Source organism: Lactuca serriola, chromosome 8 (genome assembly GCF_051521515.1).
Source record: "Lactuca serriola cultivar US96UC23 chromosome 8, Lser_US96UC23_V15, whole genome shotgun sequence".
Classification (NCBI taxonomy): domain Eukaryota; kingdom Viridiplantae; phylum Streptophyta; class Magnoliopsida; order Asterales; family Asteraceae; genus Lactuca; species Lactuca serriola.
Window position 1 is genome coordinate 198,204,202 of NC_136415.1, and position 72,089 is coordinate 198,276,290.

Sequence of the window (72,089 nt, forward strand, 5' to 3'; positions counted from 1 at the left end):
AAAGTCCTAAGGAATCTCATATCCTCACTATAAAAGGATTTTTCGTTACTTACAACATACACCCAATCTTGGGTTATGATATCCTCGTAATTCTGAGTTCAAGCTGGTGGGATACATTGACTCCGATCATTGTAGATGTGGAATTGATCGTAAAATTACTTTAGGAGGGGCTCAAATGCTTTAAGATAGATTGGTGACTTGGTCCATCAAGAAGCAGGAATCAGTGGCTTGCTCTACCGCTGAAGCTGAATATGTTGTCGCTAGAAGTTGTTGTGCTCAAATTCTATGAATTCAAAATCAACTCTTAGATTATGGTCTTAAGTTTTGAAGACTCATATCTGCTGTGACAACACCAAAGCCATTTAGATGATATAGAATCCAGTGCAACATTCCAAAACTAAGCACATCAACATCCGTGATTAGTTCATCAGGGACATTGTTCAATAAGGAAAAATGGAGTTGTTCTACATCCCATCCACTGATCAACTGGCTGACATTTTCACTAAGGCATTGGACGAGCAGACTCTAAAAAAAATTGATTGCAAATCTTGGCATGCTTTTAATGACGTAATCGTTTTCTAACACGTTTGAAATAACTTTTCTTCTACTTGCTTTCTCAAAACTCAAAAACACAAAAATAAGTGTTGTTTTTGTTATGTTTTTTAAATAACTTTACATAGTTTGATTAAGATTTGATTCTAATGTGTACAAGTATTCTCTTTTCTCTCTATTATCTATCTTTCAATCATATCTACGATTTATGTGCACCTTTTCCTTCCAGAGTTAGAAAGAGTTGGATTCATCCCAAATGTTTTGAATGCTCTAGTTTTTGAGAAGAATATTGGCATAAAGTCTTCCTCATGTTGAAAATACTATTTCTGTCCTCAACTCATTGTTGTGGATGCAAGAAGCAACCATTAATACAATAAGTCTTACTTTCATCTACTGACTCATAATCCGATAAAACCTCGAATGCTCTTGTGTTAATCTTTTCAACATGATGGTTACACGGATTTGAGCCAGTTAAGTCGTAAGTAACAAAACTAGTTTTTGATCATCTCTTGCTCTTGATGAACATGCATCTTGGAATTCATTTGTAACATCTCAACAATAAATGGCTTCATCATTCTCGGTTTGTATTGAGTTGTATTGTATATTAATGTGTTTATTCTTGCTTGATTTTTCTTTAATATCCAGAATTGAAGGATATATATCTTGAAGAAAGGCAATTGATTAATGAGTCTTTATTTTAAAAGATATCTTTTAGGTGATTCTACTCAAAAGATATTTTGCTTTTATGATTCTTCTGAAAAGGCTACATAAAGTGACTCTAACAAAGTTGTATATTCCTTTTTAACTATTTTTCTATTGACTATCTCTTATGATTTTATCTCCTTGCCTATTTTGTCTTATAAAACATTAAGTGAATTGACGATGAACTTCAAAGTTATAGACTATAACTCAAATCTATGATATGGAAGTTGAACCACTTTTTGTTGATGAGCTGACAGCATTTATGATTCACGCTGATTCTACCTCAGCATGACAGAAACACTCCATTCTCTCCTTAATTTCTTCTCAATAAAACTTACTGATTCACTGTGATATACCACACAATGATAAAAGTTTGATACACTGTGCTGATGGTTAAGCTAAAACAACAAAACTTATCACACACATCAATCCATTCTCTCTGTATATTCTTCTTTAGAATTTTATGATTCAATATATGAAGCTAGACGCTGATGAGAATTCGAAAAATCTATGCCGATGAATATATCATTGTCCATGATGTATTACAAGCACCTACCCATTTTTTTACCAACAATTCTTCTATTTAAGAAGTTAATGATTCAGTGTATTAATCATACCCTGATAAAACTTCAACACTCTTTGAAGATGGGTACATTTCATATCAAAGTCTATTACATGCATCATTCCACTCTTGCCCTCTTCTTCTAATAGAAGTGGTTAATGAGTTAGTGTATGAAACCAAATGATATTAAAACCTCGGAACACTATGTCCGTGAATGGTAGTTTTAACCCATACTATCAGGAGACATCACTAACTCACTGGATTACTAGTTGCAACTCTAATATGTTGATCTCCTAATCTAGTATCATATGTTGCTGGTGTCAAAAAGGGAGAGAGACCAAGGAGGTGTTATACATGATCTGAAGAGGAGCTAAATCTAACGGGGAGCATATATCCATATCCGGTGAGCCTCATGATACACCGACACACTGATTGTATTCATGCGATGGTGAAAATACTAAACGACAACGCCAAATGCTAGGTGATTGGAAAAGTATTGAATATAAAGGGGTAATTGTATTGTATATGCTTCAAGGAGAGTTATACATTATGTCAGGAGGAGTATTCGATAAAACTGAGAAATTTTCAAATGATGACCTTGATGATTTTCATGACTTCATTAAATATTAGTTTTGACATCAACCGATAGGAGAAGATTGTAAGGTCAAACCTTATGATCTGATGAGTCAAACACTTTATACGATGATTGTTAGCACCATCACCAACATCAACACTAGTGCCAGCGCCACAAGACCTTATCAATGTCAATGTGTAGATAGTGATCTAATGTAATCTTTGTATATTAGCTAATTATACGGATATGTACATAATAGATAGTAGATCTGATATCATTGTGATAAGGATCAGTTCTTATTATAGATTAGATACAATCCCTTGATTGAAGGGATTTACTAAGATAGTTTATTATATATTCAACATTAAGGTGAAACCCTAATGCATGTCTTTGTGACCTTCATTCTCTTGGTGAGAACAATCACTTTCTTGGTGAAAGACATCTTTATGATTAACTCATATTCTTTACTTTTAAAATTCTTTATCATTTGTTAATTATACTTTAAGTGTATCTGATCAATACAAACCTTAAAAGAAAGCGTTGATGATGAAGAAGATGTTGATGACGAAGACGATGAATTTGTCGTTGATAAAGGAGAAGCCTCTGTTCAAGGAATGAATAATCCTCCTTCAAGACTAAACCCTCATATTCAATTCTCCTCATACTTAACTTTATCCACAACTCCTTCTGTAGAAGATTTTGTAGAGTGAATACCAGCCCCACCTCAAATGGAAACTACTAATCCACTAATTCAAGATATGAGTTCTCCAAGATTAGTGTCTCCATCTCCTCAAGTTGTAACAGTTCCTCCAATGGCAACACCTCTTTAGACCGCTTTTACTTATCAGGGGAAGTATAGTTCCAACTTTCAAACTACTGTGCTCTGTCGGCTCTCAATATTGGTGCAGATGACTCAATATTTGGGAGAAAGACTGTCCAAAGTAGAGAAAGATGTGGCTAACATAAAATGTTCAATGACTTTGGGTGATGATGATGATGATATGATGATTGAAGACACTCCTCCTAGATGTCCAAGGAGTAATCCTCCACCTCCACCTCCCTCATGAAATCCACCTCCATCATCAAGTCCACCTCTACCTCCTCATCTACCATCAAATCCCCTTCCTCGTACTCCCTCTCTACGTAATGATTCCCCTCCCCAAACTGATGATGCCAAAAGGAGGAGAATAATCAAGAACCAATGAGGAATGCAACAACTCTATCTCAGCCTAAAATTTCTGAATCAGGAAGGGATGAAAATCCAAAAGCAATTATTGTAGCTGAACAAGAGAGAAATGATCAACCCATCCTAGAAGCTGATGCAACAAATGATGAACATCCTATTCCAGACATTGGTGATGAGTCTGAGACAGATAAGTATGAAGTGTTTCAACTTATTCTCCCAAATATTCAGTCTATGGTATTATCGTTGAAATTATTTATACAATGTTTCCTGATATGGTTTGAACTTATTTAAACAAAAAATGTATTTTATGTTTTCTATTTAATAACATGCCATGAAATCTATGAAACTGGTATAACGAAAATAGTTCAACATTATTCGAATATATCCAAAAGTTTGGGTGAAACGTATTTATGGAATCATCTGCTTAGACATATGAATAACGCATTAACAAATATCAAGTTGATGGATTTTTGGAAATCATTTAACCATAGGTCTTATGATAAATTCATATCTTGTTTATCAACATAGATAATGAATGTATCACTTGGTGGTGAAAATATCTGTTAGATTTAGTTCACACTAATGGACTGTACATATTAACCATAATACATTGTAATACCAAATTTGTTACGTTCAAAGATATGAACATGTTTATATGAATAAACATAAGCCTGGAACCTCTGAGGTGTTCAAAGTTCCCATAAAATGAAGTAAAGAATTAACTAGGCAAAAAGATGAGATACTCATATCCAATAGGGATAGCACAATATCAGTCAAAAGTTTAACAATCATCTAAGGAAATGTGAAACAGTTTCACGAACTATCTCTACCCAGAACACTACTATAAACAATCTAGTTGGAAAGAGAAACCAATCATTGTTTGGTACGATAAATGATGAGTCGTACTATGCTTACAAACAGGTTATAAATTGTACGATGAAGAGTGTTACAAGATTCCTTGGTCTATCACAAACCAAGAAGGTTTATAAGATAATTTATGAGATGTGGAGTGGGGTCCATTCCTCATTAGCACATATGTAAGTCTAGCATTGTGAATTTTATACTCTTATGAAGCGCTCGGCAAACTAAGAAGATTTATGAGATACCAATTGAGATGTGAGAATTTATTTTACAAACACTATGACAATAAAATGTTTATTGCTTGAAGGGTAGTCCTCTGTGAGAGGTACCTGATATCTAGAAGATCTATTAGGAGCCACATTGATCTTGATGAGGTTCAAGAGTCAACCAATGAAAAATCTAAAGTTGGCACTAGCACTTAACTAGATATTGAAAGATTTATTGAGGAATATGACATACATCTACCTCATCCTCATAGATCTGACAGAGGACGTCATGCACCTAGTAATATATATTTTATTACTAAGGAAAATGAGTCACTAGTATTTGGTGATCTGAGTCTACCAGCTATTGGAAGCTATGACAGATCGTAAAGGCTACAAACTGGAAGGAGGGTATGAAGAGCAAGATTCAATTGATGAATGTTTGGTACTTAGCCTTAAATTCGTTAGGTGTAAGTAGATCATCAATTAAAAGACAAACATAGATATAAAGACCCATATTCTCTGACCAAGATAGGTTATGGAAGGCGTGTACGCCTAAGAAGTTCGTTTATGAGCTAAAACAAGCATCTCAAATTTGAAATCTTTGTTTTAATGAGGAAAATCAAAGAGTTTGAATTCCAAGAAATGAATATGAGCCATATGTATATGTTTGAGATACTAGGAACACTGTTGTCACCCTCGTACTGTATATGTATAATGTACAATCATAGGAAATGACGTCCTAACTTTGCAAAGTGTAAATTCTTGAAAATTGTTTTGCTATGTAACACATGGGAGAAGTAGCATACATATTAAATATAAGAATCTATGGAGATAGATCTAATCAACTTATTAGATTAAGCTAAAGTACATAAAACCTTGAGGAAACTCAATATGTAGAACTCCAAATTAGTTCACACTTAGAAAACAATGTCATGATATTGAACAATGCTAATATCTTAGCTCTACTGATGAGTTAGACGAAATAAGTCTAATACCACATGCTTTTACTATGGTATTGATCATGTATGCCATCACATGTACTATATATGATGACTTGTATGCCTTACGCATGACAAGTCGTTATCAGATCATCATGTATGACATAACATGTACTGTATATGATGACTCATATGCCTTACACATGACAAGTCGTAATCAGATCTTTTTATCAAGAATTGATAAATCGAAATCATGAACATTCCTAATTGTCATCAAAGGACAAAGGATATGTTATTGTTAGTAAATAGATCAATGTAAAAGTTACATTAATTCTAGGTTCCATGCTAGTAAAGACAATTTTGTTCATAATTGGAGTATGTGATCTTATTGATTGGGAAATCTATAACTTGGATTGTAATAGGCAATACACCATATAGTACTAAACAACAAAATTTGAGTATATTGCAGCTAGTAAAACTGCAAAGAACGTCTATGTGACTAAAAGAGATTAATTTGTTTCCTCAATGTTTTATTCAATTATTGATGGTCCTTTTGAAGTCTTTTATAAATATAAGAGTGCAGTCATCTTGATTAATAATCCCCAATCGTACAAGTTCACATGATATATATTCCGTAAGTACCATCACATTTGATAGTTTTTCATATGCAAAGACAACACAGTTAGTATAGACATATTGGAAGATAGCCTTGCCATTTCCATTCCCTAAGCCACTGTCACAGACAAAGTATGATAGCCATACCAGGCTATAATGCCTTAGATTATCAAGTGAATTAGCTTGATTAAATCTAATTTAGTTTGTTTTAGTTAGGAACTTAAGTAGTATAAATATTTATCTGATTTGGAGATTATTAAGTGGAGTTATTAATATATGACAGAGATCAGTCATTTCATTAGTTTATCATTGTGTTCATTTTTACATTTTGAACCCACTTCCATAATATTAATTTATTTAAACCTCCATAGTCGGTCCTACTTTTGTAAGTAACTAGTTATTTAAGACTTTCATGGAGATAAACATAGCATACAGATTACGACAAATACTCATGACTAATTAAATGGAGATTTTAAAGTTTTGTTGTAACCTGCACTTAGAGATTACTTCATGCATTCCCTCACAAGTAATTATAACATGAAAATATCATATATTCTTCAAGCATATATGCATGAGCTTTTTGTCCTACAATATGTTGTGTCTTGGTTTCTCTGCAATGTTATTCAGAACTGGAAATCATACATGGATTGACAAAATGTGGCATGATGAATAGGCGAAATATATGTAGTGATAGTTTATTTGGTTCTTCTACCTTAACTAGAGAAGTTGATATCTCTGGGACCCTCAATAATTTGGTTTTGACATCAAAATTCATGGTTGAGCTCATACTAAATTAATACTTTAGTAGTCTTTAATGGTCGACACAAGTCTCTATCGGAAAACATAATGTTTAACGTTCAAGAATGACATATTTCCATGTCTCACGTTCATACAGATATCTTGAATATAAAAGGGATATTTGATCACTTATCTAAGGGTTTATCACAACTTGGAGTTTTGAGTATGGTAGGTGGATTGGATGGCACACTCTCTACTTATTACTAATGAATATTAGACCTTACATTTGTTGGTAACTTGTTTAATTGGGAGCTATTAGAAGATAGTTGTCTTTGTGATACTTGCATGGAAGACTAGGATCTGGCCCTTGACATATGTATGAAAAACTAGCATTTGGCCCCTGACATTTGTATGAAAGACCAAGATCTTACCCCTGGCACTTGTATGTAAGACTAGGATTTGGCCTTCGATATTCCAATGAAAGACCATGATTTGGCCCATGAAAAGAAGTGATTGTCAGACTATGATTAGGCCATAACATTCATTCAGGGTAGAAATATACCCGTTATGTGTATGATATGTTGTATTTTGGGGAACTCACTGAGCTTTGTGCTTACGGTTTTATGTTTAAATGTTTTAGACACTTCTGGATCGAAAGGGAAGGGCTTAGCTTGATCACATTGCATTCCCTAGAGTTTTATTCCGAGGCATCTTTATGATTTACTTTGATGTATTCTCATATGTTACACTATAGTTATCTTTTAAATTGTTGGATGAATGTTTTGAGTTGTTTAAAAATGAAATTTTTACTTGGTATTTTTGGGAAGTTACAAATTAAGTACTAATCCTAATTAATTTTTTTTTGGAAATTTAACTAGGCTTAAAAACAATGTTATGTTCTCTAATGGACAAAAAAAAGTAACCAAACTAAGTCAATCCAAAAACAAAGCATTAAACCTATACTATTACTAAGTCAATTGTGTTGAATAGAAAACTAGATCAACTAACTTTTTAAACATACATGGTTTACTCACTGCTTCTATCAATTTTGTTCCTAAAAACCCATCATCAAAAATTACATGCAAAGGCTGCTTTTTATATAATAATACAACCACAATAATGGTTTTGATGGGATCTTTTTAGAGTCACTAAGACTCATAAATATATCATTTATTATGATCTGATCATAAATATACAATGGATCATTATCTTTTTTGGAATGAAAAATCTAATAAAATCCTAAAGTACTCATAAATCCACCTATGTCTCAGACAAGACTTAAACCTTTAACCTCAATGAGAAAAGACAACACCTGATACCACTAGGCTAGAAGCCATTTGGTAGACTATGATCTTATTGAACCATTGATTACAACTACAATTCGATCCAACAATATAAATACACTAGGTGCGGGGATTTATTTGAAGTCATGACACTTAAGGCAAACCCTTTTTTTGTTGGTCAATTTCTCATTATTTATCTCTCCTCATTGACAGTGTTTATGATTATATGGGATAAGAAACCCAGATATTCATTAAATATTAACTTATTATGCTTTTATAGTTACCAACAAGTAATAAAAATAAATAACATTAGATAACTAAAATTATATAAGTATTTAAATTCTTCAAATTTACCTTGAATTTTAATTCAATCATTCTAGTTACACTAACCCTTGTTTCACCCATTATCCACTTAATAAATATTTACACATATAATTTATAATATTCTCGAAAGGTACTTCGGTTTAAATAAATGATTTCCTTGAAAATAAATCATTATCTAAGTTTCCTACCTAAAATAGAACATAATATGAGAGTTTAAAATGAAGTAGGCTTTAGAACATAGTAATATGTAAGACATGAGAGGAATTCCCCTCAAACAACATAATGCTCAGTCCTCATATGTGATGGCTCAACCTAGGAGATTGAGTACTCTACTAATAGCATATGAAGGCTACATGGAATCTCTTGATCACTACGATGTGCCAGTATTTCATTATGATCGTTATAGGTTCAAGGCTCTTGGATCTTTAGATGAAGATCTTCTAAACCATTCTAAAATCCTTCTTAAGCTTCCTTATATCCCCATCATATACAAACATCACGAAAAATAGTAATTTTTCCTTCCAAACCGATTAAGACAACATACTTGTGTTTTCACCCTTTCATTCTAAACACACCTCCATAATCACAAATATACGATTTATAAGTTTAACAAAAGTACACAAACTCCTTTGCCACACATACTATAATTAAAATTTGACAAATCATAATTTATATATACCTTTCACATCAATAATACATATACTTCTCTTCACATTTAAACTTTGCACTTATTACAACGGATAGTTTTACCAAGTGTTCAATATGCTTCATACTTGTTGTAACACTCATCATATGAGCTATTTGAAATAATAATTTTAATACAATTTTTAGAACATCATGACATGGAATTCACAAACAAAAACATTTAAGTAAACAATTTGTAGAAGATGTCACAAACGGTCAAGTCTTTAACATTTAAAAGATTTAAATTGTCAATGCATACAATGGTATAACATAATAGATAAATGTAAAGTAAACATCTTACATACATCTTAATCGACATTAAGATTTATTATAAAAAGCTAAAAATCTAATTCCATCTTCGATCTTCAACTGAGTTTCATAATTTGAACACATGTCAAATAAGTATATTAGCCTTGAGAAGTCTAGTAATAATTATTGGGGTTGGGTGTTTCTGGATGTATGAAACTTACTGTTAACAAATTCTTCTACTTGCAAATATACAAGGTCCGTAAGTAATAATGTAATGTAGTTCATGGAGAACCTGATATCGATCCCATAGAAAAAAGTTAATTCATGCAAAACCATTTCGTGACATTGCATTATGAAAATATGTTTGGTGTTTTGTTTTCTATTAAACCTAAATTCAACTTTATGCAAATTCAAAATAAGTCTTAAAACTAAAGTTACTTGAAAATAAGAAGCATAATGTAAACTACAAAATATTTTAATTCAAATGTGACTGAATGGCTAACACTATTTAAATAGTTCATCTTCTGGTGCAACAACTCATTTTAAAAAAACAAATCCCACATTTATGTGGTGTTCATTTGAACCAAAAGCATTAGTTCTAGAAGTTAAGTAAAAAAGTGATCAAAATATCCCTATAATAATCGAGAATTAAATTCACACATAACAATTATATGAAATCTCTTAATGTTGTTTCTGCATATAAATGAAAATGAATCCAATTTTGATCACCATAATTAAATGATTTCTAAGCCTGTGGTTGTCGATCATAAGGAATAATAGATCATTTAACCTAATGATGTATTATAAAAACAAATGTAACAATAAAAATCATATTTTATGGTAAAAGTGCAATCTTCTAATGATATTTATATATAAAATAACCTTCCCATTAGTGTATAAATAGTTAATGTTGGTAACAAGAGTTGTTTCGGACGTCCCTCCTAACAAATCATTCCCAAAAAATAATCACTAGCATCATTTTATTGTTACACTTGCATTTTATACAAAAAAAAAACAACAATCCTATATTTTTTTTATTCTAATAAAACAGTGGCTCTAATGACACATGTCAACTCTTCAGCCCCTTTATAGTTTATTTTCCCGCCTATATTATCAAAACTGAATTTCTGATTATACCCTTGTGTTCCTATTAAAGCCATGCCCCCATTAAATCTAACTGGAAGAATGAGGAAGGATATGATGTATTTGAATTTGAATTCAATTTGATCAATTTCGGTTCTCATTGTCAATAAATCGTTAAAAACAGCTATCAAATCACAAGAAATCAGGAAGCAAAATCAATTTTCAATTTTGAATTGTATTTACTAAGCTTCGGTAGACTCCATATATTACCTCAATCGATTTTATTCCTGGGTCTCTCTTTGCAGCACACATATTTCTCATGCTTCCAACCACCTTAACCATCGATTATGCTCAATCATGATTTTGAAGATTCTATGGTGAATGTTGGAAACCTTTACCGACTTGATAAGTTTTGGTAAGTTTGTATTTAAGATTGTTCTTTAATCGTTTTTTTGTTTGATTTTAGGGCTTCGATTGCCACTTTATCAAAATTAACAAACTTGAAGTAAGTATTATATGCAGAACTGAAATTTCTTATCGATCGAGTCTTTGATTATCATTTTATCAAGGTTAACAAACTTGAAGTTTCTTAGTTTGGTTTCGTTAGGAATCCAGGCCCACTTCCTTACAATATAAGAATGAACACATTTGAGTACATTGATTTGAATGCTACCAAATAGGGTTAACTTAATTCCACCAACTTTTTTCAAGAACGTTGAGTTTTCAAAGTGTTAATCTTGGTGGTAGTTTCTTGATCGCTACCAAACAAGGTTGACTTATTATCAAATTTGATCAATTTAAGCTTTAGTGAAAATGGTTTTTTTGGTCAATTACCAGATCTATTTAATTTGGTAAACACATTTTTTATCTCAAAAACAATTTCTTTTTCTAGTCAAATCCTGTTCAAATATGGTCAGCTCAATCATCTTTAACTGTTCAATCTTTCATTCAATTCACTCTTTGGTGTCTCACTATTTTCTTTATTCTCAAAATCATCCATTACTTACTTGAATCTAACATCAAAAAAGTTGTTTGGATGGGAATTGCCTCATGATTGATGTGACAGGTCAGCCTCTAACTACTTATTATGTAGAAGAAGCTTGAGGGGTAGAAATTGAGAGCTAAAGGTTTCAAAGATTCTTAACATATAAGGAATCCAATTATATTTATATCACTGATTAGGTGCTTTTGTTATTTAGGTTTGTGGTTCATTTTAAAAAGCTTTGTGCTCGAGGTGTATCAGAACTGAAATTGTTGCATAAATCGGTCCAGGATTACTCTTTTACGGGCTACTCATCCAAACTTTTAACCAGTTCCAGTAAGTATGGTATGCGAGTTTCCTTTTTACTTAATGTGCTGAATGGGTACAGATGAATGTATATAATTTTTTTACTTGATATATAAAGAAACTTTCGTTAATAGTTACTGCATTGCGAATGTCTTAATGAGTATTAAGTGAGGGAGGGGTTCCTTAAACATCTCAACAAAACTAAATTTCTGATTATACCCTTGTGCTCCTATATTTGACTTGTCTTTTTTGATGACAAGCCACCACCAAGTTACAAAAAGGTACTATTTCTCACCATATTTGTGTCTTTTTTGCTTGATACTTTTATTGGGTTCTTTTCTCTGTTTCAAATATTGACTAAGAGAAATTGTTTATATCTAAAGACAGTTATTTTGGCCTACCCGGACTCTTTAGTGACATTTACTTTTTGATGGCTAATATTTTAGGAGCTTTTATCTTATGTCGTTGTGATTATTTCCTAAAGCAATTAAAATTTAAAATGAACTCATTGTAGACATGGGATCTGGTAAGAGCTGCCAAAGTATGAAGAAAAATTGGTGAATTATGAAGAACATAGGTTGAAGTTGTGATGACAATAGAATTTCCTTCATCATTTTGAAGATGCATATCCACAATTTTTCTTGAAAGTTTAGGTATTGAGTTTATTATTTGGGAATAAGACCATTATGTAGATTCCATATTGATCAGAATTGTATGAAAAATTGATTTGCTTATGTTAAATATAATGTAATATAAAATCACATAAACATTATGATGGAAGGAATTGTAAAGCTCTTAAGTGGCTATTGTAATCATGGAACAAACATTGAGTTACTTATCAAACAATAGATTAGTAGAATATGCCTCGCTCAAAGAATTTGGTTAATTTGTTCTTATTTTCTTAGTTATTTGATGATAGTTATCCAAAAAAAGTCATATATTCAAATTGAAAATGCATATGGATTATTTTGGATTTTGATGCTACCAGTTTTGAAAGATAAGATTTTAAATCATAAACTTTGATATCTTTTTTTATTAGACAATCAAAATTATAATTTTATTTCAAATTATCAACCGTTGATTTCTACGGGTTTAAACCTAGTAACATAAGAAAAACATAGTTTATATTTAACTAATCAAATTACCAAATCAACCAGAATCCGATAAAAGTTTACCTTGTAAAAATTAAAATAGAATTCATAACAATGATGGGAAGAGACTTCAACATCGTCTTAGAATTAAATTCTAGATAGCAATACACTTCACCAAAAACAAAAGAAAGCATAAAAATGAAACTCCCATGCTTTAGTGTCATTCGATAGTTTTTTGATATCCACAGCCTGGTCCAATTTAGTGTTGGCCATCTACAAACAAGAGCCCATTCATTTTGAAGTCCACAAAACTCTTTAATATTTTAGTCCACAAAGTGCACCATTCGAGTTAAAAAATACTAAGAATTAAAAACAATTGACTCACACAATCGTCTTATAATATTTAACCATTTTCTCCTCAAAATTCTATAAAATTTTAAAATGATGGTAAAATAAGCATTTAAAAGTCATTTACTGATCGTAAAAATAAGCACTAGGCACTCGCTTATTCCACACACAATGCAAAACAAAGGATTACCAACATTTCAATAATTATGGAAAAATCTCAAAATATTTTACATTGCTACAAAATCATCAAATTCGATAAAGTTTGTTCCCATATTAACCAAAAACGCTTTACAAAACTCATGTTGTGACTTGTGAATGCACACGATATTATATATAGTATTTCACATATATATAGAAAGGGACATGTGTTCTTTGGTCGCTGTAACAGCATTAGTTCCTCTATTCCATTTCTATTGATAAGTAGAAGCTTACTTATCACAAAAAAAAAAAACAAAGTTTATTAAGTAACTAATCATTAATTAACATCATAATGATCTAAATTTAGGGTACTAAAATCATACATGAATCCTAACACGTTTCTTTATATCTTTTAGCAAGTCTTTAGTTTTGCTAGCACAACTTATTTTGATGTTTCAGAATTCAGATGCATTGTTTATTACCATCTCTACGCAAATAAAATTGTCACTAACATTAAAAGTTGTACGCAAGTAACAAAAGTAGTAACTTTGTAAAATGATCTGTATATCATGTAATAATAAGTTCATACATTTGTTAACTCCAACTCGATCGGACCTAATATATCATCTACTCCACAAGATTTACTTACTCCATCTACAATATAATTTTATTTTACTGTGAATTCTATATCATTAACTTATAACCCAATTTAACATTTTGTGTAAAAAAAAAGTTAATTCCATATTTGTTCATCACATTCACCACATCCTTCTTGAGCTACATCATCGATCTGTACGCCGGAGTCATAAACACCTCCGATCTTCCAGTCAGCCGGCAACACACTCTGGGCCCAAATCCACTTTCCGTCATAGCCGGAGGTCACCACCAGCCGGAGTTGCAGGGCACCCGCCGGAGCTCTACTGGTGTCCCAAACAGCCCCATGACTTCTGGTCAAATAAGTCCAGCTTGACGAACCAACCTAAAGAAAGTCAAACCATGAATTAGAGGAAAGTACAAGTGTATTGCATGATTGTACAACTTGTGATACATGGCTTGTGACTAACCTGCGCAATGTCAGCGGCAACGATTTCAGTTTGACCACCTTGGTATAGGAATTTGAGTGCAAGATAATTAGGCTTTTGAGTCGATTCTTCAACTCTTACAGTGAAGTTCTTGCCTTTGAAATCACATGGTACTCTGTTTTAAGGGAGACGAAATCAGGTCAAAAAAACTTGAAGTAAAACAATTATGAACGTATTATTATGGAATAGAAATTGTTTTTTTTTAAATACAATTTGAAAAGGTTACATTTAAGCAAGAGTGAACTTTAAATGGGATAATCAATGATAACTAAAATTAAAAGAAGTCACAATTTATACATGTTGTACCAATGTCAACTAAAACTAAAGGGGTGTTTGCTTTATGCATATAGGTATGATTGTCCAAATAGAACTAAAACTCAAAAGAGTTGTACTTTTATGGCAACTAAAACTAGAAAACGTTGTACTTTATAGTTATGCATCGTTAAAAGGGTTGTACTTTATGCAAGTATGATTATACCATGAGCCATATAGACTAAAAAGAGATGTGCATTGTGCATGTATTATTATACCGAGGACAACCAAGACTCAAAGTATTTTAACTATGCATGATTCTACCAAACTATCAATGGCAACTAAACCTTAAAAAGGGTTGTACTTTATGTATTTATGATTGTACAAAGTGCAACCAAGACTCAAAAAGACTTGTACATTTTGCATATATTATTGTACCAATTGCTTCAAACTCACCTTCTATACTCCACGTTTGCAACGGCAAGTTTCAACAAGTTTTTGCCCATGTTCTTATTAGCCATGGCCATGAAAGCTCTACCACTCAACACAAAATCTGTCTCATTGTTTTTATTCTCATCAGTTACTATCACTTGAGTTCCGGTTTTGCTACACAGCTTAGAATCCAGACATCTCACCTGCAAAATTACATCCATACCCCCAATTCAACATACAAATTCACACAAACAATATGCTAAACACCGAGGCCAAGAATGTAAATATAAGAATTCCGAACCTGGAAACAAGCACCACAACCCGACCCGGATTTGTAAAGGCTGGGAACAGCAGCAGCAAGGTGGCTACCATAGAAGCTAGCAGCAGAGGAACCATACCCACATGCTCCAGCTGCATTAATATCAGAAATTAATTAATACCCATTAAATTATGTCAAGAAATATTATCTGGGTCGATCTCCAAATTAATTTTTGCAATTAAAAAAGCAGTTGGGTCATAATCGATGATCATCAAGAAAGTGATTCACTCATTAATTAGAAAGAAAGAAAGAAAAAAGACTAATTTTTACAGCAAAATTTACATATAAAACATCGGTTCTTGAACACCCACAAGTTTATTTCAAGAAATCTTTTCTTGGTCAATCTAATAATCGATTATATCAATTCAAAATCCATATGGGTCGTGATCAAATTGATCATCCATTACAAAGTAAAGAAGATGGTAATTAAAAGTTTCTTACAAGAAAGGGAAGAAGCTTTGGAGAAGAAGGCAGCTTTGCTTTGATGAAGGCATCGATCACAAGCATTTGTGGTGGAGGAAATGGAAACGAGAAGAAAGAAGAGGTAGAAGAATCCCATTTAGTTTAGTGTGTGTTTGGAAGAAGAAGAAGAAGAAGAAGAATAAGAAGGTAAAGAAGAAATGGATTACAAGTCTATTTATAGTTTTTTTTCGGATTTTTATTTTAGTTTTTTGGTGTACGCGTGAAAGAGAAAATGGATTACACTTCAACACGGTTATGGTTATCATCAAAATTTCTTTACAGTAAATGCATTCTAATGCGATTATATATTACATGCATGGATCATTAAATTAATACTTTCTTTATTGTTTTAAAATTAAACATGGATTCGGATTAAAATTATTAACTTTTCGAATGGTTTACAATGTTCGTTTAATCTTTTTAAATAATCAGTATATTAAATGTAGTTATATAAAATAATAGTTTGTAAGCATTTATTGTACCTTAGACAATTTTTAATCCTTAAACATAATATATAATAAAAATCGGACAGATTTTAAATAAAATAACTTGAAACTGTCACCTGTAAAAGAAATATATAATATATTTGTCTAAAAATCATTAAGATATTAGCTAAATTTGGTGAGAGGAATGATAGATATTAGAATTATTTTTTCTAAGAATATATATTTAACTATTAATCATTTTTTTTTAATTATGTGTCAAACCAGATATTTTAATGTCGATGCATAGAGGGGGTCATGCTATATAAACAATCATGGATTAGACATATGGGTGGAGGGTAGGGGTGGGGAGGGGAGGGGAGGGGAAAAGGGAAGTGGTCTAGAGAAGGAGGATAAATTGTTCCTCTCCATAAATTTTATATTTTCTTTTTGTTATTCAATTATTAGGACTCTACAAATTGGTCTAAAGATAATTACACAGGATTCTAGCATTTTAAATATGAAGCCGATATATAAGTTCGAATTCCACATTTTTCAATTTTAGGGTCGGCGTTGTTTTAACACAATTTATCAAACAACAGATAGAAATAATATTACTATAATTCTAAGTTGAATGGTTTCAAATCATCTAAACGTTAAGTTGAATGGCTTCAAATCATCTAAACATTTCCAATCGAATACATTTATGCCAAATGTATATACAAATGTAGATTTGCATGGGCATGATACATTACATTTGATGATTTGATACACCAAAAAACCTAACAGTATAATAAGATGTCCTTTTTTAAAAGAGTTCAAGCTTATATAAGACAAGTAACGTTTAAAAATAGATTAGAATGTGTATTATTGTTTTAAAAGAAATATTTTTTCAATACATGATTTTCTCATGAGCTCCGAACCTTTTTCTTATCTTACTAAGCATAACTTATACCATTTAGTATTGTTAAATATACAAGTTTCGTACGCTTTTATAAATCTCATATCAATATCATGATCTAATTATAACTTAGTTGGTAATAATAAATTTATATAAACATAGTTTTTTTTTGTAGCTTTGATGCTATTTCATAAGGAAAGATCTTGTATTCGGTTTTTGTTAGTAAAATATTTTAATTTTAGTACAATACAAGTAGATTTACGAAATTCGTTTTAATTATTTTACATGGGTTGAGTAGATTTACGAAATTCGTTTAAATTATATTATATGGGTTATGATCATCTGTAAAATTTTAGAATGAATTCTTTTATAACATAAAAAGTAACATTTATACATTTGAATAATAACGCGGAACAAAAAAGAGAGTATAATGCGGAGTGGAGGCAATGGAAAAACAATTTGGTGGATGGAGCTCTTTCACCGACTCTTTTTCCTTTTTCTATAATAAAACCCCATATGTTTTGATTGGTTTTCTTCATCACATTAATTGGTTTTACACCCAAATATTATATTCACAGCAAAATATATTTTCATCCCAAAAATAAAAAATTTATATTCTAAGAATTTGATCTTACATATCTTATGTAAAAAGATTTTAATTATTAAAATAATAACTTAGTCCACACAAAAAATATGATCAAATGATAACTAATTATAACAAAATGACAAAAGTACCATTGTTTTAGATTCAATTGCTAAATAAAACCATCTTATATTTCAAAAATAGTTGTGTTTGCCCATGAGTTTGAGATGAAATGAAAGGGACAATAGCACAATTACACTTTGAAATTGATTTTTTTTAACAAAATGCCATATGATCCTTGGTTTAGATGGGTAAGTAAAGTTTGGGATTTGTCAAAGCTTTAGGGTGAGGGTAGGGCTAGGCATAAACAGAAAGCAAGGTCAAAGTTTGAAGTTTGGTCAAAGGGAAGAGATGGAGTAAAAGGAAGTCAAAACTAGAATAACACCAAAAATAAACAGCTATTCGTTTGCTAATATGTTCCTTACCCTACCCCTAACCCCACCCCACTCCACTCCATATGCCAACCCCTCCCCTACCATTTTTGGTCCATTAAAAATGGCCCATCAATTGCAAACAACTCACCTACAACTGTATCTTTGGATTGCCATCAACTAAAGATCGAACACTTGACCACATCTTCAACAAGCCATGACTCAGTTAAAACGACTGCAATGATCAAGTCTGACTCAGTGTTTATATCATATGACCAGTGTGTCATGTGATGAGAGCCTAGCTAGTAGTTAAGGTATAAAATTTCATAAATGAGGTCAAGAGTTCAATATTTGACACACCTAAAATATTATTGGTGTATTGTGATTTACCAATGTAATAGGCTTGTGACGGATTCGGTGTGGATCATTCAAATGATGCAGTTTACCATCCTTCCTAATGAATAAAAGACTTTTTGTCACATGTTATCTTCTCTTTCATTTTGACATATGATATTTTCTAGAATTTTTGAATTTTCTATTTTTCACTAGTTATTTTATTATATTTTTCATTTTATTAAATTAAATTTTCATATTTAATATATATGTAAGGTATTTATTAGGAAAAGTTTATATATGTAATATATTCAATACATTAAAACCTTATTAATTTTAATAATTCAATTTTTTTCTCATCTACCATAATAAATGAAAATGTTATTGTCAATTGTCATTTTTTCATTTAATTGACCACATGTCATTTTGTCATAATTTTGAAATATATTTATTTTTCACTTGTCAATTACTTCATTATTCATTTCCACTATATCATTAATTTAGTTTCCATAAATTAAACCTATTATAATAACTATTAATTTCAAACTTGAAATCTGAAATTTCAATTTCAATTTCAAATAAATTTACATTTTAAACATTTGTATTTAACATTTTATTATAATAACTCGTTTAGTACATGGGTCTAACAATTAAACACATAGTTTTAATTAATTTATTTTTTTATGTTTTTTTTTCATAATTTTCACTTATTTCATATTTTAAATTCAAAAAAACTTCTCATTTAATCGCTCCTATTTAACATTATGTTTTAATTAACTCGTATAAACCAAAGTGCTTCTAGACCAGCGGTATCCGGTGTTGCCCTCCCTCCTTGAGGTCGAGGGTTCAAGTCCCGTGAGGGACATAGGTGGAGAATTAGGAGTAGTGTAGGAGTAGAATAGATTTGTCGTTCCAAAAAAAAAAAATTAACTCGTATAATATACGGGTTTCACAACTAGCTTTTAATATGATATATATATATATATATATATATATATATATATATATATATATATATATATATATATATATACTAGCCGTCTACCCGCGCAAAGCGGCGGACGGCGAATAATTTGATAAATGAATATTAAATGATATCTATTTTTCAAGAGCATTACCATATCATATTAAGGGGGTGTTTGGCTAAGTTTTTTTAAAACAATTTATTAGGTTCCACATCACTATAAGTTAAAAAAGTGTTTGGATTAAAATAAGTTATTTTGGTGGGGAACCTCTAATACGTCATTTTTTTCATAAGTTATCCTACACTTACTTATTAACTTATAAGCTAATAAACTAATAAGCAATAAGTTTTTTTGCCAAACACCCCCTAAATGGTTATTACTTCCATTTATACATACCCAAACCACTTGTATTGTTTATCGTCATCTTTTTTTTTTCGTTTTCCTTAATTCCTTTATTAATTTAATGTCCTACTAAGTAAAATGCTAAAATATATAAATAATAGTTTATAAAAAGAAACCTTTGGAATATCAGGTGTTGTGATTCAAAAGTCGATAAATAGGCCTTTGAGAAGGTCAAAATACTCAGGTGTCAACTTGTTCATTGTGATTTTAAACCAAGTTTGGTCACAAATTAAAATATTTTCAACGATAGTATGTAATTCAAGAATTCATATTGATTTAGGTTCTCGAAACCTTAAAATATTGAACACAATCTATATAGAACCTTATAATAAGGACAATAATCACCGTAATCAGGAAATCCATGTGATGAAACTTGATATTATAAGAACCAATGATGAAAAAGGTTTCATTTTTAGACTAAACAAGATGAAAAATATACAAACTACCTTAATCATGTCAAATCTTGTGTTTAACTGTTCTTTATTGCAAAAGTAAGATGCCAAAATATACAAACTAATGATAACACAATGCTCTAACTGGCCCTCTTGGTTGAGTTCTTTGAACCTGCAAAGCCAACACATTAAAGAAACATAGTAAAAACCTTTTTAGGAACAAACCTGATATAATAAAGCCTTCACCTAATATATTTATAAGATAAAAATACAAAAAGTTAAAAATGATGAAATCAATTACAAGTAAGGATTAAAATAAAAACCTGTTAAGAAAGAGCCATCTGCAGGAGGGATATTTGAATCAACATGTATTTTCTGATGGTTTCAAATTTTGAATTATCCGAAATTTAGGGAAGGAGATAGAATTTGTTGAGAAATATAAGGATTCAAAACACATGTTAAAATTTAATATTATTTTATTGATGACTACTTGTACTATTAGCTTAATGATTTGAACGTCTTAAAAAAATAATATTATTATATTCAATCTATTTTTAGAAATAGTGAGATTTCTTTTATAAGATACTAGCCGTAGACCCGCGCAAAGCGGCGGCGAAAAATAGTTTCTCATTCGGCAATAAGTTCTATAAGGAGTAACACAAAACATATGCATATTGTTATCGATCGGTTTTACGGCAACAAATCAATGTAACCTCGCAATACAAAAGAAAATAAATATTTTGGTGTGTACTGTACGTTTATAGTCATTCATTTTAAAAATCAGGACACATCCATACAAAGTGACTTGCTTATACCTTTCTTTTCTCTAGCATCCATCAAAAGAATTTTATTCATAATGTAATATTTATACTTTTCTTTTTATATCTAAGCCTATATTTTAATACATTATTCCATACACGATATTAACTTTCATAAAATTATAATTGGAGAAATACAAATATGACGAAAAAAACAACAAAACTAACAAGTAATAACTAAATAAAGTAATGAATCAAATAATATGTATCTAACAAAAGGTATTATTGGAAAAATAATAAAAAAGATAATAAATAACAACACCTTTCAATAAAAGACAAACTTTAGATATGTCTTGCCTTGCTTGCGTCATCACTCCAACGTAATTCGGCCTGATATTAGAGGGGGCAGTGATCCAATAGTCTCCATGGAGTACGGAGTTGAGGCTGGCCAACTTAGCCTCCTCAATGCCATTTTCCAGCCCATACCCATCAGCTTAAAATAGATAAATATCCCAAGAAACCTGAATCAACACCCCTTCCTTATGCTCCCCTTTCGCCAACATAGCAAGATCCATACCCTTCCAATAGAAAGTTATGTTAGAAGTAGTACTATGAGTCTATGATGATATCAGTAGCATCTTCACTTCTACCTGCAAAACAATATTATCTATTAACCAAATTAATTATAAAATTAAATAAATGATTCACAAGAACATATGTTTTACAGATATGGATAAACATTCCTTTAGCTCTCTAACAATGACATGAAACATAATTCATGCTTATTAGTAATATAGCTCTAAAGTAAAAAAATTGGTTTCCGAGTTCATTAATACCAACAGCAAAGTGTTAAGTCAGCAAGTGTAAATCTAACATTTCCTTAGGTGGGATAGGTTTAGGTTGCTGTTTTTAATATGATTATGAGTTATGGAAGCTTACATCCATTATAGTGATTAGAGAATCTGAAAGACGAAGAGGTCCCACTGATGCAACATCACTTATTAAAGTCAATCTGGAAGCCAAATCCCCCCAGGGTCTTAACCTGCAGGTTTTATGTTTTTAACATATTTATTACGACATAATTACTTTAAAATATTGATTTTCTTTTTCAAATTATTAGGAAATAATTCATTATGTGTGTTTATAAAACTCACATGTGCAACAACAAAGTCCACAGAATTAGCAACAAATGGCTTATGTGGACCATTTGGGATTCCTGTTAGGACATACTGTTTCAACAGGAAAGAAGGGGTCTAACTAACAATGTAACATAAGGGTAAAATAGTCATTTACTCACAGTTCATTCAGTCCAAAAAAAAAAAGACTTTTGTGTATAATTGTATATAGAAAGTGTCCTTTTTTATGATACGTACACACGGACCCAAGGCATTGCAGCTAAGAAATATTTTGTATCCAAAAATGCATTTGAAAGGATCAAAGACTTTACTCTTCTTGGTGGCCTATGTTGAGCAAAAAGTAGAGCTAAAATTCCACCAAGTGATGTTCCATGAAGATGTCTGTTAAAAAAAAGATTCATTAGATAAATAAATAACAATAACATCAAAAATGGAACCAGATAATCTTACATGGTGGACATCAATAACATCTAAAAACTTCTCAAATGCTTGAACCCATTCTTGATTGTTCCAAACACGAGAATATCAATAGAAATCACTCGATAATCCTGAAAAAGAAACAAAACAAAAAAAAAGATTTCTGAAAACTTTGTTATGAAAAAGAATCCTTCAATTTGGTTTTTGTCTTTAACAATGTTAAAGTTGTTGTTACCTTCATGGAGAGTGCCATGATTTGTTTGTAGTAAACATCTGTTGTTCCAGCAGTTCCGAAATTCATAATATCTCCATTATTTTGTGCAAATCTGTAAAATTTATGTCAAAATTAATGTCTATATATGTTATTCTTATATCAATTTGGATGTAAAATCTAATATCAACATTTTTTCTGTTTATAGAAGTTGCTATAAAGATTAATGCTTTATGCTTGTAAGTAATACACCAATCGGAAGCTACAAATTAGCCAATTTAATCTCAAAAGTTGAAGTATAGCTCCAATTTAATGTGAATTTTAATAATTTTAGGTTTATTGAGAGTAAACATCGAACGATTGACGCTGAATCAAAACTGTAAATAGGGTTTAGACATAATGAAAGTAACAATCGATGCCAACTAAACCAGTGATTTATCGAATTGGGTAAGTCAATAGATGTATAATCAAGTGAAAGATCGACGAGATCTATGACCAGAAAAACTTATTGGGATCTTGTGGAGAGGGACTTGGGACTTGAAGTAGATGTAATCATCGGGCGCTGAAAACCCACCTTTCATTGCTAAATTTGATGATGATCGTGAAGAGCATGACTAAATTTGGTGGCCATTAATAGAGAGATTCATGTTATTAATTGTTGATCGTAGGTGGGTTGAGGTTCGGGTTAAATTTTAGGAATAACAAACAATAGAGAGAATGGTGTGCCAATGGATAGATATTTGCCAAGATTTTAGGAATAAGCATTGATTCAAACCGAGGATTAAAGAGATCGGGTCAAATTTTTGGAAGAGATAAGATTTCAAAGATAATCAGATTAAAATTTAATATTATTTTATTCATGATTAGTTGTACTTTACGCTTAGAGAGTTCAACGTCTTAAAAAAATATTATTATTTTATTGGATCTATTTATATAAATAGTAGGATTTCTTTTATAAGTTAGTATATATATATATATATATATATATATATATATATATATATATATATATATATATATATATATATATATATGTGTGTGTGTGTGTGTGTGTGATTGTGTTGATAGAAAATCGTTTAGTAGGTCAAGACAAAAGAAGGTACGGCAAGTGACCTAGTATGACAAAACACTCTCGGTGGCACCAAGTATATACTACCTTTATGTTTGTAGAAATTATTCATTTTGTTGAATATGAATGGTTTTTTAATATGGGAAAACTTGTTCGCATCATTAGTGATGGGCAAATGTTGCTACCTTGCCGAACATACAAGTTCTTTTGTTATCGTTTCACAAAACATTATTATCAATTATATATTTGTATTAGTGATTTTGGCTATCATGTATTTAAGTAAACCATCATTTAAAACGAACGATTTTAGGCACTTTATCATATATATATTTAAAAAATATAATGGTTAAAGTGACTCTTCTACCGGGGGTCTCGAGAATGGCCATATGAATGACTAAATGAACGAAACTGAACAAGATATGGGTGGACCAACAATGTTTGGGAGCGGATTGGTGAGGTGCTACCAGTGAATCGTTCTGAGTCTTTTGACGATGAAAAGCTCATCTGATTCAGGCTTGCACTGCATTAGAGGAATGCTTGGGCTGAACGACCTCACCCGACGGTCCATTGTAACGGTCAAATGAAACAGGGGAGCGGTCTAGTTATGTGATCACTGATCACCATTCTATTGGTCTTTGCAAATACATGTTGTTTAAGTTTTTTTAGGTGTTGTTAGGGTTAGTGGCGGACGCATACTGTTTTAGTAGGGGTGTCCCTCGTCCTTTAAGCGGGTGCACCTAATAGAAAAAAAAATTTACACTGCATGCCGGAAATTGAGCAGTGGCCCAGGACCCCAAATGACCTACTAAGGTCCGCCACTGGTTAGGGTAATTTTGAGTTATTTTTTAGAATAGTTGTTATTTTTCCGATAGTTGATCTTTCTATGACTCAAAAATATTGTCATCTTATCATTTTTTTTTTAATTTTAACCTCTTAGTAAATGACATCTCTAATGATTAACTTACTTCAATAGTTTTTTTTAGAAATAAATCTAACTAATTTATCTTCCTCTATCAAAAAATGTTCTAGAAAACCACTTTATTTAATTAGTTCATTTTTAAGCACATATCGTATTTAAATACGAATGTATAAGGAAAATCTCTAGAAAATTCATAACACTTACCATAATTTACGAATAAGTCACAAACTAAAATTTATTTACGAAAATACATTAATCACCGGTAAAAATGACGATTTGATACTTTTTTCTTGGTTTACCGGTTTCATTGTTAATCTGGTTCTACTAAAATCTCATTATTTTACCCTAATTTACGAATAAGTTCCAAATTAAAATTAAGTGATGTTTGACTATTTTTTTTGTGTAACATAAATTTTATCGGTTTTATTGCTGATCTGACGCTTAGTCATTAAATGAGCTAATGAGATGGATATGTTGCGTTATATAATGTTATGTTTACCATAAACTTGATATATTGTTGCATTGTATATTTTTTGGAATATAAAATGCATCCAACGAAAATTGCAATCATTACATAAACTAGCAATAGCTTCGTCATTTTTGAAGTGTATAAGAAATTTCAAATTATCTATCTAATATGAATTTATTTACCAAGTTATGCAATTGAAAAGGTTCATGATATTATATGAGTTATGGTTGACCGGTTGACGAAGAGCATATTTCTTAACATCGTGCGAGAAAAGGTTTGGGAATTGCAAACCGAGGTGTATGTGCATGGAATCGTCAAAGTACACTAGGTACCCTTGTTAATGGTGTCAGGCTGATTATAAAACTGATGTGTAGAGTCGGATGCCATGCTTTTCTTCAATTGTTTCTTGGGAAAATATCGAGTATAGACATTATTTGGGGTTGAATTCCAAAATATATACACAAAAATTTGAATTTTCGGGAATAGACATGGATTCCGTTGAGATAGCTCCGCAGAATCCACTGTAGCTCCGCGGAATGGCAAAATCGTAAATAAATGAGAGAAATTAAAAAATAAAGACTCAAGATCCATTCCGCGGAGTTATCTCTAACGAATGAACCCATTCCACGGAGGTAGCTCCGAGGAATTGATCTTCAGGAAAAAAATCCACCTCCAATGATTCTTTTATGTAAAGATCTCCAATTAAAAGACTATTTTTTTCCACCTCACATTCATTCCAAACATTGTCAAGAAAAATTCATACTAATATAATCTTTTCTTGAAAATAATTAGTTGGGGAATGAATATAAACTCCAAAAAATTGATTTGAAAAAAAAAATCTAAAGATCCATTAATCGGAGCTACCTCCGCGGAATGAGTTCATTCCTCGGAGGTAGCTCCACGGAATGTATCTTGAGTTTTTTTTTTTTTAATTATTTCATTTATTTACGATTTTGCGATTCCGCGGAGTTACCTCCGCGGAATCCGTGTCTATACCTGAAAGTTGAATTTTTTGTGTCTATATTTTGGAATTCAACCCCAAAAATTGTCTATAGCCGGTATTTTCCCTTATTTCTTATCCATCTTATGGGAAGTTTTCGCCAATTTCTTCTGTATATTATTTCATGCACATGTAATTCGGAACTCCATCAAAGTAGGACCACACTTGAGTTATAAATTGGTGTTTTATATGAATTAAAATGCATTTTGCATAAATCAAAATATTTAGATCAAACTGTTTCAATTAACATACGGTTAAAAGAAAGACAATGTTGCTTTGTTCACTTTTTCAATTGGTAAGATGTATAATTAGGGGTGTCAAAAAAACCCGAACCCGATTAACCCGACCCGACCTGAACCCGAATAAGGTAATTAGGGTCGGGTTTAATAGGGTCAGAACTCTTAATCAGGTTAACCCGACTAACCCGAATTATTATTAGGGTCGGGTTTAAGGTTGATTTTTTCAAAACAATTCGGGTTTCGGGTCAACCCGAATAACCCGATTAAAAATTTATTACCAAAATTTTTTTTACTGCCTTGAATGATATGAATTCAAGATCCCATGAGATTTTACAACTAATACATATTTCTTATTTAAACAAACCAGATTCTAAAATTACTATGTATAGAGATGTATAAAATGACATAACTTTCATCTCTTCTTAGTGCATTAAGGTTGTATTGTAATAGTTTTACGAATTTTATTCACTGTTTACATTACTAATATGGTAAAAGAAACTCCAAAAATTCATATCGTATACCAACTTTACATTTTAACTCCCTATACATGTGGATTATATATTAAAATGACACAACATAAATTCATCTTACATTTCAACTTCAACTCGACTAACCCGATTAACCCGACCCTACAAACCCGAAACCCGGTTAACCCGAACCCGACTAACCCGTACCTTATTAGGGTCGGGTTTCGGGTGAATATTTTTTCTAGAAAAACCCGACTAACCCGACCTGTTTAACCCGAAACCGATCGAGTTAACCCGATTAACAGCCCTATGTATAATGATGAGATGATTCATGAACACTTGTCGCACCTTTTTTGGAAAAACCATGACAACATATGTGACCGGAAAACCACATGTTGAATTTAAGAAATATGAGATGGCCATTAAATTGGCCCGGCTTAATATGGGTTGATAATCACTTAATATGCACAAGGATGACTTTTGATATGTTTATCTTATTTTTTGTTATCTTTTTGAAATTTAACTCTTTGATAAATAAAATATTTTACAGATGGACATATTATAATTTTATAAATAAACAAGTCAAATTATTTCTTCTAAATATAATACTTCCCGGATAAGCAGGTGTTGCATCAATCAATTGTACTAAGAGGCATTATATAGTAAAAACATGTACGATAATTTCATTATTGATCCATAATTCGATATACATAATAAAACCAGTAAATTTTATAATATATTTATTTTATCATTTTAGGTAATTTTGATTTTTAAATATATTTTGCATATCAGTATAAAAATAATAAACTTTTTACAAAACTTAAATTAAATGACCAATAAAAATATGAAAACCCCACTTGTCTCCGACATGGTTTAATATAACAAATATTTTTAATGTATTAATAGTCTCCAATAATGATTCTGATCTTATAATCAAAACATAATAAATAAGCATCCGATTCGTATCGAATCATATCTGCAACACCATTAAGACATTTAATAAACCATCGTTATTCAATTTTTGATATTTAAATTACATTCTTCACTAAACCATTCAAATTTGTTTTCTTAGCCTAAAACACGAATTAAACCATAAAAATTTGGTATTGAAAGCCATAAAAACCATTCAAAAATGATATTCTTTCGGATTTCAGATTTAAACGAACTATTTTCTGCTCTTTACATTTTTTTCCCTTTTTTTGGTAAATATATGTGTATTGTTTTTTCTTCAAAAAATGTTCATTATCAAATAGGTGCCTATAAAGTCCTCCATTTGAAATGGTTGTGCAATTGGTGTGGAATAGATCAACAAAGATTCTCAAGCGTGCCGGAATTGATGATAATGTAATTACTTTGGATTCTTTGGTGTATTTGAAAGGTGAAACACAAGAAGGTGTTCAATATGGTTACATCTAGCCCTATTAAAATTGCTGATAATATAATTACTTTGGTTTCTTAGTGGATAAAATACTGTCAAATTTGAAAATTATAACCGGTTTAGTTGGTGTTCTCCTTTTAATATCATCATGTAACTTTCTTTGTCTTTGTTGCAGCCTAGCATCTTGTTGTTTGGCTATGTTTTTAATAAAAAATTTTCTAGTTAAAAAAAAAAAAGACTTGTTAAATATCTAAAATAACCATTTTATCTTCTTTTTAAAAAATAAGGGTGAATATTATCCAGTTTGGATTTTTATTAAAACCGAATCCAAACCAGAAATTTCGGTTTTTGAGTTTGATAAAACCAAACCATCTTTTTTTTTTTCATTAACCAAGTTTAACAGAAAAGCAAGTAATTTACTAAAAAAACATAATACAACATGTGCTTAAAAATAAAAGTTATATAAACAACCTGTATCCCACCGAGTGTGGGCAGGGCCCGTATGTCATTGGACGGGGCCCATTATTCGGGTATGGACGGAACCCGTATCTCATATTTACATGATATGTGTGGTATGAGGTAGCTTGGGAGAAATTCACTAAGTTTCGTATTACGGTTTTCAGTTTTGGTTTTAGATACTTCTGATAGTAAATGGAAGAATTCGGAATAACTACGTTGCACACACCATTATGTTTTCACCCGAGATGATTTTTACTCTAATTTTATTGTTATGGATATAGTGACTAATATTTATGTTTTGATGTATTGACATGTTTATTTTATATTTAAAAACAAAATTTTTAGAACCATATTTTAGTAGTGTTACAAGTTTATTATTTAGAAAAAATAACAAACCGTATCATCTGAGTGGTCCATGTTAACGGGACTCACATGAAAGTTCAATTATCCATATTTTACGCGTACCATGATTTGGACTCGTATAAAAATTCAATTATCCATATTTTACGCCTACCATAATTTGGACTCATGCTCTCCTATTTAGAATTTCACGTATCCACAAACACTCTTATCATGTCGACAATTATTTACCTTTTCATTGGATGCAACAAATCCACGTTAATATTCTAGGTTTTAACATACTCACTCAATTAAACTTATATGTAAAACAAGTCATTCTTTTTGTATTTCAGTTCAGTTCATTTTCTTTTTTCCACATTTCTATATATAAAAACCTAACCCAACCGAAAAAATCATTTTTTTCTAAGAACCAAAAACCAAACGATCAGTTTTCCAAAACGGTTTGGTTTTTTTGCACTCCTATAAAAGCAACGTTGAATAACTATACACAAATTCAAGAATCGTGAGATGTGTTGTAAGGTTTAGCTTGCCTTTTCAGATAAAACCTTAACAATATCAGTCCGTGCTTTTTCAAGTGCACTCGACAAACTCTCCGGCTTCCGGCCACCCGCCTGAGCAAAATTCGGGCGGCCGCCACCACCACCGCCACACATTTTAGCTATCGGTCCGATAAACTTCCCCGCTTGCATCCCCATAGTAACTACCGTAGGACTAAATGCAGCCACTAAACTCACTTTATCTTCACCAGGACTCGACCCCAAGATTATTGCTGCGGGATCTTCTAAAACATCAAGAAGATGTTCAGCTGCGGTTTTGAGTGAATCAGCATCCGTATCATCCATAAATTCAACAAGCACCCTGAAGAATAACATAGTTTAAAACTTTGACAAAATCGAACTATAGTTGACTTTTTGACTTTTGAGGTCAAAGTCAAATCCATTTGAACCTGATTTTTGTTGAGGTTCCAACATGAAAAGCGTTGTTTGCAATAACCGATGCTTTGTAAACAGCTGTTTTCGCACGTGCAGCCGAGACCTCGTTTTTTGTCGTCCTTAATTCTTCCAAAAGTGAAGATACCCTCATTGGCACTTCTTCTGCTTTTACCTGTACATCAAAAGATCAAAAAATTTAAAATTTATATACTTTTGAAATTTAGAAAATGGAAAAAAAAAAAGCAATGGGGATGGATTACTTTAAGTGTGGAGCAAAGCTGCTTCATGTAGTTATCTCGATCACTAACGTATTCGATAAAAGCATCACCAGCAACGGCTTCTATACGTCTTACACCTGATGAGATTCCTTGTTCTGAAATGATTTTGAAGCCACGGATCTCTGAAGTATTGCTAACGTGTGTGCCTCCACATAGTTCCATTGATACTCCCGGAACATTTACAACACGTACCTAAAACATCATAAATGGTATGTAAATTTTTTTTAGCAAGACGACTTGTCATATGTTTGGCATACAATTTTTTGTCCCGCTGAAAAAAGGTAGGACATGGACTCGCTTTCGATCTCTTGTTCGTGGAAAAAGACGCATATACCCTCCCATCCTGATCATCGAAAATAGCCCTAGAAAGCTTGTCCGGTCCTGTCTAGTCAAGTACGGTTCAATCCGGTGTAAGAAACGCAGCTTGGCTGCGTTTCTTACATTGGACATGATAAGACTAGAGGAGACTAAACAAGCTTTCTAGGGTTATTATTGATGTTCAGGATGAGGAGGATATATACGTCTTTTTTCACAAACAAGAGATCGTGAGCGACTCCATGTCCCACCTTTTTAGGTGGGACAAAAAAATGTAGTTATTGTTCCATTGATATTAGTCCAAGTCGCAGTCTCAGTCCAATGCAGACCAAACACACTTCGAGGTCATGTGGCACAAATATGGCCATAAAAATACCTCTTCGCCGTATTTTTCTCCAAACATTGCAATCGCGCCTGCTTTTTTGGCATCTGCAATCCGCATGACTTCGGTTTGTAAAGGCCTTGCGTCTCCTATCCACTCATTAATCAAATCTTCAACTTTCATCAACTCATGATCAAGAAGTTGCCTATGGAAATTGAAATCAAATCTCAGCCGTTCAAACGCCACCAACGAACCCGCTTGTGACGTCTCTTGTCCTATAACCTTCTTCAACGCCGCTTGCAACAAATGAGTAGCCGTATGATGTACCTAAAAATTTCTCCCCAAATTATATAATAAGTTAATAACCCGTATGATATATTCACAAAAATGACCATATGATCATTGAGCATCTAAGTGAATAACCTCAAGTTAGGTTATTAATAAATGCTCAATGTGGTCATTTTAGTGAATGCTGCTAATAACTTCCACCATGGTATCAGAGCAAAATCATACCTTTGCCCTTTGTCGTAATTTTGCATCAACCTCTGCTACCACTTCTCCACCAACCGCAACACTTCCTTCTTTTATCGTACCTTTGTGAACAAATATGTTCCCTAACGACTTTTGAACATCGGATATCTCAACAACCGCAGTAATTCCCATTTTGCCCCCGTTGACTTTTATTAACCCTCGGTCCCCAATTTGACCACCGGATTCCGCATAAAACGGTGTCCGATCCAATAAAACTTCAACTTCACTTCCTTCGGGAACCTCAATTACCGGTTTACCACCAAACAAAATACCCTTTATCACCGCATTAGAATAAAGCGTATCATACCCGATAAACTCGGTATCCGGAACATTTTGGGTCAAATCCGACCCGTTTTCAACTGTGAGTTTCACCGTATTATGAGCAGCTTGTGATTGCCTCCTTTGATTTTCCATCTCCACATCAAAATCACTCATATTTACCGAAACGCCACGCTCATCCGCTTCCTCCATGGTTATCTCTACCGGAAACCCGTAAGTATCATACAAAAGAAAAGCATCTTTTCCCGATAAACAAGCGGTGGTTTTGTGAAGTGTCGCGTATTCCAAAGCATTGTCCAACATTTCATCTAGAAGCTTTTCTCCTCTTTCTAATGTAACAATAAACCGTAATTCTTCTCGTTTTAACTCTTCGAGAATACGATTTTTTCTTGTTTTTACATCGGGGTCGATTTCTGTGCTTAAATCGATAACTTTTTCGGCGATTATCGGTAAAAACGCGCCTTCGAGGTTTTCCGGTTCGTCTCCTTTTATACCGAGTAATCTTCCGGTACGTACGGCCCGCCGAATGAGCCGTCGGACAATGTAACCTCGGCCAATGTTTGACGGGAATACGCCGTCTGATAAAAGATACACGATTGCTCTCATGTGATCACCGATAACCTAAAAAGTTGTAATGTTTAATACAAAGTTTTTGAGTAAATTGGGAAGATAATAATAATGATTCTTGAATAATGAATAGCATACTTTGAGTTTTGTTCTTGATGAATCATCTGTAAGAGCATATGATATGCTTGCTAATTCTGCTGCTTTTTCGATAATTGGGAAAATTAAATCCGTTTCGTAATTGTTGGGAACCTGTAAAAAAAGTTTTAAAATATTTAAAAATTTGAAAGTTTTACGCTCATTTGACCCCATTTGTGATAGGACTGACGTGAATAAAATAAAAAATTTTGTCTTTTAGGTGGGACAGGACTCGTTCTTATGAAAAAGACTGACGTGAATAAAATAAAAAATTTTGTCTTTTAGGTGGGACATGACTCGTTCTTATGAAAAAGACGTAAATGTCCTTCTCATATGAAATAAGCTTTTAATACCTTTTCAAAGTTTAAGCTCGTTTGCAGGTTGTACTGTGTTTATTGTGTAGTGGATAGACTGATGTGAATAAGACAAAAGTTGCAGCTTTTTGTCTCACCTACATATGTAAAAAAGACGTAAACGCCCTTCTCATCTGAAAGAAGATTTTGGTACCTTTTGTAAGATGCGAGCCATGCGTTCTAAGCCCATTCCCGTATCGATATTCTTTTGTTTTAAAGGTTCTAAAGAACCGTCTTCTTTTTTATTAAATTGCATGAAAACAAGATTGTAAAACTCGATAAATCTTGTATCATCATTCAAATCCTACATATGAATATTAAGTCAACAAACAAAACAACAAAGTCAACACCATTACGAACAAAAAGGCCCTTCCCCTTTTGAGACCGATGTAAATGGGACAAAATTTTATCTTTTTGTCTCACCCAAAGGGAGGGCATTTACGTCTTTTGCACAAACGAAGATTGAAACTTACAACATTTGAAAACCCTCTTTCGGTATGGAAATCATAGTAGATCTCAGAGCATGGCCCACAAGGACCCGTTGAGCCACTTGTCCAAAAGTTATCTTCTTCACCCATTTTCTTTATACGATTTGCAGGAACACCTATCTGAAGCAAAAAGCAGCAGTATTTTACCTCTTATTTTCACTTGGCAGAAGGATACTCTTATTTTCATACAAAAATAAATAAATAAATAAAAATAAAAAAGCTAAAGAATATATTTTACCTCATCATGCCATATCGCATATGTTTCTTCATCATCTTCATAGACACTAATCCATAAGTTCTCTGCAGGCAATCCATATCTGAAAGCAAATCATAAAAATAAACAATTATTAGGAGAAATTTTTTAAGACAAATTCCATAAATGCTACTTTTTTTTGGACTTAATGAGGACAAGACTTAATCCAGTAAGCTATATATGTGTGTTTCTTTTTGACTTAATCAATTAAGTCAAGGAAAAATGAGGCTTTCCCTATTAAGCCATAACATATTACAAATCTTCCCTCATTTGTTTAAACATCCTTTTATTCATAAAGTCTGAGAAAAAAAAAAAAAAAAATCCATACTCTATGGTTGAAAGTTCCCAAGCCCACTTTATAGCTTCTTTCTTGAAATAATCACCAAAACTAAAATTTCCAAGCATTTCAAAGAATGTATGGTGTCTAGAAGTCCTTCCAACATTCTCAATGTCATTCGTACGTATACACTTTTGAGAAGTAGTAGCACATGCTACTTGTCTTGGCACCTGAAAAACATATTTCAAAACCATCAAAAATGGACCAAAATGCCCCCAACTTTCTACGGCTATTTTCGATCATTACCATCAGAAGGGCATTCATGTCTTTTACACAAACGTGAGATCAACAATGTGTTTTGTACAACCTTTTTAGGCGAGACAAAAAAGTTGCAACTTTTGCCCACTTTTTTAGGTGAGACAAAAAGTTTCAATTTTTGCCCTTGGGCACTCAGTCCAATGCATGTCAAATACAGTACAGTCTGTTTTTGTTAATAAATGGGGATTTAAATACCTTTCCAAGAAAAATAGGTTTGAATTGCAGCATTCCAGCAATGGTGAGAAGAACAGTAGGATCATCAGGGACAAGAGAAGAGCTTGGAAGAATCTTGTGACCTTTTGCAGCATAAAATTCAAGAAATCGCCTACGGATTGAATTCCCACTTGTGGGACCCTCTTCATGTTTTTCTTCTATATGATGATCCTCTGTGAGTGGTTGTACTGAAGCTATAAGGAAGATTATATAAACTTCAATTCTTGTTTTAGATGTCAAATATTGATTAATATAAGGAATTAAGGATTAATGATTAAACCTGATGAATTTCTGATGAGTTGCATTTTGGGGTTTCTAGAGGGGAAGTGAGAAGGATAGATTAGTGATAATCTTTGTACAATAAAGTCTTTGTAATTCCAAAAACCTGCAAATAAACTCTGTATTGTTAGCTTTTTTTTTTTTATCAATTTAGGTGAAATAGAAACACATATATAGAAATTATCAAATGAATTTATGTCTAAATTATATCAATTGATCAATTAAAGCATAAAGAAACAACACCTTAGCTCTAATTTACTTGTTGTTAACGATTGATACCAAACATATGTTGATCTCCATGTTCCATGGGAGGAGATATGATTTGACTTTTGAAGGTCAAACCTAATTCTTTTCAGTATTAGAATTGACATAGATTTTGCTACGAATTTACATCAATATATATATGTGTTGTATTGTCTGATATAAAATTTGTATATAGTTATCAAAATTTCTCCAAAAATAACGGTATTCATATCAATTATGTATCTGCAAACGAACTGGAAATCTGAATATAGGTCAATTAATTAGCAAACGAGAATCAAGCTTTAATCATCATGGAAATTCAAGTGCTTAAATTAATTCAGTTCTGAAGTATAATCGTGAATTTTGAAGGATTTAGGAGCACATTAACTGATGAATAATTTGGCAAGAGTAACTGAGTAAGTGGAAGGAAATTACCAGGGGAAAGAGAATGGTGGCATTTCGTACGATTTCTTGAAATTAAAGTGGAGGGTGGAAATGGAGCGAATGAGCATGGAAGCTTGGAGGCTTCCATGGCTGCTCTCTCCGTCAGCGAGAGAGTGAGGGAGGGATGAGAAATAGATAAAGCAGCAAGGCAATCCACACGATTCTCTGTAGCTAAAAATATGGGTATGTGCCTGTGGGATAATTTAATGATACTTTTTCTTAAAATAATCAAATCACAATTATAAAATCACACATGTCATTTTTTTTTTGATACTTTTGATTAAATATTTTTTTTTTCATTTGCTATTTTGTTATGTTTCTGTTTTTTCTTAATTAACAATCATCTTTACATTTTAATTAATAATTGTCTTAATTAAAAATAACCAATAAATTATAATACTAGTATTCCTATAGTATTTAATATGTTTTCTGTTAAATTCAAATTTTAAATTCAAATTTTAAATTTAAAATTTCATATTTAAATAAATTTTTGTTTAAACTTTTATATTTAATTTTTTGTTTTATTAAACTCATATAATATACAAGTTTCACACCTAATTGGTTCATATATGACGTATCAAAATCTGGTTTTAGAAAACAAAATATATTCTATCACGATCTAAATAAATAGTCTAAAGTGTTGTTTGGCTCGTAGAATTTTATAATGAAAATAAGCTTGACAAATGTTACAATGAACATAATGCTATGGAAAGAATCGGATTATGAAGGAACTACTTTGTAGAAAATATAATGAAGGAACTACAAACAGAAGGTAATATAATGAGAAAATGCAAAGATAGTCAAATATGTTAATTACTTTGTTGAAAATAACAAAAAAAAAAAAAAAACGAAATTACATTTTTTGTCATCAAAATCGCAGACATTTGCGATTTTTGCAAGCTATCTAAGAACGTACAAGTCGCTAAGGCACAATCCTGCTTTAGCAATTTGTACGTTCACACTAGTCCATCTGCAAACATAGCAAAACATCTACAATTTTCGAGAACACAGGCATAAAAAAGTAATTTTTTTGCTTCATTTTTTACTTTTTTTTTGTTGGAAAACTTTCTCTCTAGGAAACAATTTTCTTCAACCATCTGCGATTATTGACGATTTCATAAACAATCCTGATAATATGTTAAGATCTTTACTCATTTTGTGTTTTAATCATCATTTATCAACATTAGGTCTTGTTTATTTACGTGTTATTCCGAAACTTTTGAAGAAAAAAAAAACAAAACTTTATTGTGTTTTATTATTCGATTTTCTTAGATCTTTGTGTTATACTTTATAGGTATTATATTTTATTAGTAGCCTTGAGGTTTTGATGATATTTAATAAGTATATGTATGATTGTACAAATGTATAATGCATAAATTGTGCATTGTGTGGATGTACTTTTTAGTTAATATATTTAATAATATGATTTTTTTGAAATAATAATGATTATTGCTGCTTGATGATGTTGTGCATTTGCAATTTGATGTTGTATATATAGTCTATCAAAAAAATGTTTATTTAATTGGTATTGTTATAAAAATGATTATAAATAGAAATATCTTTTATATATAATTGGTTTATTTATCCTGATTATAAACAGATATTTGGTTTATTTTGTGATTGTAATTGCTGATTTTTTTAAATATAATAGTTTATAAGCTGTTAAGTTTTTGTTACAATAATATGTTTTCTAACACGTTGTTGTATTCCAGCATGATTATAGAAATATAAATATTAAAGTTGTTGTCAACCTAAAAGGATCTAGATGTAATATATGTCAAGTATTTGAAGTATTGCATGGTGTGCGATGAGAAAGTTTTAGAAACACTGTGTTTGGTTACTTGTTGGACGTCCATCAATTACAAGGGGGCGAGTTGTTGTTTCATAAAATGTTTCTTCACCAGTTATGGCCGGATGTAGTAGTATCCCCAGATGGCATAAAGCGGTTGTATTTTAAATTAGGGGGGGGGGGGGGTACTAAAATGTTTTATGGCCCAGAAGAGTTTTGTTTGATAAGTGGGTTTAATTTTGGAGTTTATCCAAAAATAATTGAAAACAAGTGTTAGAAAAAAGATTTAGTAGTAAAAAAAGATGTTTATTGCGAGAATTTATCCAAAAATAATTGGAAAAAAGTGTTAGAAAAAAGATTTAGTAGTAAGAAAAGATGTTTATTGTGGGAATGTCTCTTTTCGAACCACATAAATAGTTTAGTAAAAATCTCTAATTTGAAAAGTTTTATTTTAAATAAACCATTTTTAGGAGCTACCGTAGATGATGCAGTTAGAGCATTTCTCATATACGTTTTGTGTGAAAGATTTTTGGGAAAAAAAACAAATGATCGTGTGCCACAATACTATTTTTTTAAGCTGAGAACTTGGATAGGTGGAACATGTATTATTTGTCAGCTTTGAAAGTTTTATATTTTAATGATAATGTTTATTATTATTAAAAGTTTTTTATTGTAGTTTTGCTTAGGGTAGCTATTTGTGGGAGTTCTCTACGATGACATTGAGGATACATTTAACAATATAAATAAATATTTATCACTACTTGAGTCTCGTCAACCTTTCAAATACTCCATGTCAGGATTTACGGCGCCATTCAGGGTATACAAATATACAATTATTTTTAAGATATAACAAGTATTTTAGTTGTTATAATTGTTATCAATATAATTGCTAAAATTATAGATATGACTCTATAAGATACTTCCATTAGTTCGAGGTGGTGGTTTTATGTTACGAAAAACCAAAGATACACCTCGGATGAAGCGATAGAGTGCAACCAAAAAATTGAAATGAGTTGATGTGAACAATACTTTTGATATGACAAATGTTTTTATATTTTATTTTATTTATTTAAATTTTATGTTTGAACTTTTACCTATATTATAAATATGTTAATTTGTTTAGGAGGGATGATGAGAGAAGATCTTCTTATTATATGTCATTTCAAGAGTATGTATATGGTGAACTGCATTACGTTCCATCCCCAGTACGGAACCATTTTAGGAGGCAAGACGAATCTTCATGTAGTGTATCTTCTAGTGATCGATCCCGCGATAGAGGTGGACAAAGTGGGAAACCAAGTTTACAACAGTTGGAGAAACAGTTATTTAAACTCGAACAACAGGTGTATAAGAACTGAGATCGCACCGAGGTGATTGTGGAAGAAGTGGATGACGAAAGTATATGGAACAACATAAATTTTGATGAACCAGCACAATTTCAAACAAAATTTTCTTTTGATGAAAAGGTTAGTGACGTCCTACATTTATGATATAATTTGTTAATAAAGATTTATATTTTTTAAATAATGTAAAGGTACTAATGTAGGTTTTAGATGATGGGCGCGGACTACAAATAAATTCGATGAGAATGTTTTTGATGATAATGAAGCTGAAAATGTTATTATACATTATAATTATGATATAAATTGTAAATAATTATGTATATTGTTTTTTAATAATTATAACGTATTAATGTAGGTGTTAGACGAAAGGGAGCACAAAAGGGAGCGGAGTACAAATCAATTCCATGATGATGTTTTCGATTTTGATGATAATGAAGTTGACCAGGTTATTATACTTACATTTATGATACTATTTTTTAATAAATACATACATTTTATTAATAATTATAACGTATTAATGTAGGTGTTAGATGAAGAGGTAATAATTACTGGGACTACAAATTACTTTGATGATCATGTTTTTATGTTAATGAAGCTACACCCGATAGACCTAGGCTTCGTAATCCGTCAAGTACACTGTCTTTTCTTGTTAATCAATAAAGTCTGCTTACGGTTTGAATATGAAATCATCTGGTTTGACTATGAATCCTTCAAGTTGAACTATGAAGTGCAGACAAGTACAATACCTTGTCTTGTTAATCAATAAAGCTTGCTTACGATTTGACTATGAAATCATCTGGTTTTACTAGGAATCCTTCAAGTTGAACTATGACGTGCAGACAGGTAAAATGCCTTGTCTTGTCAATCAGTAAAGTTTGTTTACAGTTTGGCTATGAAATCATCTGGTTTGACTATGAATCATTCAAGTTGAACTATGAAGTGCAGACAAGTATAATGCCTTTTCTTGTCAATCAGACAAGTATAATGCCTTGTCTTGTCAGTCAATAAAGGTTGCTTACGGTTTGACTATGAAATCATGTGTTTGACTATGAAGTAATTCAATTTCAATACCAACTTTTGTATATTTATAATCGGATTCGTGTGATTATCGTAATACACTTTCATTGCATGTGAAAATGACTTCTTACAACGAAAGAAGCTTTTGTGACCTACCAATATTCTTTCATAATCTTGAAAAAACAAATCCTAATACATTCACAACCATCAAGAAAACATATACCAACCGCTTTCAATTCTGTTTAGTGGTTTTAGGTTGCATGGTATGTCATCTTTATTTTATTGATTTAATTAATAGTTGTAGGTAATGTACCTCATTTAGATTTTTCATGTGACTAATATAAGCATGTTTTATTTTTATGCAGATCCGTACCTTCCTTAGGTGCATGATACCATTAATATATGTGGGTTTTTTACCCCTACTTGGCAACTATCTGGCAACAATGTGCTTTGCGGTGGCTATGGACGGAAACCATGAACCCCTACTCTTAGCAGTTGGTTTGGGAACCTTAGAGTGCGAGGAATCTTGGGTATGGTTCATGAGGAAGTTCAAAGAATGTTTATGTGACAATATAGAGATTGTTTTCATAAGCCACCTATGTGGTTAGTGTAACGCCCTATTCTAGAATATTCATTTATGGAGTTCAAAGGCCAAGGCCAGAGGCGTTTTAGTCCTTTATAAAATTTAAAGGTATTATTCGATAAGGTTTCGGGCCGAGGCGTGTTGTTAGAAGCGTAGGGCTTCTCTCCACCTTTCCGTGGATATAAAGTTTGTCAGAAACGGATTTAGAATGAAGGAGTTATGACACTTTGAAGATTTGGCAATAATGTCCCTTATGGAGAAAAGTTCGCATGGAAGGCCATGCATGCATGTTTGGAAGATGCGTGGGTACGCCCAGCGTAATCTGGGTTACGCCCAGCGTAATGGGGCAACTTGGTCGCGGATGTTCAAGGCGTACGCCCAGCGTACGTGGAGGTATGCCTAACGTACGCTAAAAGTCATGAAACCCTAATTTTTGGGTTGAGCACTATATAAAGGACATGTTGGCTTCAACCCTAGCCCCATTTCAGCCTCCCCAACCTCAGAAGAAACCCTAGAACATACCTACCCTCATTTTGTGAGATCTTGACCTTGGAGAACCCATTTTTGTGGTTTAAATCTTGGAAGAGAAAAGAAGAAGGTTGGCAAGGAGGAACCTTGGAAGCTAGAGCTTGTAGATCTGCGTTAAGTGCTTCATTTCGGACCTCTTCAAGATAAAAAGTTTTGAGCTTGATGATTAATCTCTTAGATCTCCTTTAGTTCAAGTTTATGGACTTTTTGGTCCCAAGATTGGGTCTTTGAGACTTAAGCACGTTTCTAAGGCCAGGGTTGCCTCCCTTAGAGTCATATGAGTCCCATAAGTAGTAAAGTTCCAACCTTTATGGTCCTATTAAGTCCATGCATGAGATATAGTCCCCTTTATGGGAGTAGAAGATTATTTTGGTAGGTTGAGTTGGTTTCGGCCATATAAAGTCACTAAGTCAGTGACTTTATGGCTTAAGACATGGAATAAGGTTTGGATCTGAGTTTGTAGCTTCTGAATCGAGGTATTAAAGACTTAATAGAAAGTTGGCTTATCAGGGTATTATGCTAAGGGTACGTGCAGGTACGCCCAACGTACGCGTCGTCAAGCCTGTACGCTAAGCGTACATTGGAGTACGCCCCGCATAATTCTGCCAGATGGGTTTTGAGCATTTGGGCCTCGGTGTGGGCTGTGTTTTGGACTATAGGTCCTTGGGCCTTAGTGTTCCATTAGGATTCAGTGATTATGGGCCAATAGTGGGCTTGGGAAGCCTACCTAGTGTAACGCCCGCAAATCCGGGCTAGTCAAATTAGAGGCAATAGAGGTCGAAAACGACTTTTCGACGAAAGATTATTTAGAATAAATAATCTTAACCAAGTTGTAGAATATGTCACAAGGTTTCCGTACATATAAATAACGCCAAAATCTGAGTTATAACGAAGAAGTTATGACCCGTCGAAGTTTCGCGACGGAACCGACACGGCATCGGGAAGCGTAAATAGTAAATTTACGATAGAGAGAGATTTAGCCTTAGCGCTCTAAACGAAAGTCGTAGAATATGTTAAACTAAGAACATCGATAAAAAGAACGCCCAAATCTGACTTCGTATGAAGAAGTTATGATTTTTCGAAGTTTCGGACTAGCAGTGTACAGCCCGAAATTCGAATATTAGATCGAGCGGTTTTTAGCCGACACGACCTAAATGAGAATCGAAGAGCTCGATAAGAGTAGCATAACGAGAAAAAGATGGGCGAAAACGGACGTCGGATGAAGAAGTTATGAGGATTCAACGGACCAATCCTGTCCCGGCCTGTTAATAATATAAAATTTAAAATCGAGCCAAAATTAGCTAACGAAGTCTAAACGAAAGTTGTAGAGTACGTTCCCACCTTCGCGTGGATATAAAGAACGTTGAAAACGGAGGTCGTACACGAAAGTTACGAATTTTTAAAGTTTATGATCAAATTTGCGAAGGCTGATAAGGATTTGATGACGTGGCGCGTTGTGGGCCGTCCATCGCTGATCAGTGAACGCTTCGGATTCGGACACGCCTCGCTTCGCATTACGCCCAACGTTCGAGTTCGGTACGCCCAGCGTACCCTCCGGTCTTATCCCTTCCGAGTGCGAGACAGCTAGAGTCCATCTGGCAACCCCATCCGAAGTTACGCCTCGGGTAGCCAAGGATTACGCCCAGCGTAGTCCGAGGCCTCGCAGGGTATAAAAAGGGGTGAGGGTCTTCGCATTTTTCACACAATTTTCCTTCTCTCTATAAATTTCTTTCTCTCTCTAGGGTTTCTACCCCCTAAGCCCTAGTTAAACCCCTAGCACCCTAAGGAAGCCCCGAGGCTCCCGGAGTCCCGAGAAAAAAGAGTCTTTCGGTTTCGAAACGCTGCTCCAATTAAGTTCCGGTTTTCGATAAAATTCGCTGTAAGTGTGCTACGCTTACGCAATTTTTAATATAGCTTTCAAATAATTATAGGAATGTTATTAGGTCCTTAAAATAATTATTTGGGCTATTATTATGAGTTATATTGAGTGTTATTAACGCTTGTATAATAAAAATAATAGTCAGACTATTAATTTGTCGCGGTTATCGTTAGACTAAACCCTAGTGGTATTGGTACTAGGTTTTATCGAAGGAAATTGTTTTGAGAGTATCGAAGCGCTGTTCGAGTGCCGAGTCACCACCTTTCAGGTGAGTGCATAGTCCCTTTCATCTTACACATAGATATGAAGTATTTTATATAAACTACATGCTATGTGTGCATATTATCTGAATACGTGCTGTCTATGCTGGATGAACGTTTTATACATGTTTTAAAGGATTTAAACTGTATACGTATTTTATATATACGAATATGTTGGGTATGAGATGGGTAGACGAATGATGAGATATAGAAGATGATGTGAGTATACATTGGCAGCTATAGACTTAGTGCCTATGGGACGAACATCGGTAGCTATGGACTTAGGGTCCGTTTGTTTATGTCTGACCGGGACCGAGTCAGCGATTTGGGCTGACTCGGTCAGACAATATGCGTTTGATAAGGTAGCTTTCTCATTCAGAAATAGCTGGCTCAAATGATTCTCGGTCAGATCTGGATGGGTTGCTGACTTAAAAAAGTTACCTCCCTACCCTCTTGTTTCTTTATTCCCATCGTGACCTAACAGCGAGACAGCAAAGAAATTGGCCGCCATCGCACAAATTGGCCGCCATCGCACAACACAGAGATCGTCGCCGTCCCTTCCAGTCCGACTATCGGCCAAAAGACTTCCCTCCGTTCCAGCTCCGACGAGAAATACATCAAAACATGTTTGATTCTCGGTTTTTTTCCTGTAGAATATGATTATTCTTGTTGGTATGCGTAGAATGTGATTGAAGGGATTATCCACATGGTGTTTTTAGGGGATTTTTGTGTTTGTTGTGTTAAATGTGTTTAATTTCTGGATGTTTTTACCTTTTTATGTTGAATCAATCAATCTTTAAAAGGAGAATGTTGCTTCTTTGCTCAATAGAATAAGCTGGAAGGTTGTGCTTGTTGTTCAACATTAATTTATTTGTTCTTTGTGTTTGTTTAACATTAAACTCTTCAATAAATTGTCAAAGTTCTAACTAGTTAGTTTTAGAATCAAAATTCATCCCAAACAGTCCCTAAATAATTTCAGTTCTACATTTCTTTTACAATGGTTTAATGTTACAATGACAAATTGCCCTCAACTTTGATTTCAAAATCAATTCATTTGATTCTAAAAGGTCAAACATTGACTCTTTCACATGTTGTTGTAATGTTATGTAATGTTATGAAATCCGAAACTATTTTTTTAAATGTTATGAAATTAGAATCATTCTTTGCTCAAATTTTTGAAATCTAAAACATGATTGTGTATAAGCTATAAAATCAAAAATCAGATTTTTTATGTTTATAAGCTATGGAATATGAAAGGTATGATGACAATATTGGTTTGGAACAAAATTTGAAATCTTTTTTTTGTGTTCAAGCTATGTTGGCAATGCTGTGATTTTTTTTATAAGCTATGAAAGCTGGAATTTTTTTTGTTTATGAGCTATGTTGACCTTAATTGTTTTATTATTATTTAAGATGATGTTGATTCATTGGCAGAAAATTATTTTAATGTTAAGATTGTTCTTGATCTTGATAAAACTTATGATAAATTACTTTAAATATTAATGTTTTAGGATGTTGGTTTGGAATGAAAGTGAGGACAAAACTTTTCTTGATGCATGTATCCATGAACTAACCACTAATGGTCGTGAGGGTTCTGGGCTTAAGGCTAGTTCATGGAAGATAGTACGTGAAAAATTGATGAACGAACACGGTAAAGAGGTTGATCAGAAGCAAATGAGAAACCATTTTGACTACTACAAATCAAACTATGTTGCTTGGCTGAAACTGAAAAACAAAACTGGCAATATATATGACCCTATAAAAAATAAATTTAACCTGACAGATGAACAATGGAAGGAAGAGGGGAAGGTAATATTTTTATAACAAATACTATTATAATTATTTTTATAAAAAATACTAATATTTATAAAAATTGTAAACAGTTGAACAAGTTCGTGTTGTCATTGAAAACTAAACCCCTGCTGTTTCCTGATCTTTGCACCCAACTATTTGAAGGGTCGACCTCAACCGGCTTTCAAAGTTGGGGGCCATCTTCTACACTCCCTCGTCCTGTAGAAGAGTTTAGTGCCCATGATTTTGATGATGATGTTCTAATGGAAACCTCAACACAACACGTAGGTGCAAGTGAAGAATCTTCGGGACGTTCAAAAAATACGGAAGTTGGTGGAAACAAAAGAGTTGGTGGAAAAAAGAGAGATGCAAAGGCATTAGAAGTTGAAGAGGAGATTGTCAAGCTTGCAAGGGCGTTAGTGGAAAAAAATGAAAGAATTGAAAAAAGTGAAATGGATAAGGATGTTGATGCGTGTATGGAGAAATTAAACAAAATGGAATGGCGAGAAGAAGATGAAAGACACAAGACCGCTCTTTTGCTATTTGGTGAAAGTGCTGATGTTAGCAAAGTTTGGTTACGACTTTCACATACTAGTTGTGAGTCGTGGGTGATGGGTGCGGGTAGGAAGTATGGTTACCTTTGATGGGTGCGGGTAGAAAAGTTTGGTTATTAGTTTTTTGTTGCATGACTTTTGGATCCTATGTTTGATATTTTTTTGGATGTTACTTTGGATGATGTTATTTGCATGACTTTTGGCTGTTATTGGATATTGAATATGACTTTTGGTGCATGATTTTTTTTTTACTTTAACATGTTACCTAATTGTTTGTAATAGGTCAAGTATGGTTTCTGATGGTGAAGTTGTAGCTTTTCTTTTACTTGTGTTTTATTGGTTGAGGTCAAACCGACGCAGACTAATCAGAATTCATCGAATTGGAGATAACGATTCAAGCGGGTACGCGTATACGCAAGATTTGATGTACGGAGACCCTACACAATGTTACGATATGATGCGTATTACACAAGAGGCATTTGCTTTATTATGCAACCATTTTACCCAAAAAAATTGGTTGCAAGCTAGTAGGACAATAAGCATTGAAGAGAAGATGGCTATATTCTTACATGTTATAGGACATAATGAACGTTTTCGCGCGGTTAAGGGAAGATTTCATCACTCCACGCAAACGATTCATCAATGTTTTCATGAGGTCCTAACTGCAATGATGTGTTTTGCAAAAGAAATTATAGTACCAACAACTCCTAATCCAACAAGACATAACTCGGAACGACATAGACGGTTAAAAAATATTTTTTCCGGAGCAATAGGTGCATTAGATGGAACTCTTGTACATGCGGTTGTACCCGTTGATCAACAAACTCGTTATAGGGGACGAGGAAAAGGAGAATGTTTTCAAAATGTTATAGGAATTTGTGATTTTGATATGATATTCACCTTTGTTTGGGCTGGATGGGAGGGTATAGCACATGATTCAAGAGTTTTAAAAGAAGTTGCATTCAATTTGACTTCTGGATTTCCATTTCCTCCACCGGGTTTGTAATATTTATATAACTTTTATTATCTATCTTCTTTATATAATATATGTCACATTCATTTGCAGATAAGTATTACCTTTGTGATGCCGCATATACAAACACTCGTGGGTTTATGGCTCCATACCGCAATACTAGGTATTGGTTAGCCGATTTTCGAAGAGGCAGACCTTTAACTAGAGAAGAAAGGTTCAATCATGCCCATGCACAACTTAGAAATGTTATTGAGCGTGCTTATGGTGTATTGAAGGTGAGACTCCCAATCTTAAAACAAATGGCTCCTTATCCTTTTACAGTGCAAAGAGACATAGTCATTGCTTGTGTCGCGGTCCATAATTTAATAAGGAAATACAATATAGAAGATGACTTGTTTAGAAATTTTGAGGAGGATACTATGGTTACTCCTGACGTCCAAGGTGGGGGAATTGATAGAGAAAACATACAAGGCATAAAATGGGGTCCAGAAGCCGTTGAATATATGTGTGTTTTGCGTGATCAGATTGCAAATCGCCTACTTTCACCTACTTTATGTTAAATTATTATGTTATTTTAAATTTCATTATGTTTTTATTTGGATATTAAATGATTTATGTTTAATTTACATTTTGTATGACATTTTTTATTTGTGTGTAATTTACATTTTGTATGACAATATGTATGTTTTTATTATTGTTCAGCAACTTACTCCATCACTATATATAACAGAAGGGTAAAATGGTCATTTTTCATCACTCAACACAGTCATTCCGATGTACAATCAAACAACAGAATTTCTTACTCAGTCAGGACTTCTTACCCAGACAGACCTTTCCCAGTCAGCACTTTCTCAGTCAGTAACTATCAAACGGGGCCTTAGTACCTCTTAGACGTTGGTAGCTATGGATTTAGTACATGTTAGGAATTGGTCTATGGACTTAGTACCTATTAGTTAGACGCTGGTAGCTATGGATTTAGTACCTGTTAGGAATTGGTAGCTATGGACTTAGTACCTATTGAACACTGGTAGCTATGGATTTAGTACCCGATGAGTAGGATATAGCAGCTATGGAATTAGTGCTTTACGAACGAACATCAGCAGCTATGGATTTAGTGCTAGTCCTATAACTCTGGAAGTAAGGGACTTCGGAATAAACGAATGCAGGATAGATGACTCTTAGGTTAAATCCTTAAGAGTAAAGAAGATAATGGGGATGGGTAGTTGGGTTGATTGTTTGATTGTTTAAACATAATAATTATATTATTATGGGTTGAAAACCCTATGTACTCATCAGGTTTCCCAACCTGACCCACTCAGTTTATTTATATCACAGGTGTTGATATGAAGTCACATTACACTGAGATATTTAAAGAGATGTAGATCACTAGTGTAAATAAATGTAAGTTCCGTTTATGCTTATGTTTCTGTATTGATGATGACATCCCAAACATTTTAAAATGAATAAAATACGTTTCTTTGAAAATATTTTGATAACGTATTTATCATGTTTTTCTGGGAACAAATTCCGCAAACTTTTTATGAAATGAAGTACTCTGATTTTTATAAAGCATAAACAAAATCGGTCTTTTCTGGCCGTGAAAATTGGGGATGTCACAGTTGGTATCAGAGCATTAGTTTAAGCGAACTAGGAATTTGTAGGATTTCTAGACTTAAAATTAGAATGCTAAGCGATGATTGTGAGGTGTGAGCACTAGATTATTTTAGGGATTGTGCCTAAAATGCTTTTATGTGCTAAATGCTTGTGCCTGATATGCTATTATTTGTTCGGATCTATGGTCTGTTGCCGACCGGATCTGGAAACCTTATGTGTTTAGGATTCTAAGCGTTTAACTACGATATTAGAACTAGCATGTAAACGTTTCGGAGTGATAAGGATGATTTAAAACGTCAATCCTAAGTAAAGGTCTAGATTCACTTTATTCGGTGTATAGATCAGGATGGCAAGAACCCGTAGCGGAAACGTAAACGCAAATGGGAACAGAAACCAACCCCCAGTGGTTCAGCAAATACCTGTTGTAGAAGAAGTTGCACCTGAGCCAGTCACCATGGCTGGAGTTCAAGCCATGATTCGGGCTATGCTAGCTGAACAAAGGGAGGAAATGAGATAGATGCTCCATGAAAATAGGGAAGAACCTACCGTACATGTTGTACTGACGGAGCCAGTTCCCAAGCAATCTGAGGAAGGGAACTACAGCCGCCAAGTGAGTCAAGTAGGGACTCAAGGTGAGCAAAGGGATGACCCATAAGGGAGAAACAACAAGGATGGGCGGATGTACAAGAATTTCTTGGGTGCGAAACCACCAAGTCTCTCAGGAAGCCCAAAGCCTGTTGAGATTATGGATTGGATCTCCGAGATGGAAATGGTGTTTGAGAGCTGCGACTGTAGCGAGAAACAGAAGACCGTCTTTTCCGTAAGACAACTGAAAACTGGAGTCTTGAGCTGGTGGAAGCTATTGGCAGATACGATGCCACGAGGAGAAGCCTTAAGGATGTCATGGGAAGAGTTCTTGGAACAGTTGAAAATGCAGTACTGCTCGGAGATAGATCTGATAGACCTAAACAATGTGTTCCAGAACCTGAAGAAAGGGAAGATGAGTGTGGATGAGTATGCCACCGCATTCACCGAGAGGATGAAGCTATTCCCCTACTTAGTGCCTACTGAACTCTCCAAGATCGATAGGTTTGCTAACGGACTGCCCACTAACTTTGGCCCAATGGTCAAAATGGCAACTACCTTGAAAACAGCTGTTAGGGCAGCTAAGAACGTAGAGGCCCAGATAAGAGAAAAGGGTCTAGAAAAAGATAAGGTATGAGAGAAGCGGAAGTTGGAAGAATCTTCAAGGTCCAAGAAAGAAAGCAAATTCTCAAAGCTTGGAGGAGGAGATGGAGGTGAAGCGAGATGGTGTGATAAATGCAAGAAGAAGCATGGTGGGAAGTGCAACGAAGAAGTGACTTGTTACAAGTGTGGGAGGACTGGTCACTATTCCAAGGACTACACACATAATGATAAAGTATGCTATGGATGTGGAGGCAAGGGGCACATGTCCAGAGAGTGCCCAAGGAAAAATAAAGCAGCGAGACCAGAAATGCCACCAAGGCCAAGGGCATTTCACATGATCCTCGATGAAGCAGAGAACCATGCGAGGAATCAAGGATGAGGACTTCATATTGGAAGATCAAGTTATGTAGTAGCCATAGTATTTTATGATGTAGCCTATTAGAGGCATAGTCTAGGGTGAACTTGAACACCTATGTAATAGTTTCAAGAAATAATAAAATCTTCGTTTTGTTATCTGGTGTGTTAAATTGTTGTGTGATTTGCTACATGGTGACTTGGGAAACTGCGGGACAATACTTGGGACGAGTATAAGTAGGTGTGAATGGTAGTAGAGGCCTATACTACCGGAAGTACAGGACTCACACTTGGATCAGGGAAAGTCACAAGGTTACCAAGAAGCTAGTAATTGATTTCGTTTTATTCAAGTGTGTTGTTACCATCGTTTCGGTAAGGACTACGAAGATTGTTGATATTCCGATCCTAGTGGTCATATCGAATTGAGTCCGACTACGCTAAGTATGCTATGTGGTTTAGAAAATCAAGATCGATGTAGCATCCGACTTAAACCAAACGATTGAAATCAAAGCGATGTATCGCACTCGTTGTTAAAGAAGTTGGTAGTGTAATTATATCACATTAGAACATGAAGGAAGGCATAGCTTAGAGACATGAGTCTAAACGTTCATCACATGATGATAGGTCTAGGATCCAACAACAATATTTATATATTACAAAAGGGATGCCGTAATCCAACATGCAAATAATATGAAGGTAAGTGAATGACGATTCACTAATTCTCCACCATAAAAACATAACATTAAGTCCTAAATGTATTGAGAATTCCTAGGTTTGGATGAGATTCATTGAAACTATTCAATGGCATGTTTAAATCTCGATATGCCCCTCTTGTTTGTGACTGGGATACCGAGGATCACAAAGCGGGTGTGAATTACCATGCAAATTCACATGGTGCCTTCATTGTAACGATCACCTGTTCGATGTGCCGGTAAACCACACACGCTCCATCGAACTATGATAAACAATGAATCACCCTTTGCCACCTTTGCTTAGAACCAATTAGTGTGCCGGTAAACCACACACGCTCCACTAACTTCTTAGCAAGGGTGCAAAGTGTAATTTCATGGGATTGCATCAATTCACTTTTCCTAAAGTAACTAAGATTGGGGAATTTTTTAAAAAATGTAGTTACTTTATATTTCTAATTATACTTTTAATGAGAGGATGAGGTTGCCCTATCTTACCCGTTCGGCTAACGACCCTCCACCGATCAAGCAAGCGGTGGGTGTGAGTGTACACCCATTAAGTGCCATTTTATAGGCCGCAACCTTATACCCACCTTATAGATCGGATTCGTGAATGAGGCCTACTAACGGTAAGACTAGCATTTTAGTTATACATACATATATATATATATATATATATATATATATATATATATATATATATTAATCCTGTAATATTATATTAGTATAGGGTTGTATTTTAAACTTTTAAAATCTAGGGTTTGAAATTTAAATTGTCTAAATTAAAACTTTTAATCACAAAACATAAATTTCAAAACTTGAGGACAAGTTTTAGACATTTAAAACATGGAGGATCAAATAACAAATAATTTTAATTAACAATTAATTCCCTAATCATCCATATTTGATTTATTCAAGATTTCTTGCAAGATAATTACAAATTTAATCAAAATAATTAATTAATTATCATATAAGGAAATTAAATATTTTATTAGTTGATAAATATCTTTAATTAGATCAAGATTATAGTCATATATATCAAAAAATCGGATTAGGGTTGATCTAATATGATTAAGGTAAGTTTCCATAAGATAATCATCAAAAAATCCCGAATCTGGCCTTTCCTGACGCTTGGACTCGCCGAGTGCACCAAAGGACTCGCCGAGTCAGGCCAACTCGCCGAGTCCACTATGGAACTCGCCGAGTCCATGACTCAGAACCTCAAAAATCGAATTTTGCAAACAAGTTTCAAACAAACAAGCAACAATTTAACAGAAACCAAGCTAGGCTCTGATACCACTGATGGGTTTTAGCCATAAGAACTTTCCTATGTGCGCATGTAAAACCCTATTGCTTGGATCTAGGCTTTCTAATTAAACATGCTTTGAATCCAAGACTTCTAATGACTAATTGGGTATAAGAACAATACAAAATCAGATCTAGAAGTTTACCTTTGAATCTCTTGTTTGATCTTGTTGTCTTGGAGATCTAGAGTCACAATTGTCACTCCTCTAGTGGCTTACAAACACCAAATAGTAAAGAAGATGATTTGAGAGAGAGGCTAGGAGGAAATCGGCCAGGGGTTCTCTACTTTAGATGAGATGCCGATTTCCCTTGGTCATGGGGTCTATTTATACTTGTAGAATCCTAAAGGGTTTCACCTTAAACCCTAGTTGGATAATCTTTCCTTAAAGCAATCCAAATCACTACCATAGCTAAGCCTTGGATGATTTTGAGCTATCCTTAGCTCTAGAATTCGTCCAACCCTTATCTCTTAAGGATTTACAGTCTAAAGTGTAACTATCAAACAATTGACAATTTATACCCTCTTATTTAATTAATCTCTTTAAGTCACCAAATTAATTCTAATTAATTCTATGACTTATATTAATCAAATAACAATATTATTATTCCTTATATTATTCTCATAATATATTAATAATATTTATTCTCTCATAATAAATCATCCTATCAAGTTGCTATGGTGAAGGCAACCCAAAAGGACCATGCACAATCGGGTTAAATACTTGCCTAATATAGTTGTAGCCTTAGACACTATTCCAACAGTCTCCCACTTGGATAAGTCTAGTAACTATATGCACAAGTACAATCCGATTCGCAATCGTAGCTCTCAAAGACGCTGTCAAACTCTGATCTAATCAATCTTGTCCTTTAGATAAGGGATCGTACAGTCCTCTGTTAGATATCATGCTGACAATTTTATGGAATGATTAGTCAAGCATTTAGGTTTCTCGATCTCCGCTTTATTCGACATAGAACTTAATCAAACACATCAATTCAGTTCTGACCGGGCCCGACACATAAGTCAAATCAAATCAGCGAGCGGCCGAGACATCGCTTTTACCCTCTTGGGATAAAAGTTACAGATAAACTTCGACTTATATGCATTTACTTATTCATTAACCAACCATACACAACAATGTGTTTTATAACACCGAGTTACTGATGCGTTTTCGCATTATCAATGTATAATCAATCAACAAATAACAAACCATATATCTAGGTTTTAAGACTACATGATATTATCGTCTTGCGATCACCCTTTTATATCATATTCCATAAGGTGATTCCAGCAAGCGCGAGTTTTGTTCCAATTTTCAAAACCAGTTCATAAGCACTCATGAACGTCGCAACAATCTTTTGCTATGTCTAATACCATTTAGACAATCTACACACCAATTCATGACAATCTTCATTCATATCTACTTCCAACATATGAACGATTGTGGACAATTTGAATAATTCAATTATTCTTAATAAATTCAATTATTTCGGAAGTCAAAACATGCAAAGTGAAACAATAGTTAAAGAATTAACATAAGATAGTAACATTACTCATAAATAAAACTCCTTTATTTAATCATCAAATGTTAATTACATTTATCTATTACACGTTTCCAATACAATCTCATCTATGCTAATATCATCCTTCAGCCCAATACTCCTAGCATGCTGCAAGTGCTTAACCCTACTCAGTCCCTTCGTAAGCGGATCTGCTGGGTTATCTTCCGATGATATCCTCTTCACTACGAGTTGTCCTTCTTCTACACGATGTCTGATAAAATGATATTTTCTGTCGATATGTCGTGATCTTCCATGATCCCTTGGTTCCTTGGTCAAGGCAACCGCTCCTTCATTATCACAGAAAATCTCCATGGGCTCCTTTATGGTAGGTACAACTCAAAGGTCACCGATGAAGTTCTTCATCCATATTGCCTCCTTCGACGCTTCGCTCGCTGCAATGTACTCTGATTCGCACGTTGAAGCAGCTACGGTTTCCTGCTTGGAAGTTTTCCAAGTCACTGCTCCTCCATTCAGGGTAAAGACCCAGCCCGACTGCGAATGGTAGTTGTCCCTGTCGGTCTGAAAGCTGGCGTCACTATACCCTCGCACCTTCAAGTCATCACTCCCTCCAAGGACTAAGAACCATTCCTTCGTCCTCCGAAGGTATTTAAGGATATTCTTCACCGCAATCCAATGGGCCCTGCCAGGGTTCCCTTGATATCTACTAACCATCATCAAAGAAAAGGCTACATCAGGGCGAGTACAAGTCATAGCGTACATGATTGAGCCAACTACGGAAGCGTATGGTACTCGGCTCATTTCTGCTATTTCAGCTTCGGTACTCGGACTTTGAGTCTTACTCAACTTGGCATTACTTTGTATCGGTAATTCTCCCTTCTTCGAGTTTTCCATACTAAAACGTTTTAGTACCTTCTCTAAGTAAGTGTTCTGACTAAGTCCGATTAGTCTCTTACTTCTTTTTCTCACTATCCTTATTCCCAAAATATAGGAAGCCTCTCTGAGGTCCTTCATAGCGAAGCACTTCCCGAGCCAGGACTTAACCTCCTGCAGAGTCGGGATGTCGTCTCCTATGAGTAATATGTCATCGACATATAGAACGAGAAAGCTTACTATACTCCCACTGGCTTTGACATATACACACGACTCATCTTCGCTTCGTACAAATCCAAACTCTTTGACTTTCTCATCGAAGCAAAGAGTCCATATGCGAGACGCTTGCTTAAGTCCATAAATGGACTTCTCAAGCTTACACACTCTATTTGGATGCTTCGGATCCACAAACCCCTCTGGCTGAGCCATGTAAGCATCCTCTGCCAACTTTCCATTAAGGAAAGCGGTCTTGACATCCATTTGCCAAATCTCATAATCATGAAATGCGGCAATCGCTAGCATCACTCTAATAGATTTTATCTTCGCAACTGGTGAGAAGGTCTCATCATAGTCAACTCCGAGAGTTTGAGTAAAGCCCTTCGCGACCAATCGCGCTTTATATGTGTGTACGTTTCCATCCACGTCGGTCTTCTTCTTGAAGATCCATTTACACCCAACGGTCTTACATCCGGGCACATTATCAACCAAATTCCAAACTTGGTTATCATACATGGATTGGATCTCGCTATCCATCGCCTCTTTCCATTTTGCAGAATCCGGGCCCGCCATTGCTTCCTTATAGCTATTAGGTTCATCAAGGTTTATTAGTGTACCATCACTAATATACATGTCCCCTTCGGTAGTAATATGAAAACCATAAAACTGGGGTAGAACTCTAACTCTTTCGGAACGTCTAAGAGGTAAGGACTCGTCAATTGGTTCAACCGGAGTTTCCTCCTCGGGTTGAGTGCCAACGGTAGAGGTTCCTTCATCTATTGACTCTTGAATCTCTTCAAGCTCGATTTGCCTCCCACTGTCTCCTTGGCTTATGAGTTCTCGCTCTCGGAAAACTCCTCTCCTCGCAACGAAGACAACATTGTCCTTCGGTCTATAGAAGAGATATCCAAAGGATTTCTGCGGGTAGCCGATGAAAATACATCGCTCACTACGAGGTTCGAGCTTGTCGTGAGTATCTCGTCTTACGAAAGCCTCGCAACCCCAAACCTTGATATGTGCTAACGAGGGAGCTTTCCCTGTCCACATCTCGTGAGGTGTTTTGGCAACCTTCTTAGTAGGGACTCGGTTAAGGATATGGGAGGCAGTCTCTAAGGCATACCCCCAAAAAGAGATTGATAGTGAAGCACGACTCATCATAAAGAAAACCATGTCCAATAAGGTTCGATTACGCCTTTCTGCCACACCATTCAACTGCGGTGTCCTAGGAGGCGTCAATTGTGAAACTATTCCACACTCCTTGAGATAATCGTGGAATTCAAGACTTAGGTACTCTCCTCCTCGATCGGATCGAAGCATCTTGATTTTCCTGCCCAATTGATTCTCCACTTCATTCTTGAACTCTTTGAACTTTTCAAAAGTTTCTGACTTTTGCTTGATTAAATAGATATACCCATATCTACTATAGTCATCGGTAAAAGTCACGTAGAAGCGGTTCCCATCCTTCGCGGTTGATCTCAAAGGTCCACATACATCGGTATGTATTAGGTCCAATAAACCCTCACCCCTTTCACAAGAACCAGCAAAGGGTGATTTAGTCATCTTTCCAAGTAAACAAGACTCGCACGTGTCATCTTCCCTAAGGTCGAATGACTCCAACACTCCATCCTTTTGGAGTTGGGCTATGCGTTTCTTGTTGACATGTCCAAGGCGACAATGCCACAAGGATGCCTTATCCATACTATTGGAAGAATCTATATTCAAAACATCATTTCCTAAGTTATCAACAATCATAACAGTTTCATAAATTCCATTACATGGTATAGCTTCAAAATAAAAGACACCATTTAGATAAGCCAAAATAGAACCATTCTCATTATTAAAAGAAAATCTAAAACCTTGTCTAAACAAACCATGAAATGATGTTTCTAGCCATTTCTGGCGAATAGCAACAATTGTTCAAATCTAAACTTAAACCATTCCTAAGCACTAAAGAATACACTCCAATCTTGGTCAGAGGCGACGATCTTCTGTTCCCCATGATTAAATTTATTCTTCCATCCTCCACATCCCTATTTCTTCTTAGTTCCTGCACATTAGAACAAATGTGGTAACCACAACCGGTATCAAGAACCCAAGAAATAGCATGAGATGAATCGTTAGATTTAATTGTGTATATACCTGCGAAAGATGGCTTGATCTTTCCTTCCTTGATGGCTTGCAGGTATTCTGGGCAGCTTTTCTTCCAATGTCCTATCTTGTGGCAGTGGTGGCACTCTGCCTCCTTTGGGTTAGGGCAGGGTTTAGCAGGATCAACTTTGGTCCCACTAGAAGAGGCACCATCTCGGGCTTTAACCTTACGATAGTTCTTAGACGAAGCCTTCCTCTTCTTTCCCTTTCCTTGTCCAATAGCCAAGACAGGAGCAACGGGTGGATTGGGAGTTGGTGCAACAGACTTGTCCTTGAAGTTGCTCTCAGCGACCCTTAAGAGACCTTGGAGTTTGCTTAGGGTGACCTCCTCTTTGTTCATGTGGTAGGTCATCCTAAATTGATTGTAGCTCGGAGGCAAAGAGTGAAGCACCATGTCGATCGCCAAGTCTTCCCCAAAGTCAACATTTAACTTGCGAAGACGGTCGACATACCTTTGCATCTTTTGCAGGTGCACGGTAAGGGACTCTCCATGACCCATCTTAGCGGAAATCATGTTAGTGAAAATGTCATAACGCTCTTGTCTCGCGTTTTGGTGGTATCTCTCCAATAGGTCTTGATGCATCTCGTACGGGTACATGTCCTCATAGGACTTTTGGAATTCAGAGTTCATGGTGGCTATCATGATGCAATGTACCTTCGTTGCATCGCGCTCATGAGTTTCAAAAGCGGTCATTTCAGCCCGAGTAGCGATTTCAGGGTTGATTTTCTTGAGCTTCTCATCGAGGACATACTCCTTATCCTCATAGCGAGCAATGGTGCGAATGTATCTTATCCATTCGCTAAAGTTCGTCCCATCGAAAGTGACCTTTTGACAAAGGCTCATCAATGTGAAAGAACTAGCAGCAACGTTGTTTGCGTTCGACATCTACAAATAGAAAGGACAAAGATAGATTAGAATAGGAATCCCTAATTATCACCCAATAAGAAAAATTAGGGCTAGGATCCAACAACAATATTTACATATTAGAAAAGGGATGCCGTAATCCAACATGCAAATAATATGAAGGTTAGTGAATGACGATTCACTAATTCTCCACCATAAAAACATAACATTAAGTCCTAAATGTATTGAGAATTCCTAGGTTTGTATGAGATTCATTGAAACTATTGAATGGCATGTTTAAATCTCGATATGCCCCTCTTGTTTGTGACTGGGATACCGAGGATCACAAAGTGGGTGTGAATTACCATGCAAATTCACATGGTGCCCTCGTTGTAACGATCACCTATTCGATGTGCCGGTAAACCACACACGCTCCATCGAACTATGATAAACAATGAATCACCCTTTGCCACCTTTGCTTAGAACCAATTAGTGTGCCGGTAAACCACACACGCTCCACTAACTTCTTAGCAAGGGTGCAAAGTGTAATTTCATGGGATTGCATCAATTCACTTTTCCTAAAGTAACTAAGATTGGGAAACTTTTTAAAAAATGTAGTTACTTTATATTTCTAATTATACTTTTAATGAGAGGATGAGGTTGCCCTATCTTACCCGTTCAGCTAACGACCCTCCACCGATCAAGCAAGCAGTGGGTGTGAGTGTACACCCATTAAGCGCCATTTTATAGGCCGCAACCTTATACCCACCTTATAGATCGGATTCGTGAATGAGGCCTACTAACGGTAAGACTAGCATTTTAGTTATATATATATATATATATATATATATATATATATTAATCTTGTAATATTATATTAGTATAGGGTTGTATTTTAAACTTTTAAAATCTAGGGTTTGAAATTTAAATTGTCTAAATTAAAACTTTTAATCACAAAACATAAATTTCAAAACTTGAGGACAAGTTTTAGACATTTAAAACATGGAGGATCAAATAACAAATAATTTTAATTAACAATTAATTCCCTAGTTATCCACATTTGATTTATTCAAGATTTCTTGCAAGATAATTACAAATTTAATCAAAATAATTAATTAATTATCATATAAGGAAATTAAATATTTTATTAGTTGATAAATATCTTTAATTAGATCAAGATTATAGTCATATATATCAAAAAATCGGATTAGGGTTGATCTAATATGATTAAGGTAAGTTTCCATAAGATAATCATCAAAAAATCCCGAATCTGGCCTTTCCTGACGCTTGGACTCGCCGAGTCAGGCCAACTCGCCGAGTCCACTATGGAACTCGCCGAGTCCATGACTCAGAACCTCAAAAATCGAATTTTGCAAACAAGTTTCAAACAAACAAGCAACAATTTAACAGAAACCAAGCTAGGCTCTGATACCACTGATGGGTTTTAGCCATAAGAACTTTCCTATGTGCGCATGCAAAACCCTATTGCTTGGATCTAGGCTTTCTAATTAAACATGCTTTGAATCCAAGACTTCTAATGACTAATTGGGTATAAGAACAATACAAAATCAGATCTAGAAGTTTACCTTTGAATCTCTTGTTTGATCTTGTTGTCTTGGAGATCTAGAGTCACAATTGTCACTCCTCTAGTGGCTTACAAACACCAAATAGCAAAGAAGATGATTTAAGAGAGAGGCTAGGAGGAAATTGGCCAGGGGTTCTCTACTTTAGATGAGATGCCGATTTCCCTTGGTCATGGGGTCTATTTATACTTGTAGACTCCTAAAGGGTTTCACCTTAAACCCTAGTTGGATAATCTTTCCTTAAAGCAATCCAAATCCCTACCATAGATAAGCCTTGGACGATTTTGAGCTATCCTTAGCTCTAGAATTCGTCCAACCCTTATCTCTCAAGGATTTACAGTCTTGTAACTATCAATCAATTGACAGTTTATACCCTCTTATTTAATTAATCTCTTTAAGTCACCAAATTAATTCTAATTAATTCTATGACTTACATTAATCAAATAACAATATTATTATTCCTTATATTATTCTCATAATATATTAACAATATTTATTCTCTCATAATAAATCATCCTATCAAGTTGCTATGGTGAAGGCAACCCAAAAGGACCATGCACAATCGGGTTAAATACTTGCCTAATATAGTTGTAGCCTTAGAGACTATTCCAACAATTAACGCTTGCATAATAATAATAATAGTTAGACTATTAATTTGTCGCGGTTATCCTTAGAATAAACCCTAGTGGTATTGGTACTAGGTTTTATCGAAGGAAATTGTTTTGAGAGTATCGAAGCGCTGTTCGAGTGCCGAGTCACCACCTTTCAGGTGAGTGCATAGTCCCTTTCATCTTACACATAGATATGAAGTATTTTATATAAACTACGTGCTATGTGTGCATATTATCTGAATACTTGCTGTCTATGCTGGATGAACGTTTTATACATGTTTTAAAGGATTTAATCTGTATACGTATTTTATATATACGAATATGTTGGGTATGAGATGGGTAGACGAATGATGAGATATAGAAGATGATGTGAGTATACATTGGCAACTATAGACTTAGTGCCTATGGGACGAACACGGGTAGCTATGGACTTAGTACCTGTTAGAAGTTTGTAGCTATGGATTTAGTACCTGTTAGGAATTGGTAGCTATGGACTTAGTACCTATTAGTTAGACACTGGTAGCTATGGATTTAGTACCTGTTAGGAATTAGTAGCTATGGACTTAGTACCTATTGAACACTGGTAGCTATGGATTTAGTACCCGATGAGTAGGATATAGCAGCTATGGAATTAGTGCTTTGCGAACGAACATCGGCAGCTATGGATTTAGTGCCAGTCCTATAACCCTGGAAGGAAGGGACTTCGGAATAAACGAATGCAGGATAGATGACTCTTAGGTTAAATCCTTAAGAGTAAAGAAGATAATGGGGATGGGTAGTTGGGTTGATTGTTTGATTGTTTAAACATAATAATTATATTATTGTGGGTTGAAAACCCTATGTACTCACGAGGTTTCCCAACCTGACCCACTCAGTTTATTTATATCACAGGTGTTGATATGAAGTCATATTACACTGAGAGATTTAAAGAGATGTAGATCACTAGTGTAAATAAATGTAAGTTCCGTTTATGCTTATGTTTCTGTATTGACGATGACATCCCAAACATTTTAAAATGAATAAAATACGTTTCTTTGAAAATGTTTTGATAACGTATTTATCATGTTTTTCTGGGAACAAATTCCTCAACCTTTTTATGAAATGAAGTACTCTGATTTTTATAAAGCATAAACAAAATCGGTCTTTTCTGGCCGTGAAAATTGGGGATGTCACACCTAGTGTTGGACCTTTTATATTATGTTTTGGGCCCTAGTTGTGAACCATTATGGAGTAGGGGTAAAATGGTCATTTTACCCTGAGAGTGACTAGGATATTGGGCTAAGTGATATTATAATCTTGGTACCTCCGGGAGCCAAAGAAGCAGTAATCGGGGAAGTTCCAGTTTGCAGCAGAGGGCTATCAACAAAGCTCAGTAGTACAGGTGGGTTTCCTTTTATGTGAATGGGTCTAAGGCCACAATGCCGGCCCATGTAGATATGAGTAGGAAGACCCAGGGGTTAGCCCTAGGCACTGTATTCCAGTATGATACTTAGGACCAAGGTCCATTGATAGCGGGCGGGTGCCCAAGGAATGGTTTGCATGATAGAGTATACTTGTTGTCTGTGTGATACTTGTATGTACCTGGTAGGGAGGTGAGTGTGGGCGAGGTCCCGTATCTCACCAATAGCAGAGTGTGGACGGTGTTCCAAATCTCATTAGCAGCAGGACAGGGACGAGGCCCAAGTTAAGGAAAGAGTGAGTGTGGGCTGGGCCCGTATCTCACTATCAGTAGAAGTGTGGACGAGGTTCCATGACTCATCAATAGCAGGACAAGGGCGAGGCCCAAGATAGGCGAGGCCTTAGGTCAAGATTCATTAGTATATGTTAGCTTATGTGTTGTGATATGTTTATGTGTTAGTATATGTTTGCGGGCAAGGCCCAGTGACAGGCGAGGCCTAAGTGAAACAGATCTGTATCCGAGCGGGGCTCGAAGCCAGGCGGGGCTTGGAGCGGCAGGGCCGTTGTAGCAGGCGAGGACCAAAATAGCGGGCGTGGCCCAGTATATGCTGTATGTGTTTATGTAGGGTATGTGGTAGGTTGTGGAACTCACTAAGCTTCGTGCTTACGGTTTTTAGTTTTGGTCTCAGGTACTTCCGGTAGCGGAGGGAAGAGCTCGGGGTGATTGCATGACACACACCATTGATTAGTCAGCCTGGGATGTTTTACTCTGATAATGAAATCATGTTTTGGAATTTATACTCTGAATTATGTTATGCTTTATGATATGTTTTTATAAACATGGTTTTTGTAATGATTTAAAGAAAATTTTTGGTACAGATTTTTAGGATGTTACAGTTAGATAGACTTTGACGTTGGGAGAATCTACCCAAATTCGTATCATGAGTATTTTCCTAAAGATATAGCTCAGAAAATATGAGATTCTATCGGACATAAGGGTTTTAGAAACTCTAGTCCCCTTTGCCTAATTTTCGAGAATTGAGGAGCCCTTTTAAGGCTTACATTGTTTCTTTATTTGTTATTTTAAAAGCCTTAAAATTTGAAAAGTTATAACCTATTAAACCCTAGCCTATTTTCGAAAATTAGAAGGCTTATGATTAGGATTAAATTTAAATTATTTTATTAATTGGTTAATGGTAAATAATTATTTGATCCATAATGATTTAATTAATTTAATTAATTGTTTAACTAAAAAATATTAAATCAAAATTGGTTTATTTTTAAGTTAAATTAATTTTATATTAATTTCGAAAATTTAAATTTAAACCTAGTATTTTAGAAAAGTTTTAAAATACACATTATATGTATAATACTAAAAGTTTAATATATTACATGTATAAAAAAGGTCACTGAAATCAATAGGAGGCCGTATTCACGAAACCATGCTATAAAGAGGGTATAAGGAAGCAACTTATAAAATGATCGTTGAATGAATGTCCACTCTCACCTACTGCTCTCTTGTGTGGTGGAGGGTCATTAGCCGAATGGTTTTGATATGACATAATCTCATTAATAAGTGTAATTATATAAAGTAACTAAACTATTATTAAAAGTTTTCAAAATGAAGAGACAGTTTTGTTAAAAGAGTTTTTAGAAATGAAACAGTTTTAGAAAAGCAAAAAGAATTCAGAAAGAAAAAGAACTTTGATAAGAGAAAAGGGTGTGGTGCATGCAATCAACCGAGCTCAAGTAAGTACCCCAAAATACCCATACAAGTTTATGTTATGATTATCAGTTAGTAGAACAGCATGCTAGACTAGGACTAAGGATCTAGGGAGGATGCCTTACGTGCCTATTATATGTGCTTTGAGCTGCAAGATAGTGCTGATTAAACAGTAGTAGGATAGCCTGTTTAGGTTATGCCTGAGTTTATGAGCTTATGTTGCATGCTAGTATAGATTCTTGATATGAGATTATGATTGCTTGAGTATGTTATGGTTAGATTTTCCCTTGTCTGAATGCTACTTGCTTTGTGCATTGTGGGATTATGAGTGATGGGAGTTAGCCATTAGGTGAATACGTCACGTCACATGTGATCATGGTTGAATAATCTCAGAGTGCTGGATTTGGCCCTCTTGCGCAACTCTCGTTTGAGTCTAACCGTTGTAGGGACGAGTCTTTTACTCAAAGGATTATCTGAGCCTCGTCACATGTGATGGTATTCAGGTGATGGCTTATTGGCATCACAAGGAGGCCTTCAGCAGCTGGGGACTAGTTTGAGTTGAGTCAGAGGTTTCCCTAAGGTAAGCCTAGGATGGCATAGTGCTGGGAGCGGTAGTAGTAGAAAAAGGGACCTGGTGGAGTCGAAGCAGTTCTTGAGGAAAGTACAGATAAATGTCGAAGGTAGTATGGGCCCGTACTACTGAAAGCAGAGGATCCGTACTCGATTCAAGAGGGGCCGAGATAAAACCAGGAAAACTTGTAGTGTGTGTGTGATCCCTCAGATATGTTGTGTATTTTGATGGTTCTGGTGGAATGTTTTCAGCATGGTGACGTTGCGAGAGATACCAGTGGACAGTTCAGGTGTCGGGAAGGGATCTGACTCTGGCTCTGGAGTCGGGCAGATTGATGATCAGATGAGAGAGTTTATTTCAGCAGAAATTATGCGCAACATCATTGATCAGACTCCTGTGATCTTCGATTCGGTCAAGGAGGCCATTGTGGAGCTTTTGGATAGCCGCCTCGGGGCCTATCAGGCCGAGATTGTAGCAGAGCAGGTGGGGGCTCATCTGGAGCCTGAAGCTTGTGGGCCTCTGGGATCCTTCTAGAAGGAGGATCCTACCCAAGCTTTTGTAGTTTGGGGTCAAAAGTGAACGGTGCTTCATGCTTTCAGGGGAGTCATTTACAAGAATGGATTGCTGCGGAGGTTTCACAGGCCCTCCGCGAAGAGTTACCAGACACCATTGGGCGTGTCACCGATAGAGTGGTCGTCGGGATTGAAAGGCGGACCTTAGCTATCCAGGCGATGGGTGAAATGGTCACTGTGTCCAGAGAACAGGAGATTGGTTCAGATAGTCAGCTAAGGAAGAGGAAGCGGTCTTCCGGTCTAGTTCGGCAAGATGGGCAGATGGACACTGTCGTAGTTGGTGTCAGGGGCCCGCAGGGTCGAGATGGTTGCACGAGGAAGGAGGAAGCACAGACTGACGTGCGCAACAAGTCTAAATATGGCAGATGCGGATGGAAATGTCATAAACGCCAAGAATGCACAATAAAAGTAGAGTTATGCCATCATTGTCATCAGCCTGGTCATGTCAGGGCAAATTGCCCCGCTAAGCGGATGGGGAAACCTCGGTATCATCACAGGCCTCGGAAGGAAGGATGATTCAGGGGTTCTTTAGAGCAGGTTGTGGGTATGAATCTTCCTCTCTCTATCAGCTTATGTTATGATTTTATTATTATGGTCCTGCATCATTAAGGATAATGATATTTCGAAATTTTGTGGCCTACTTATGATTGAGTTATATGCCATCTGCATACCTTGGATTTAGAATGATAGTTGAGGACGTCCCTTGAAGAGCAGGTTACTTCAGAGGTAGTAGCTGTAACATGTATGTGCGAGACTCGGTAGTGCCTTGCTAGTTTTAGGAAGGTGTTGTTCGGGGATAGATCGGATAGATCCCTAGTTGTGGTAAGCTTGGGGTGTTCTGCAGATCACTCGGTGGATGATAGGAAGGATTGGGAATCCTTTTCAAGCACTGATCCGTAAGGTATTAGCAGGATAAAAGTGGGGGAGAACCCTAAAAGTATTCAGAGGCAGTAAAATGCTAAAATCAGAAGGATTTGTGACCTCCGAGAAGGAAGCAAAAGCAGCCCAAGGGGATTAAGTGGGTTCAGGGGTACAGGATTTGGGAATTTGGGGAAACTTCCCAACGTCAGATTCATGTATTTGGGAATAGTAGACGATTGGTTTGGGAAACCAAGTTGAGGACTTCCCGACAGGACAAGAGTATAGCAAGGAAGTAATACCACAAGGTGGTTGTAGCATGTGATGACTGAGGGCTGGTTGAAGGATCGTTAGCAGGACTCGGGTGAGTCAGGATGCCCTCAGAATAGTAGTCAGTGGTAGAGACCGCATGGAGGGTGTAGCAGGACTACAAGATAGCCGTAACATTCCCCAGCAACGAGTCAGTGAGTGAAGTGATGTAAGACTGCGGGTAGGCCATAACATTCATTAGCAGATTAGTTCGCGGAGTGTGGGCGGAGGCCCGTATCTCCTAGTTAGCACGATAGGGATCAGGAAAGGCTAAGTCGTTGAGGTTTAGTATGGAGTGGGCTTGCATAGCCCTTGATAGGTGAGGCCACTCCAGTATGCAGTTGGGTGAGACCCATGGGCGAGGCCCGTATGAGAGTAGTAGTATAAGTGAGACATGATAGCAGGGTTGTTCAGTAGTATAGTCGGGTGAGACTCGTGGGTGAGGCCAGTGAGTTTATTAGCCTAGGTGGGACCTGGTAAGGATCTTAGGGTCAAGATAGGGGATCGAGGATCCCAGGACTTGTAGCGCCAGGGTGGCAGAGTAGAGGGGGCAGTATTAGGTAGCCTAATTTTCCTCGGAAGTTGCTGGGAGCGAATAGAAGTTTGTGTTGGGGCTAGCGACCGGTGGGAGCCGGTAATCCAGATATTGATAGATCAGTAGGGACCAGGGTGGTCTCGGTTCATCCAGAAGGCAGATAAGGGACATCATAAATTTTCAGTCAGTGGCAGTGATGGTAAGCAAATTATGGTGGAATACAGTTAGTTGATCGAGGGGTGCTATGCACATCACAGTAGGTTGGATAATCTCAGAGGGAAGGGTTTGACCCTGTTATGCAGCTCTCGTCTGAGTCTAACCGTTGCGGGGATAAATCTTTTACTCGAAGGATTATCCGAACCATTCGCTGGGAGGGGTGCTCAGCACTAAGTTATAGTAGTGAAAAATGTCCAGTGGATACTGGCGGTAATGACCCGTACTGGGCGTAGCGGGAGTAATGGACTTGGTGAGGGATAGGACCTTCACAGTGACAAAGGAAGTAGTTGGTCATAGAAAGTTGCCTTGGGAAGGCTAGTGAACGCGCAAGGAAAAGGGGGTGAACCCCTAGATGTCCAACATGGGCACCCGGCGAGTACCGAAGGGATTGTCGATTGGGTAAGAGCCGTGTTCTCAGGATTGTTGGTGATCAGAGTGCTTTCGAGGTTATTATCTACAAGGACTAGTTTTAGCCAGGATGACCGAACAGGAGGCCATTGGAGGCAGTCCTCCGAGGATCGGATTCAACAGGAGATGTATGCATCAGGAAGGCATGTGGTGAGCAGAGTACAAAATAGTTGACCGTAGCAGACTTCGAGGACGAAGTCTAGTTTAAGTGGGGGAGAGTTGTAACTCCCTGTTCTAGAATATTCATTTATGGAGTTCAGAGGCCAAGGCCAGACGCGTTTTAGTCCTTTATGAAATTTAGAAGTATTATTCGAGAAGGTTCCGAACCGGGGCGTGTTGTTAGAAGCGCAGGGCTTCTCTCCACCTTTCCTTGGATATAAAGTTCATCAGAAACGGATTTAGAATGAAGAAGTTATGACACTTTGAAGATTTTGCAATAGTGGCCCTTATGGAGAAAAGTTCGCATGGAAGGCCATGCATGCATGTTTGGAACATGCGTGGGTACACCCAGTGTAATTTGGGTTACGCCCAGTGTAATGGGGCAACTTGTTCGCGGATGTTCAAGGCGTACGCCCAGCATACGTGGAGGTATGCCCAACGTACGCTAAAAGTCATGAAACCCTAATTTTTGGGTTGAGCACTATATAAAGGACATGTTGGCTTCAACCCTAGCCCCATTTCAGCCTCCCCAACCTCATACGAAACCCTAGAACGTCAGAGTTTATGAGCTTATGTTGCATGCTAGTACAGATTCTTGATATGAGATTATGATTGCTTGAGTATGTTCTGGTTAGATTTTCCCTTGTCTGAATGCTACTTGCTTTGTGCATTGTGGGATTATGAGTGATGGGAGTTAGCCATTAGGTGAATACGTCACGTCACATGTGATCAAGGTTGAATAATCTCAGAGTGCTGGATTTGGCCCTCTTGCGCAACTCTCGTTTGAGTCTAACCGTTGTAGGGACGAGTCTTTCACTCAAAGGATTATCTGAGCCTCGTCACATGTGATGGTATTCAGGTGATGGCTTATTGGCATCACAAGGAGGCCTTCAGCAGCTGGGGACTAGTTTGAGTTGAGTCAGAGGTTTCCCTAGGGTAAGCCTAGGATGGCATAGTGCTGGGAGCGGTAGTAGTAGAAAAAGGGACCTGGTGGAGTCGAAGCAGTTCTTGAGGAAAGTATGGATAAATGTCGAAGGTAGTATGGGCCCGTACTACTGAAAGCAAAGGATCCGTACTCGATTCAAGAAGGGCCGAGATAAAACCCGGAAAACTTGTAGTGTGTGTGTGTGATCCCTCAGATATGTTGCGTATTTTGATGGTTCTGGTGGAATGTTTTCAGCATGGTGACGTTGCGAGAGATACCAGTGGGCAGTTCAGGTGTAGGGAAGGGATCTGACTCTGGTTCTGGAGTCGGGCAGATTGATGATCAGATGAGAGAGTTTATTTTAGCAGAAATTATGCGCAACATCATTGATCAGACTCCTGTGATCTTCGATTCGGTCAAGGAGGCCATTGTGGAGCTTTTGTATAGCCGCCTCGGGGCCTTTCGGGCCGAGATTGTAGCAGAGCAGGTGGGGGCTCATTTGGAGCCTGAAGCTTGTGGGCCTCTGGGATCCTTCTGGAAGTAGGATCCTACCCAAGCTTTTATAGTTTGGGGTCAAAAGTGAATGGTGCATCATGCTTTAAGGGGAGTCATTTACAAGGTTGGATTGCTATAGAGGTTTCACGGGCCCTCCGCGAAGAGTTACCAGACACCATTGGGCGTGTCACCGATAGAGTGGTCTTCGGGATTGAAAGGCGGACCTCAGCTATCCAGGCGATGGGTGAAATGGTCACTGTGACCCGAGAACAGGAGATTGGTTCAGATAGTCAGCTAAGGAAGAGGAAGCGGTCTTCCGGTCTAGTTCGGCAAGATGGGCAGATGGACACTGTCGTAGTTGGTGTCAGGGGCCCGCAGGGTCGAGATGGTTGCACGAGGAAGGAGGAAGCATGGACTGACGTGCGCAGCAAGTCTAAATACGGTAGATGTAGATGGAAATGTCATAAACGCCAAGAATGCACAATAGAAGTAGAGTTATGCCATCGTTGTCATGAGCCTGGTCATGTCAGGGCAAATTGCCCCGCTCAGCGGATGGGGCAACCTCGGTATCATCACAGGCCTCGGAAGGAAGGATAATTCGGGGGTTCTTTAGAGCAAGTTGTGGGTATGAATCTTCCTCTCTCTATCAGCTGATGTTATGATTTTATTATTATGGTCCTGCATCATTAAGGATAATGATATTTCAAAATTTGGTGGCCTACTTATGATTGAGTTATATGCCATCTGCATACCTTGGATTTAGAATGATAGTTGAGGACGTCCCTTGAAGAGCAGGTTACTTCAGAGGTAGTAGCTGTAACATGTATGTGCGAGACTCGGTAGTGCCTTGCTAGTTTTAGGAAGGTGTCGTTCGGGGATAGATCGGATAGATCCCTAGTTGTGGTAAGCTTGGGGTGTTCTGCAGATCACTCGGTGGATGATAGGAAGGATTGGGAATCCTTTTCAAGCACTGATCCGTAAGGTATTAGCAGGATCAAAGTGGGGGAGAACCCTGAAAGTATTCAGAGGCAGTAAAATGCTAAAATCATAAGGATTTGTGACCTCCGAGAAGGAAGCAAAAGCAGCCCAAGGGGATTAAGTGGGTTCAGGTGTACAGGATTTGGGAATTTGGGGAAACTTCCCAACGTCGGATTCATGTATTTGGGAATAGTAGAAGATTGGTTTGGGAAACGAGGTTGAGGACTTCCCGACAGGACACAAGTATAGCAAGGAAGTAATACCACAAGGTGGTTGTAGCATGTGATGACTGAGGGCTGGTTGAAGGATCGTTAGCAGGACTCGGGTAAGTCAGGATGCCCTCAGAATAGTAGTCAGTGGTAGAGACCGCATGGAGGGTGTAGCAGGACTGCAAGATAGCCGTAACATTCTCCAGCAACGAGTCAGTGAGTGAAGTGATGTAAGACTGCGGGTAGGCCGTAGCATTCATTAGCAGATTAGTTCGCGGAGTGTGGGCGGAGGCCCGTATCTCCTAGTTAGCACGATAGGGATCAGGAAAGGCTAAGTCGTTGAGGTTTAGTATGGAGTGGGCTTGCATAGCCCTTGATAGGTGAGGCCACTCCAGTATGCAGTTGGGTGAGACCCATGGGCGAGGCCCGTATGAGAGTAGTAGTATAAGTGAGACATGATAGCAGGGTTGTTCAATAGTATAGTTGGGTGAGACTCGTGGGTGAGGCCAGTGAGTTTTAGTAGCCCAGGTGGGACCTGGTAAGGATCTTAGGGTCAAGATAGGGGATCGAGGATCCCAGGACTTGTAGCGCCAGGGTGGCAGAGTAGAGGGGGCAGTATTAGGTAGCCTAATTTTCCTCGGAAGTCGCTGGGAGCGAATAGAAGTTTGTGTTGGGGCTAGCGACCGGTGGGAGCCGGTAATCCAGATATTGATAGATCAGTAGGGACCAGGGTGGTCTCGGTTCATCCAGAAGGCAGATATGGGACATCATAAATTTTCAGTCAGTGGCAGTGATGGTAAGCAAATTATGGTGGAATACAGTTAGTTGATTGAGGGGTGTTATGCACATCACAGTAGGTTGGATAATCTCAGAGGGAAGGGTTTGAACCTGTTATGCAGCTCTCGTCTGAGTCTAACCGTTGCAGGGATAAATCTTTTACTCGAAAGATTATCCGAACCATTCGCTGGGAGGGGTGCTCAGCACTAAGTTATAGTAGTGAAAAGTGTCCAGTGGATACTAGTGGTAATGACCCGTACTGGGCGTAGCGGGAGTAATGGACTTGGTGAGGAATAGGAACTTCACAGTGACAAAGGTAGTAGTTGGTCATAGGAAGTTGCCTTGGGAAGGCCAGTGAACGCGCAAGGAAAAGGGGGTGAACCCCTAGGATGTCCAACATGGGCACCCGGGGAGTACCGAAGGGATTGTCGGTTGGGTAAGAGCCGTGTTCTCAGGATTGTTGGTGATCAGAGTGCTTTCGAGGTTATTATCTACAAGGACTAGTTTTAGCCAGGATGACCGAACAGGAGGCCATTGGAGGCAGTCCTCCGAAGATCGGATTTAACAGGAGATGTATGCATCAGGAAGGCATGTGGTGAGCAGGGTACAAAATAGTTGACCGTAGCAGACTTCGAGGACGAAGTATAGTTTAAGTGGGGGAGAGTTGTAACTCCCTGTTCTAGAATATTCATTTATGGAGTTCAGAGGCCAAGGCCAGACGCGTTTTAGTCCTTTATGAAATTTAGAGATATTATTCGAGAAGGTTCCAAACCGGGGCGTGTTGTTAGAAGCGCAGGGCTTCTCTCCACGTTTCCTTGGATATAAAGTTCATCAGAAACGGATTTAGAATGAAGGAGTTATGACACTTTGAAGATTTTGCAATAGTGGCCCTTATGGAGAAAAGTTCGCATGGAAGGCCATGCATGCATGTTTGGAACATGCGTGGGTACGCCCAATGTAATCTGGGTTACACCCAGCGTAATGGGGCAACTTGTTCGCGGATGTTCAAGGCGTACGCCCAGCATACGTGGAGGTATGCCCAACGTACGCTAAAGTCATGAAACCCTAATTTTTGGGTTGAGCACTATATAAAGGACATGTTGGCTTCAACCCTAGCCCCATTTCAGCCTCCCCAACCTCATACGAAACCCTAGAACATCTGAGTTTATGAGCTTATGTTGCATGCTAGTACAGATTCTTGATATGAGATTATGATTGCTTGAGTATGTTCTGGTTAGATTTTCCCTTGTCTAAATGCTACTTGCTTTGTGCATTGTGGGATTATGAGTGATGGGAGTTAGCCATTAGGTGAATACGTCACGTCACATGTGATCAAGGTTGAATAATCTCAGAGTGCTGGATTTGGCCCTCTTGCGCAACTCTCGTTTGAGTCTAACCGTTGTAGGGACGAGTCTTTTACTCAAAGGATTATCTGAGCCTCGTCACATGTGATGGTATTCAGGTGATGGCTTATTGGCATCACAAGGAGGCCTTCAGCAGCTGGGGACTAGTTTGAGTTGAGTCAGAGGTTTCCCTAGGGTAAGCCTAGGATGGCATAGTGCTGGGAGCGGTAGTAGTAGAAAAAGGGACCTGGTGGAGTCGAAGCAGTTCTTGAGGAAAGTATGGATAAATGTGGAAGGTAGTATGGGCCCGTACTACTGAAAGCAGAGGATTCGTACTCGATTCAAGAAGGGCCGAGATAAAACCAGGAAAACTTGTAGTGTGTGTGTGTGATCCCTCAGATATGTTGCGTATTTTGATGGTTCTGGTGGAATGTTTTCAGCATGGTGACGTTGCGAGAGATACCAGTGGGCAGTTCAGGTGTCGGGAAGGGATCTGACTCTGGTTCTGGAGTCGGGCAGATTGATGATTGGATGAGAGAGTTTATTTCAGCAGAAATTATGCGCAACATCATTGATCAGACTCCTGTGATCTTCGATTCGGTCAAGGAGGCCATTGTGGAGCTTTTGGATAGCCGCCTCGGGGCCTTTCGGGCCGAGATTGTAGCAGAGCAGGTGGGGGCTCATTTGGAGCCTGAAGCTTGTGGGCCTCTGGGATCCTTCTGGAAGGAGGATCCTACCCAAGCTTTTGTAGTTTGGGGTCAAAAGTGAATGGTGCATCATGCTTTCAGGGGAGTCATTTACAAGGTTGGATTGCTACAGAGGTTTCACGGGCCCTCTGCGAAGAGTTACCAGACACCATTGGGCGTGTCACCGATAGAGTGGTCGTCGGGATTGAAAGGCGGACCTCAGCTATCCAGGCGATGGGTGAAATGGTCATTGTGACCCGAGAACAGGAGATTGGTTCAGATAGTCAGCTAAGGAAGAGGAAGCGGTCTTCCGGTCTAGTTCGGCAAGATGGGCAGATGGACACTGTCGTAGTTGGTGTCAGGGGCCCGCAGGGTCGAGATGGTTGCACGAGGAAGGAGGAAGCATGGAATGACGTGCGCAGCAAGTCTAAATATGGCAGATGCGGATGGAAATGTCATAAACGCCAAGAATGCACAATAGAAGTAGAGTTATTCCATCGTTGTCATCAGCCTGGTCATGTCAGGGCAAATTGCCCCGCTCAGCGGATGGGGCAACCTCGGTATCATCACAGGCCTCGGAAGGAAGGATGATTCGGGGGTTCTTTAGAGCAAGTTGTGGGTATGAATCTTCCTCTCTCTATCAGCTGATGTTATGATTTTATTATTATGGTCCTGCATCATTAAGGATAATGATATTTCGAAATTTTGTGGCCTACCTATGATTGAGTTATATGCCATCTGCATACCTTGGATTTAGAAT

At 36.0% G+C, this 72,089-nt stretch overlaps 2 protein-coding genes and 1 pseudogene across 2 annotated transcripts; all 3 read right to left on the reverse strand.

Moving 5' to 3' along the window:
• Positions 1 to 13,965: 13,965 nt before the first annotated feature.
• LOC145069304 (expansin-like A1) lies at positions 13,966 to 16,114 on the reverse strand. Its single transcript, XM_079016241.1, has 5 exons — positions 15,949 to 16,114; positions 15,490 to 15,599; positions 15,213 to 15,391; positions 14,487 to 14,619; positions 13,966 to 14,401 (listed from the first exon to the last, which is right to left on the reverse strand). The coding sequence occupies exons 1-5, from the start codon at positions 16,064 to 16,066 to the stop codon at positions 14,156 to 14,158; spliced, it is 786 nt and encodes a 261-aa protein (XP_078872367.1). The 5' UTR covers positions 16,067 to 16,114; the 3' UTR covers positions 13,966 to 14,155.
• A 5,659-nt stretch (positions 16,115 to 21,773) lies between these two features.
• LOC145067745 (uncharacterized) lies at positions 21,774 to 23,501 on the reverse strand (annotated as a pseudogene).
• Positions 23,502 to 29,708: 6,207 nt separating this feature from the next.
• On the reverse strand, positions 29,709 to 35,691 carry EMB1030 (Alanyl-tRNA synthetase, class IIc). Its single transcript, XM_079017929.1, has 13 exons — positions 35,499 to 35,691; positions 34,822 to 34,926; positions 34,524 to 34,735; positions 34,062 to 34,240; positions 33,719 to 33,797; positions 33,466 to 33,600; positions 33,147 to 33,296; positions 32,643 to 32,753; positions 31,641 to 32,558; positions 31,182 to 31,454; positions 30,473 to 30,682; positions 30,227 to 30,384; positions 29,709 to 30,138 (listed from the first exon to the last, which is right to left on the reverse strand). Exons 1-13 carry the CDS (start codon positions 35,593 to 35,595, stop codon positions 29,802 to 29,804), a joined length of 2,964 nt encoding a protein of 987 aa, XP_078874055.1. The 5' UTR covers positions 35,596 to 35,691; the 3' UTR covers positions 29,709 to 29,801.
• Between the last annotated feature and the right edge of the window lie 36,398 nt (positions 35,692 to 72,089).

What these genes read in the sequence shown, in the direction of transcription:
- LOC145069304 (XM_079016241.1), bottom strand. Translation starts at nt 16,066, where the DNA reads ATGGGATTCTTCTACCTCTTCTTTCTTCTCGTTTCCATTTCCTCCACC. An exon ending in CAAAGCTTCTTCCCTTTCTT is followed by an intron (nt 15,600 to 15,948) that starts GTAAGAAACTTT and finishes ATATTAATGCAG; the next exon opens with CTGGAGCATGTGGGTATGGT. An exon ending in GTTGTGGTGCTTGTTTCCAG is followed by an intron (nt 15,392 to 15,489) that starts GTTCGGAATTCT and finishes GTAATTTTGCAG; the next exon opens with GTGAGATGTCTGGATTCTAA.
- EMB1030 (XM_079017929.1), bottom strand. Translation starts at nt 35,595, where the DNA reads ATGGAAGCCTCCAAGCTTCCATGCTCATTCGCTCCATTTCCACCCTCC. An exon ending in ATGCGATATGGCATGATGAG is followed by an intron (nt 33,601 to 33,718) that starts GTAAAATATATT and finishes TTTTTGCTTCAG; the next exon opens with ATAGGTGTTCCTGCAAATCG. An exon ending in GGAACCTCAACAAAAATCAG is followed by an intron (nt 30,139 to 30,226) that starts GTTCAAATGGAT and finishes GTTATTCTTCAG; the next exon opens with GGTGCTTGTTGAATTTATGG.